We start from the raw sequence: 70,309 nt of genomic DNA, 5'->3' as shown, positions 1-70,309 counted from the left end.
TACCTGGGAGATGGGTACTCCGACGCGGGATGTGTCTTCGACGGGTCGCCGGCGGGCGTAAAACGCGGAAACGGAGCAGCAGGACAGGTCGTCCGACGCCAGGCGTCGCGACGCCCCCAGGTCAGAACCCTTAGCGGTTCCTGGGAGGGAGATGTTCGGCACACAGGAGCGCCTTACATCTCTCGTGAAGGTGCAACTGAGGCCCTAGCGGAAGTGCTAGGGGGAGGTGGAATGCCAGGGGGGCATCCTGAAGGCAGCTGGGCCTTGGGGATGCCTTCATGGCGGGCGAGGTTGCTCACACAGATAGAAGCCTACAATGAGCTAGTCGACGCAACGAACCAGCCTCCCGTCGAGCTCAGATAGAAGCTGAGTCCCGAAATCCCTGGGGCTCAGGTCTGGGAGGCCTGCCGGTCGTCTCGACGTGGTGAAACGGTGACCGAGGTAATCGGTGGGGTCGGTGTAGCTAGGCACGCCTCCGCCTATACCGAGGTGCATGGAGCATGGGAAGGTGACGTCCAGCGCACCCGGCTGGACTACGAGCACCCCACCCGTCCTCCAAACCCAAACCGTTTTGGAGGACAAAGTGTCCTCCGGGGGGGTAAAAGCGGTCGGCGGTAATGACGCCTCGGGGGGCGTGTCCCACGACTCCGCCCCCGTGCATTAGATTTACCCCTTCTCGTTGCTGCGGCCGGCTGGCCTCCCAGACCTGAGTCCCTGGGATTTCAGGACTCAGTTCTCGCCTGGGTGCAACGGGAGGTTGTGTTGCTTCAGCTTGCTCTTCCACATTGGTGTGGAGGTACTGACCCCGCCATGAAGCCACCCCCAAGCCTCTCCCGGCTTCAGGGTGACCCCCTGGCATTCCTCCACCCCCCAGCGCTTCCGCTGGGTCGTCAGTATCCAGCTCGTTCGAAGTGCGAGGCGCTCCTGTGCGCAACGCACCCCACTCGTCCCAGGGATCGCTAAATGCTTCCCCCTGGGGGCATCGCGACGCCTGGCGTCGGACGACCCTTGCTTCGACGCTTCGTTCGTGTTCCTGGTGGCCAGCATCTCCAAAGCCTTCTTTGCTTTGGAAACGCTGTCCGTAGCATGATTCCCTTGTCGGGGTTGACAATGGCTTCGACATTTCTCGGGTTACGGTTGTCACAGGATGGCTGTACACCCTGTGAAATCTCACCCTTGGTGATTCCACTACAATCGTAGGTATCACCGCCTCAATATTTCCGCTCAAAACCTGTCGTTCGGGGAAAACTCTCAAATCTAGAGGCAGACAACCTGCCGGTTGTTGCCGCCGGTTAAAAATCTCGTTTTGTTCCGGTTGTTGCGGTTCCGATGAAAAACGCTGTTGGCTCGTTTTCGGAGCCGATCTCAACATAGGAGATTGCGTTTCCATATTTATCATCCTGCTAGGCCCTAATTGGGGTTCGCTTTGTGGATGTTTTCGATGGGAGGCCGTTCTTGGCGTTGTCAACTCGGCTCGCATCTCGAGCAGTTGACGAAGGCTGGCCTGGTGCGGGCTCCCGGTCCTGGTGAACACCTCTCCTCGGAGACGATGTCCATTTTCTCGGAGTTGCATTTCCCGTCGTTCTCTTGCGAATGTTTCTTGATCCATTCGAAGGGTGTTCGGCGTGTTTAATGCCCTGAAACGGTTTAATACTGTTTCACTATTTCGCGGGGTTTTATCGCGATTTGAGGACTCTGTCCTTTGTGACATGTCGAGTTCTCTAGCTACTCGACTTGCGGAAAAACCACCAATGCTCAGGGTTTGTCGCTCTGCGACCACGGGGGAGGCACTGGTGTCCTCGTGTGCGAAAAGTGTGCGTTGTGTAGAGTGAGACCTCAGACTGGCCCACTCTACCGGAGTTCGTGGAATACTGTTTCCTTCAAAAACAGATTCCTGGGGGATTCCGCGTCTGCTTGTAGAAGTCGCACTCAGGCGGCTAAGCGTGTCTGACAAGGAACTGGGTTGACCGAAACTTGTGGTCTCGCGGTTTAGCATTGGTGTATTTTCGGCAAGTTGCGCTCGCGCTTGTCTTGCCCTAGTCTGCATTTCGATTTCAAAAGTCCCTAATATGACTCTGACGAGGAAATAGTCAGAGGGTAGGATTCACGGAAATCTATGTTTTTAAGTTCACCCTTGGTTCGCGAAAGCTACTTTCCTAACCAAGGCCTACAGGGTGAACTGAGCTAGTGATGTAGGAACAAGGAGCCTAACGGTTGAACAGCACCCTAGGATGAGGGCCGCTCGCAGGATTAGGTGGAAAGGTATCGAAGTCCTGGAAAGGTCCCAACGGTTAAGTTGAGTCGTTCGCCCGAAGGGCGTAACTAATGATGTCTTGACCCTCTCGAGTTTAATCTCTAAACACCTCGATCTTTAACACCGCAAGGTGATCGGGTGGGTGAGACCGAGCAACTTTAGTAGGGACCTGCTCTTCCTTTGCAGGATTTGGGCTGCTTTCCTTCGGCGGGGTGCCAAAAGGAACCTGGACAAACGTAAAGTATGGTTATGTGCAACAATAATATATTTAGCCAATAATCTGCTCCAGTATCCGTTGTAACAGCTCCCAAAATATCCACGGTCCTGGAATTCCTCTAATAAATATCCAGCCACTAATATATCCTGATTTGGTTCCAAGGGATCCTGAGAATTCCAAATTCCAGTAAAAATTCCTCCAAATTGGCTATATAGTGTTAACCGCAGCTTCCTGATGACTCCAATGATGTGTTTTGTCTCTATTTAGTTCTGAAAAGAACCAGAGACACGAATTCATTCAAAAAATCCTGACCGCAACTTGAGACTTTTAAAATATCTTCGGATATTTTAAATCGTTGTTACTTGTTCACTACTTTGACTTCGACTAACTCTCGTGACTCGGAACTCCGCATATTTATCCTAAATAAACGGGCTCTCTTCCGCGCCACTTTCAGCCAACCAGAGATCGCAAAAGCCGTGCGATCCTGACTGACCTACTTTCAATAGTTCCACTACGAAAAAAACTCATTTCGTATGGATTTGCCAGCGTTTACGACCTGTTTTTATGCAGGCGCTGGGCTTTGAAGTAGGAATACCGCTCTGCTAATTTCCATTGACGTCTATATGCCGCTGTTTCTGTCTCATTCTTTTCATGTTTCGTTTCGCTTCCTCAATTTGCGTTGTACGATAAATGAAATCTAACAGTCTTCGGCCTCACTCGGAAATCTTCGGAAAATCACGAAAAACCTGAATTTTCGTTTTCCTTGATTTCATATAGATCTCAGCATCCTAAGACAAAAAGTCTTATGCCGCGTCTCGATATTCCTATTCCTTCTTGCAAAAATATGCGTTTGGAAAATCTTACATTTTTCAAACTCAAATGCTAATAAAAATTGAACCACGAGCACTGGAAACGTGATCGAGGTGTCAAACGATAGCTGCTAAGAATCTCTATCGATGCTTCTTTGAAGAAAGCACGATTTCCCTGTCTAGCTGACTGAAAAAGCCATTTTCCATAAAATCAGCTTTTTCCCTATTTAAAAATTAGCGAAGGCTAGTAATCTTGCAAAAGATTTTTCTATCGCTTAGGAAACGACATTTCATAACTTAATTTTCGAAACTAAGCTGAAATATCTTGGGAAAACCAATGTTTTTCCGCGTTTTCGTGTTGTTCATTCTGAGTGGGCGGTCCTTATACTGGAGCTCGTGAAATTTCAAACTAGTTTTGTTTCACGACACCCCCCTCCTTTAAAAAAGGTTCCTGTCTTGGCACGCCGCCATGGCCCCAACAGGACAGTACTTGTTCCGCTCACAGGGTTCTAGTGTACCAGGGCTCTGGTCACTATCACCCTAGGTCCAGCGCATTCATCGTCACTATCGCTGTCACCGTCCCCCGTTGCTGCAGGGTACACCTTCTGCAGGTCTTCCCTCGTCGCAGCTTGGCTCTGATCGCGTTGCGTGCTATCGGGTTCGAGCGATATGACTCGGGATCTTCGTCGGTCTCCGACACGACGCTCGCCCGTGAATCGTCGCTGACCTTCGGACTTCTTCGCAGGCCCCTCCTGCAAATCCGCCCTGTCTGTTTCTTGGGGTTTTCTCCCCTCGACTTTCTCTGCTACTTGTCCTCCAGGTGGTTCACGATCTTCTGCCGAAGACGTGTCCGCGCCCTTGACAAACCGATGGCAGGTTCGCCCCTTCGCGGCTGTCACCAACTCCTTGGTGTGCTGCAGGCTAGCCTTCACGGTCCTGTCAAGGCGCTTCACCTTTTCTTTGACCTTCGGGTCCCGCGTATCAATCGCGATATCCGGTTGCTTCCAGGGAGGTACCGGTGGGTCTCTGGGCGTCACTTTCCGCATCCCTCGAAGTCTTTCTAATTTTTCGTCCCTCTTGGGCTCTGTTGGCGGTCCTTCCGCCTGTGCCGCGTCTTGGTCGGCCACCTCTTCCGGTGGCGGATCTTCATCGTCCTCTTCCTCGACGCGCACATCCTGCTGTCTTGGCAAGACCTTCTTGACATGGCTCCTGATGTCGTCCAGATGAACCAGTCGGTCTACGCCGCCTCGCTTGATCTCGTAGGTGTCCGGTCCTGCGATCCGGATGACCTTATATGGCCCTGTAAGGGTCGGTGTGAAGTTGCCTCCCGCGAAGTTTCTGACGAGTACCTCGTCTCCGACTTGATACCGTCTGGGAGGTTCCTTTTCTTTATCTGGGAATAGCTTCCTCTGGTAGACTTCCTGCCTACGCTTCGCCCTTTCGAGTCTCTCGGCTCTGGCCGCGAGTTGCTCTGGTAGGGGTCCTCGTCGACTAGGTATACTCCAGTCTCCTGGTCTGGGTGGAGTGTAACCTAGCAGTATATTCGCCGGTGTTTCTCCGGTCGCCGCATTCTTGCGGTTTCTTAAGCAATACAGCATAGTGGGGATATGACTCTCCCACTGCTGTTCCGGCTGTCCTATTAGTCTTCCTCTCAAGACTTTCTTCACCTCCTGTACTCTTCTTTCAACAGGGTTTGCCTGTTGATGGTATATAGGGGTGGCTATTTGTTCAATGTTTCTGGTTCCACAGAAACGTTGCATAGCGAAGCTCTCGAAGGCTGGCCCGTTATCTGAGATAAGGGTCTCTGGGCATCCCCATCGTGCCACTACCTCCAAATCCAAAAACCGTGCAATGTCCACTGTCTCGGTCTTTGCTACCGCTTTCGCTTCAATCCACTTGGAGAATAGGTCTGTGCATATTAGCATGTACCGATTACCTTGGGGAGAGGTAGCGTAGGGTCCAAGCACGTCCACCGAGATAGACTGCCAAGGTCGTTCAACGGCTCGTGGTCGCAACGGCGCATGGGTCTCGTGTCGTCTCGATTTGGTAATTTGGCACACCAAGCATCCCCTCACGAAAGCCCGAACATAGTCCTCCTGTCCAGGCCACCAGTAGTGCTGGCGGATCGCTCTCAGCGTCTCATCCTGTCCAGGGTGACCAGAGGTTGGGTGTTCATGGTAATAGCTGACCATGTCTTCTCGCAAGTCTTTGGCGAGGTATAATACGTCTCGCTCTGGTAATCTTCTGTAGAGAATTCCATCTTCTACATTGTACTGTTCCCTCAACTGCTTCTCAGCATTTGTCATGGGTTCTCTAGTGTTTAGCTCAGTCCGTTTCTCTACCAGTCTTTGCACGTCCTCATCCGTGCGCTGCGTCCTGCACGCGACCTCGTATGGACTTTCCACGTTACACACTTCCCGTGTTGGTGGCAGCTCTACCTTCATCGGAGGTAACCCCATTCGATCTACATCAGCATCCAAGTCCTCGCCATGATCGCCCCTCGGGTTTCGCGAAAGGTAGTCAGCCAGCTGATTCTCTTTCCCCGGAACGTGCACGACGGTAAATGAATACTCCTGTAGTAACAGGGCCCAGCGAGTCAGTTTTGCCTTGCTGTCTTTGAATTTGTCCAGCCAAGTTAGACCTTGGAGTCAGTCTTTAATGTGAAAGGCCTATCCTCCAAGTAATGCCTATAACGCTTAATGGCCCACACGATCGCTAAGCATTCTGCTTCGTTGACATGGTAGTTAAGTTCAGCCCCCTTCAGCTTCGCGCTGGCATGGCTGATTACTTTTCGGACTCCGTCGACCTCCTGGTATAGCACGGCCGCCATTCCAACACCTGAAGCATCTGTCTGCACGGTGAATGGCAATGACATGTCTGGACGGGCTAACACCATTGGTTCCGACGTAGCTTCTTTAATCTTCACGAAGGCTTCTTCGGCGGCTGCAGTCCACTGCATCTTGCCGTTCTTTAAGCGCTTCGTCTGCATGAGGTCCGTCAGAGCCCCTTCCAGCTCTGCAAGCCTGGGTATGAACTCCCTGAGCCACCCCACGACTCCAACGAATCCTCTTAATTGCTTTAAATTCTTCGGCCTAGGGTACTCTCTGATGGACAGAACATGTTTCTCCATCGGCCGGTTTTCATCCTCTGTAATGACGTGTCCTAGGTATTCCAGTCTTCTTTGAGCGAAGTGGCACTTGGCTGGACTACACCATAGTCCATGTGCCCTGAACCTTTCCAATACCAATCGCACATGGTACAGGTTCTCTTCTTCGGTCGCCGAATAAATAATAACATCATCCAAGTACACTTTCACGAACCGGTCCACGTATCCTACTAATACTTCCGTCATCAGACGTTGGAACGATCCTGGTGCATTGCATAATCCGAACGGCATCGAATTGAACATGTAACAGCCTCCCTCGGGAGTCGCAAATGCTGTGTATTGCCTTGACCGTTCTTCCATTGGCACCTGCCAGTATCCCGATTTCAAGTCTAGGCTGGTGAACACTTTCGCCTGCCCTAGCTCTTTAATCGTCTCATGGATATCGGGCAACACTGATGCTTCTGGAATCGTCTGGCTGTTCAATCGCCGATAGTCTACGCAAAATCTTGCTGTGCCATCCTTCTTCGTAACTATCACCACCGGACTCTGGTATGGTGAATAGCTCCTACTGATGACCCCTGCTGCAAGCATCTTGTCCACTTCCTCTCGAATGAGCAGCTTCTTTCCATCGCTCACCTTGTACGGGCGCAGTTTAAACGGCGTATCATCCCTCAGCCTGATCTGGTGCTCTCCGGCTCTCGTGATTGGCTGGCGTGGCGATTCATAAAAGACGTCTGCAAATTCTTCCAATAGGTCTCGAAACTCTTCTGCCAATCTCTCTGGCAATTGCTCTAGAGTCACCTCAGGAACTGGGTACTCCTCTGGTGGTAGGCATCCCGCCTCCGACCAGAAGATAGTTTGCCTAGGCTTCCGGCCAACATAAATCGTCTTCCGCGAGAAGTCGACCATTGCCTCGTGCGCTGTCAGCCAAGAGCACCCTAGTAGTAGATCTTCTACGAGGTCCTCAACAACATGCACCGTCACGTCGTAGGATACGCCCTCTATGAGTACCACGACCTCAGCCGTGCCCGTACTCGACGAACCTACTCCGGCACAGGCCAGTTGAAAGGATGTTCCACGATCAGTCTCTACGCTATGAGTGTCTGCCAACGCAGATCGGCGTAAAAGGTTCAGCGAACTGCCACTGTCCACTAGTGCTCTGAGCCGCTGATCTCCTATTCTCACATCTATCCTCGGCAATTTCCGATGCAGGTCTCCGATTACGTTGCTGCCGCCTTTCAGGATCGGCTTCATTAGGTAACGGTTTCCAGCTTCCGTGCGCGTTCGCCGCAAAGGTCCACTTCCTTGTGAACCAGCCAAGAGTCCCTCCCCTTGGCTACAACTACCAGTCACACCCCCGGCTTTTGTACCGCTCCTGGATACACCGGTTGTGCCTGTAACGCACTTCGGCTGCCGCTCCTTCGGCTCCTTCGGGTTTGGCTCAGCAATCGCTGCATCTGTCCTTGCCTGGTGTCGGCGCTGCTTCGCAGTCGTGTCGCTACTACCTTCCGAGATCGGTTTCATCGAGAACTTCAGGGTAGCTTCCGCATGCTTTCGCCGATATCCACTGCCCAGTGGATCTGTCAAAATGAACTCCTCTAGGTCTGTCATTGATCTGCTGTTGGCTTCTGGGGTCTTGGCGGAGCAGGGACCTCTCGGGGTTTGCTCGGCCTCCCCTTCCACCTCTGTGTCGGCTTCCGCAGTCTGGGCGAGGCAGGGACCTCCCTGGGTTTGCCTGGCCACTGCTTTCACCTCTCCGTTGGCTTTCACAGCTCGGGCGAGGCAGGGACCTTCCTTGGTTTGCCTGGCCGCTGCTTCCGCCTGGTTGTCGGCTGCGGCTTCTCCGGGAAAGCAGGGACCACCTTTGGTTTGCTTACCCTCTGCCTGTGCCTGGTTGCGTGCGTCCGTAGTTTCGGCGAGGCAGGGACCTCCCTGGGTTTGCCTGGCCACTACTTCTGCCTGCTGCTGCTGTGCGTCCCCCTTGCTGGCCGGGCAGGGACCCCTCAGGGTTTGCGCGCACCTGGGTTCGGCTTTGCATCTCGTTGGCTGAGGGTTTCCATCACACAGGATTCCCCCAGCATCAGCCCCCAGCTGAATCGTTGGCCGAGGGTTTCCATCACACAGGATTCCCCCGACATCTGCTACTCGCTGAATGACCAGACCTGAGTCCACTCGACTTCGACTACCAGTCACGCTTCCAGTTCCAGTACCCATCCTTGGTACACTGAAAACGCCTGTGGCACACATCAGCTCCCGTTCTCTCAACTCTCTTTGGTTTCGCTCCACAATCGCTCTGTCATGTTTGCGGGTTGGGAGCACAGCTGTAAAGCTGTTCTTCCTTTCTGGAAGGGCTCCTTTCCTGCTTTGAGGTATGCCTCTTTCGCAGGGCTTCAGCCTGTCCAAGACAATCAGTTGCCTTTTCGAGAACATACCTCGTAACATCTTACTCGCCTCTCCGACACGACGAATAATTTTTTCCAGCCTCTGTCTTCGTGCTGCTTTCTCGTCTTCTGACACTGCTACTTCAGGCACCGCTGTGCCGCTTTCTTGTGGTCCGGATACCTCCCTTTCCACTTGTTGATCCGTCCTCGTGCCGATGGGTTCCTGCGTGGCAGGCACAGGTTTCTCCAGCCTGTCCTGTTCTTCCACAACCTCAGCTCGACTTACTGGTCCACCAGACTTGAGTCCACTTGGCTCAGTCTGGCTTTCCCTGACGGTATGGCCTGCTGACCTTTCGGACCTAAGTCCTATTGGGTTTTCAAAATTTTGGCCACCTGACCTGCCAGATCTGGGTCCCATTGACCTCTCCTGGTTTTGGCCACCTGATCCACCAGAACTAAGTCCCTTGGCCTTGTTCTGGGTTTCCCCGTTTTCACGTTTAACGCCCGTCGGCGATCCAGGCTTGAGCTTGCCAGCTCCTACCTGCTCCAATATTACGTTCCTACGTTTAACGCCCGCCGGCGGTTCCAGCTTGAGCTTTCCAGCCCCCAGCTGCTTTTCGACAACATTTCCGCGTTTAACGCCCGCCGGCGGTTCCAGCTTGAGCTCTCCAGCCCCCAGCTGCTTTCCGACTATCTTTCCGCGTTTAACGCCCGCCGGCGGTCCAGGTACAAATCTCCCCGATTTGTCCTGCCTTCCCTCGTTGGGTGGTCCTTCCACCATCGTTGGAGCACATCCCTCGGGACGTGCTCGCTCCTTGACAGACAGTGTATTCACTGCCTGCCCTTCGCCTTGGAGCCGCCCTCGGGAGCCCCCTTGCAGCCCCCGCTGGCGTTTCCCGACGGTATCTGCTTCTCCTTGCTGCTGTCGCGCGGCCTAGTCGCTTCGACCACCCGCGCGACGGTATTCCCATCAGGCTTGACATTCGCCTGGTATCTCTTTCCGTTGCTGTTGGCAGTCGTCTGCCGTTGCTTTGGGCAATCTCGGGCCCAGTGGGGTCCTTTGCAGACCGAACACCCTGACGAGGGTACTGGCCTGCCCTCACTTGGTCTATTGCCACCAATGTTCCTGTTTTCTGGGCTCTTGCTGGCCCCTATCGGCTCCTGCCGCCATCGAGGTTGTTGGGACGAGTCCTCTCTTTGACCTCCTTTGTCCCAGCCTCTATTTCGTCCATCGTTGCCGCGACGAGGCCCTCTGTCCTCGTTGTGGTTGTTCTTAGGCGGGTCCACTCTTTGACCCCCTTTGTTGTAGCCTCCCGCGTTGCTACGGCGAGGCTCTCTGTCCTCGTGGTAGTTTCGCTGTATTGTGCCATTGCTGTTATTATTAACACTGCCTCTTAGCAGTGACTCAACGGCCACTGCCTTCTGGGTCAGTTCTTCGACGCTTGTGAACGTGTGGAGTTGAAGGTGAACCTTCACCTCCGAGCACATTCGATTTAGTATTAGCTGGACAATCCTTTGTTCACTCATCTCTGGGTATAGCCTCCTGGCTAGCCCAAGCTTATTCAATATGAACGAAGTCACTGATTCTCCGCGTTTTTGGTCCACCCCGTATAAATTGCTCTCCAGTGAACTCACCAAGAGTTCGTTGTTAAATCGCTCCTGTAGGCGGTTAGTGAAAAATGCCCAATCCAGGGTCATATTCTTGTAGGGTGTAAACCATTGTGCAGCCGCTCCCTTCAGCCATTGTCCGGCCGTCGTGGCCCATACTGAAGGGTGTAAGCCGCTCAGCTGTTCCTCAGCTTTCTTACAAAACTCCCTTGGATCCTCGTTGTCCAGTCCACTGAACGACGGTAAAGGGGTTTTCACGTTCTTCCCTAGTTGGGAATCGCTTTCCGCATCTCTCTGCGGCTCTTGGCGATTTTCTAGAACCGTCACCAATCGGGTGAACAGTTCTTCCATTCTATCTACTGGTTTGACTTCTTCCAGTATTTCAACTTCCGGCTGTTTGGTTGGTATTGTCGATGGCACTCGTGCGCTAGCTCCTGAGGGTTGCAGCTCCTGTGCACCCCCTTCAGCTGTCTCGCACCCTCTCTGGATTGACAATCTTCCCCTCTGCGTGTTTTCGAGGTTTCGTACCTCTCGTACATCTTCAGTACCCGCCCAGTACTGGTTTACTAAATTGTTGCTGTTAGGCGCCAGAGTGTTTTTGATAAACTCGGGATTACACACAACCCGTTGCTGTTCCGCCATTGTCTCCCTCTCGCGGATTCGGGTAAGCTCTCTGGCCTTCCTGAGCACGTCCTCGTGCTCCAGCCTCTTACGTTGGGCGACATGTCCTCCGGGGGGTAAAAGCGGTCGGCGGTAATGACGCCTCGGGGGGCGTGTCCCACGACTCCGCCCCCGTGCATTAGATTTACCCCTTCTCGTTGCTGCGGCCGGCTGGCCTCCCAGACCTGAGTCCCTGGGATTTCAGGACTCAGTTCTCGCCTGGGTGCAACGGGAGGTTGTGTTGCTTCAGCTTGCTCTTCCACATTGGTGTGGAGGTACTGACCCCGCCATGAAGCCACCCCCAAGCCTCTCCCGGCTTCAGGGTGACCCCCTGGCATTCCTCCACCCCCCAGCGCTTCCGCTGGGTCGTCAGTATCCAGCTCGTTCGAAGTGCGAGGCGCTCCTGTGCGCAACGCACCCCACTCGTCCCAGGGATCGCTAAATGCTTCCCCCTGGGGGCATCGCGACGCCTGGCGTCGGACGACCCTTGCTTCGACGCTTCGTTCGTGTTCCTGGTGGCCAGCATCTCCAAAGCCTTCTTTGCTTTGGAAACGCTGTCCGTAGCATGATTCCCTTGTCGGGGTTGACAATGGCTTCGACATTTCTCGGGTTACGGTTGTCACAGGATGGCTGTACACCCTGTGAAATCTCACCCTTGGTGATTCCACTACAATCGTAGGTATCACCGCCTCAATATTTCCGCTCAAAACCTGTCGTTCGGGGAAAACTCTCAAATCTAGAGGCAGACAACCTGCCGGTTGTTGCCGCCGGTTAAAAATCTCGTTTTGTTCCGGTTGTTGCGGTTCCGATGAAAAACGCTGTTGGCTCGTTTTCGGAGCCGATCTCAACATAGGAGATTGCGTTTCCATATTTATCATCCTGCTAGGCCCTAATTGGGGTTCGCTTTGTGGATGTTTTCGATGGGAGGCCGTTCTTGGCGTTGTCAACTCGGCTCGCATCTCGAGCAGTTGACGAAGGCTGGCCTGGTGCGGGCTCCCGGTCCTGGTGAACACCTCTCCTCGGAGACGATGTCCATTTTCTCGGAGTTGCATTTCCCGTCGTTCTCTTGCGAATGTTTCTTGATCCATTCGAAGGGTGTTCGGCGTGTTTAATGCCCTAAAACGGTTTAATACTGTTTCACTATTTCGCGGGGTTTTATCGCGATTTGAGGACTCTGTCCTTTGTGACATGTCGAGTTCTCTAGCTACTCGACTTGCGGAAAAACCACCAATGCTCAGGGTTTGTCGCTCTGCGACCACGGGGGAGGCACTGGTGTCCTCGTGTGCGAAAAGTGTGCGTTGTGTAGAGTGAGACCTCAGACTGGCCCACTCTACCGGAGTTCGTGGAATACTGTTTCCTTCAAAAACAGATTCCTGGGGGATTCCGCGTCTGCTTGTAGAAGTCGCACTCAGGCGGCTAAGCGTGTCTGACAAGGAACTGGGTTGACCGAAACTTGTGGTCTCGCGGTTTAGCATTGGTGTATTTTCGGCAAGTTGCGCTCGCGCTTGTCTTGCCCTAGTCTGCATTTCGATTTCAAAAGTCCCTAATATGACTCTGACGAGGAAATAGTCAGAGGGTAGGATTCACGGAAATCTATGTTTTTAAGTTCACCCTTGGTTCGCGAAAGCTACTTTCCTAACCAAGGCCTACAGGGTGAACTGAGCTAGTGATGTAGGAACAAGGAGCCTAACGGTTGAACAGCACCCTAGGATGAGGGCCGCTCGCAGGATTAGGTGGAAAGGTATCGAAGTCCTGGAAAGGTCCCAACGGTTAAGTTGAGTCGTTCGCCCGAAGGGCGTAACTAATGATGTCTTGACCCTCTCGAGTTTAATCTCTAAACACCTCGATCTTTAACACCGCAAGGTGATCGGGTGGGTGAGACCGAGCAACTTTAGTAGGGACCTGCTCTTCCTTTGCAGGATTTGGGCTGCTTTCCTTCGGCGGGGTGCCAAAAGGAACCTGGACAAACGTAAAGTATGGTTATGTGCAACAATAATATATTTAGCCAATAATCTGCTCCAGTATCCGTTGTAACAGCTCCCAAAATATCCACGGTCCTGGAATTCCTCTAATAAATATCCAGCCACTAATATATCCTGATTTGGTTCCAAGGGATCCTGAGAATTCCAAATTCCAGTAAAAATTCCTCCAAATTGGCTATATAGTGTTAACCGCAGCTTCCTGATGACTCCAATGATGTGTTTTGTCTCTATTTAGTTCTGAAAAGAACCAGAGACACGAATTCATTCAAAAAATCCTGACCGCAACTTGAGACTTTTAAAATATCTTCGGATATTTTAAATCGTTGTTACTTGTTCACTACTTTGACTTCGACTAACTCTCGTGACTCGGAACTCCGCATATTTATCCTAAATAAACGGGCTCTCTTCCGCGCCACTTTCAGCCAATCAGAGATCGCAAAAGCCGTGCGATCCTGACTGACCTACTTTCAATAGTTCCACTACGAAAAAAACTCATTTCGTATGGATTTGCCAGCGTTTACGACCTGTTTTTATGCAGGCGCTGGGCTTTGAAGTAGGAATACCGCTCTGCTAATTTCCATTGACGTCTATATGCCGCTGTTTCTGTCTCATTCTTTTCATGTTTCGTTTCGCTTCCTCAATTTGCGTTGTACGATAAATGAAATCTAACAGTCTTCGGCCTCACTCGGAAATCTTCGGAAAATCACGAAAAACCTGAATTTTCGTTTTCCTTGATTTCATATAGATCTCAGCATCCTAAGACAAAAAGTCTTATGCCGCGTCTCGATATTCCTATTCCTTCTTGCAAAAATATGCGTTTGGAAAATCTTACATTTTTCAAACTCAAATGCTAATAAAAATTGAACCACGAGCACTGGAAACGTGATCGAGGTGTCAAACGATAGCTGCTAAGAATCTCTATCGATGCTTCTTTGAAGAAAGCACGATTTCCCTGTCTAGCTGACTGAAAAAGCCATTTTCCATAAAATCAGCTTTTTCCCTATTTAAAAATTAGCGAAGGCTAGTAATCTTGCAAAAGATTTTTCTATCGCTTAGGAAACGACATTTCATAACTTAATTTTCGAAACTAAGCTGAAATATCTTGGGAAAACCAATGTTTTTCCGCGTTTTCGTGTTGTTCATTCTGAGTGGGCGGTCCTTATACTGGAGCTCGTGAAATTTCAAACTAGTTTTGTTTCACGACAAAAGTTGTCCTCCGGTAACCCTTACGTCTCGGTCGATTTGCCTCGAGGGGGCGTGTCCGACGACTCCGCCCCCTCCGACCGCGCGTACCGTTCGCCGTAACGGCCGGCTGGCCTCCCAGACCTGAGCCCCAGGGATTTTGGGACTCAGTTCCTGTCTGAGTACGACGGGAGGTTGGTTTGCTTCAGTTAGCTCTCTTGGAACAAATGACTCCTTTTGGAGGTACTGACCCCGCCATGAAGCCACCCCCAAGCCTCTCTCGGCTTCAGGGTGACCCCCTGGCATTCCACCACCCCCTAGCGCTTCCGCTAGGTCGTCAGTATCCAGCTGGTTCAGGATGCGAGGCGCTCCTGTGCGCAACGCACCCCTCTCCTCCCAGGGATCGCTAAATGCTCCGACCTGGGGGCATCGCGACACCTGGCGTCGGACGACCTGTGCTTCGACGCTTTGTTCCATGTCCATGTGGCCAGCATCTCCAAAGCCTTCGTTGCTTTGAAAACGCTGTCCGTAGCATGAATCTCTTGTCGGGTTCGACAATGGCTCTATTTCCTGTGCACATGCGATTTCTACAGGATGGCTGTACACCCTGTGTATCTTCGGACTCCTGGTTACCACATAAGTGGGTAACTCTTCCGTCATGTGTCTTATTATCTCGCGTTCAGGCAGAATTATCGGATTCGGAGGGAACGCTCCTTCCGGTTTTCGCCGTCGGCAAAAATCTCCGATTTCTGCTTTTTGTTCCGGTTGGGAACAAAATTGCGAATTTCGTAGTTTCGGAGCCGATCTCAGCATAGGAGATCGTGCTCGCATCGCTAGCATCGCGCGAAGCCCTAATTGGGGTTCGCTTTGCGGCCTAGCCGGTGCACCTCCTCGGAGATGATGTCCGGTTTCTTGTAGTGACGTCTCCTGACGTTTTCCTACGTCGTTTTCCTCCTGGAAAAACGGTGTATTTTCCTCCTGGAAAATGCTGTTTCGTCGACTCTGAGGTGTATTAAATTCCCTAATGCGGTTTAATACTGTTTGATAAGCCGAGTTATTATCGCGTTTTGAGGACTCTGTCCTTTGTGGCGTGTCGAATTCTCTATCTATTCGTCTTGCCGAAAAACCACCAATGCCCACGGTTTGTCGCTCTGCGACCAAGGGAGAGGCACTGATGTCCTCGTTTATTGAAAAAGAACGGTGAGTAGAACCTAGCCTCAGACTGGCTGGTCCTACTGGAGTTCTCGGAATACTGATTCCTGTGAAACCAGATTCCATAGGGGTTCCTTGTCGGCTCGTCGAAGTCGCACTCAGGCGGCTAAAATTGTCTGACAAAGGATTTTTGTGACCGAAAATTGTGGTCTCGCGATTTGGCACTGATGTATTTTCTGCAAGCTGCGCTCGCGCGTGTCTTGCCCTAGTCTGCATTTCGATTTCAAAAGTCCCTAATATGACTCTGACGAGGAAATAGTCAGAGGGTAGGATTCACGGAAATCTATGTTTTTAAGTTCACCCTTGGTTCGCGAAAGCTACTTTCCTAACCAAGGCCTACAGGGTGAACTGAGCTAGTGATGTAGGAACAAGGAGCCTAGCGGTTGAACAGCACCCTAGGATGAGGGCCGCTCGCAGGATTAGGTGGAAAGGTATCGAAGTCCTGGAAAGGTCCCAACGGTTAAGTTGAGTCGTTCGCCCGAAGGACGTAACTAATGATGTCTTGACCCTCTCGAGTTTAATCTCTAAACACCTCGATCTTTAACACCGCAAGGTGATCGGGTGGGTGAGACCGAGCAACTTTAGTAGGGACCTGCTCTTCCTTTGCAGGATTTGGGCTGCTTTCCTTCGGCGGGGTGCCAAAAGGAACCTGGACAAACGTAAAGTATGGTTATGTGCAACAATAATATATTCAACCAGTAATCTGCTCCAGTATCCGTTTTAACAGCTCCCAAAATATCCACGGTCCTGGAATTCCTCTAATAAATATCCAGCCACTAATATATCCTGATTTGGTTTCAAGGGATCCTGAGAATTCCAAATTCCAGTAAAAATTCCTCCAAATTGGCTATATAGTGTTAACCGCAGCTTCCTGAAGACTCCAATGATGTGTTTTGTCTCTATTTAGTTCTGAAAAGAACCAGAGACACGAATTCATTCAAAAATTCCTAACCGCAACTTGAAACTTCTAAGAAATCTTCGGATTCTTAAAATCACTGCTACCCGCTAAGTGTTCAAACTTCGACTAACTATCGTGACACGGAACTCCGCATATTTATCCTAAATAAACGGGCTCTCTTCCGCGCCACTTTCAGCCAACCAGAGATCGCAAAAGCCGTGCGATCCTGACTGACCTACTTTCAATAGTTCCACTACGAAAAAAACTCATTTCGTATGGATTTGCCAGCGTTTACGACCTGTTTTTATGCAGGCGCTGGGCTTTGAAGTAGGAATACCGCTCTGCTCGTTTCCATTGACGTCTATATGCCGCTGTTTCTGTCTCATTCTTTTCATGTTTCGTTTCGCTTCCTCAATTTGCGTTGTACGATAAATGAAATCTAACAGTCTTCGGCCTCACTCGGAAATCTTCGGAAAATCACGAAAAACCTTAATTTTCGTTTTCCTTGATTTCATATAGAACTCAGCATCCTGAGACAAAAAGTCTTATGCCGCGTCTCGATATTCCTATTCCTTCTTGCAAAAATATGCGTTTGAAAAATCTTACATTTTTCGAACTCAAATGCTAATAAAAATTGAACCGCGAGCACTGGAAACGTGATCGAGGTATCAAACGATAGCTGCTAAGAATCTCTATCGATGCTTCTTTGAAGAAAGCACGATTTCCCTATCTAGCTAACTGAAAAAGCCATTTTCCATAAAATCAGCTTTTTCCCTATTTAAAAATTAGCGAAAGCTACTAATCTTGCAAAAGATTTTTCTATCGCTTAGGAAACGACATTTCATATCTTAATTTTCGAAACTAAGCTGAAATATCTTGGGAAAACCAATGTTTTTCCGCGTTTTCATATTGTTCATTCTGAGTGGGCGGTCCTTATACTGGGGCTCGTGAAATTTCAAACTAGTTTTGTTTCACGACACCCCCCTCCTTTAAAAAAGGTTCCTGTCTTGGCACGCCGCCATGGCCCCAATAGGACAGTACTTGTTCCGCTCACAGGGTTCTAGTGTACCAGGGCTCTGGTCACTATCACCCTAGGTCCGGCGCATTCATCGTCACTATCGCTGTCACCGTCCCCCGTTGCTGCAGGGTACACCTTCTGCAGGTCTTCCCTCGTCGCAGCTTGGCTCTGATCGCGTTGCGTGCTATCGGGTTCGAGCGATATGACTCGGGATCTTCGTCGGTCTCCGACACGACGCTCACCCGTGAATCGTCGCTGACCTTCGGACTTCTCCGCAGGCCCCTCCTGCAGATCCGCCCTATCTGTTTCTTGGGGTTTTCTCCCCTCGACTTTCTCTGCTGCTTGTCCTCCAGGTGGTTCACGATCTTCTGCCGAAGACGTGTCCGCGCCCTTGACAAACCGATGGCAGGTTCGCCCCTTCGCGGCTATCACCAACTCCTTGGTGTGCTGCAGGCTAGCCTTCACGGTCCTGTCAAGGCGCTTCACCTTTTCAAATCTCTCAACTCTGGCCACGAGTTGCTCTAGTAGGGGTCCTCGTCTACTAGGTATACTCCAATCTCCTGGTCTAGGGGGAGTATAACCTGGGAGTATATTCGCCGGTATTTCTCCGGTCGTCTTCTGTAGAGAATTCCATCTTCTACATTGCATGATTCCCTCAATTGCTTCTTCAGCATTTGTCATGGGTTCTCTTGTGTTTGGTTCGGTCCTTTTCCGTACCGATCCCATTCCATTTCCTGTTTTCCCAGGTGGTTCTCCTGGAGTCCAGGCTACCTCTTCGGGTGGTAAGCCTTTTCTCCTCTTTATATTCTTCGGCACGACTGCGCGTTGTGCCGGATCTTCAATACCTTCCAGATGGGGCCTCTTATGCCTGCTTGGCAGTCGGTCCACCCATCCGCTTCTTGGTATCTCTTCTGCCAATTTCTCTGGCAATTGCTCCAGGGTCACCTCAGGAAGTAGGTACTCCTCTGATAGTAGGCATCCTACATCTTCGGTGATGACATGTCCTAGATATTCCGGTCTCCCTGTCGTTTGGGTAGGCTGTCCCACTGCTTCGGGTATCCATTCACTGGCGCCCCAGTGGACAGTCCGCTTCGGCTTCCGGCTGGTATCTCTTGCTTCCAAAGCAGTACCACCTTCGGCCTCGTGCGTTGCCGGCCAAGAGCACCCTGGCAGACAGTCCTCGTTCCAGACGAGACTCCCACCATGAGCGTCCGGCCCCGCAGTTCGACGCAGAAGCCTCGGCGAACCCCCACTGTGCGCCAGTGCCTTGGGCTGCTTCAACTCCCTCGTTGCGTCGTTCCGCTGCAACCAAATATCTCCAATATAGTTCACCGCGCCTTCACTATACAGGATCGGCTTCATTAGAAGGTTCGAGCCGGCTTCAGTGCGCGTTCGTCTAAAGGATTCACTTTTCAGTGAACCAGCCAAAAGGGTCTCCTGTAGGTCATTCCTTGGTCTACTGTTGGCTTTCGGGTTCACGGCGGAGCAGGGACCCCTCTGGGTATACTCGGCCTCCCCTTTCGCCTCTGAACAGGGGTCGCCTTCACGTTGCACGTTCCTGGGCGCACCCACTGTCCCACTGGTTGCTTCCGCAGATCCGGCGAGGCAGTGACCTCTCAGGGTATGCCTGGCCTCTGCTTCCGCCTGTCTAGGGGCTTCCGTAGCCTGGGCGAGGCAGGGACCTCTCTGGGTGTGCCTGGCCGCTACTTCCGCCTGGTGGCCTAGAGTGCTACCGCGCAGTCTAGTGCCACCTCGCTGCTGTGCCTCTTCACTGTCAGCCGGGCAGGGACCTCTCAGGGTTTGCGCGACTGCTGGTTCGGCTTCTGTACCACTCTGGGTACTCCTTCGAGTCTGCTGAGAGCTGCCTTCCCGCAGGGTCCCTCTAACAGCTCCTACCTCCTTGTCGACCTGACCTGAGTCCTCTTGACTACTACCAGTCACACACCCAGCATATGTACCCCTCATGGATACGCCGAGCGTGCCTGTAACGCACGCCAACTCTCGCTTCTTCAGCTCCCGTAGGTTCGGTTTGGTAAACCTCATTGTCGCTGCATCTATCTTCGGCAATTTCCGATGCAGGTCTCCGATTACGTTGCTACCGCCTTTCAGGATCGGCTTCATTAGGTAACGGTTTCCAGCTTCCGTGCGCGTTCGCCGCAAAGGTCCACTTCCTTGTGGACCAGCCAAGAGTCCCTCCCCTTGACTACAACTACCAGTCACACCCCCGGCTTTCGTACCACTCCTGGATACACCGGTTGTGCCTGTAACGCACTTCGGCTGCCGCTCCTTCGGCTCCTTCGGGTTTGGTTCAGCAATCGCTGCATCTGTCCTTGCCTGGTGTCGGCGCTGCTTCGCAATCGTGTCGCTACTACCTTCCGAGATCGGTTTCATCGAGAACTTCAGGGTAGCTTCCGCATGCTTTCGCCGATATCCACTGCCCAGTGGATCTGTCGAAATGAACTCCTCTAGGTCTGTCATTGGTCTGCTGTTGGCTTCTGGGGTCTTGGCGGAGCAGGGACCTCTCGGGGTTTGCTCGGCCTCCCCTTCCACCTCTGTGTCGGCTTCCGCAATCTGGGCGAGGCAGGGACCTCCCTGGGTTTGCCTGGCCACTGCTTTCACCTCTCCGTTGGCTTTCACAGCTCGGGCGAGGCAGGGACCTTCCTTGGTTTGCCTGGCCACTGCTTCCGCCTGGTTGTCGGCTGCGGCTTCTCCTGGAAAACAGGGACCACCTTTGGTTTGCTTAACTACCGCCTGTGCCTGGTTGCGTGCGTCCGTAGTTTCGGCGAGGCAGGGACCTCCCTGGGTTTGCCTGGCCACTACTTCTGCCTGCTGCTGCTGTGCGTCCCCCTTGCTGGCCGGGCAGGGACCCCTCAGGGTTTGCGCGCACCTGGGTTCGGCTTTGCACCTCGTTGGCTGAGGGTTTCCATCACACAGGATTCCCCCAGCATCAGCCCCTAGCTGAATCGTTGGCCGAGGGTTTCCATCACACAGGATTCCCCCGACATCTGCTGCTCGCTGAATGACCAGACCTGAGTCCACTCGACTTCGACTACCAGTCACGCTTCCAGTTCCAGTACCCATCCTTGGTACACTGAAAACGCCTGTGGCACACATCAGCTCCCGTTCTCTCAACTCTCTTTGGTTTCGCTCCACAATCGCTCTGTCATGTTTGCAGGTTGGGAGCACAGCTGTAAAGCTGTTCTTCCTTTCTGGAAGGGCTCCTTTCCTGCTTTGAGGTATGCCTCCTTCACAGGGCTTCAGCCTGTCCAAGACAACAAGTTGCCTTTTCGAGAACATACCTCGTAACATCTTACTCGCCTCTCCGACACGACGAATAATTTTTTCCAGCCTCTGTCTTCGTGCTGCTTTCTCATCTTCTTCCAATACTGCTTCAGGCACCACTGTGCCGCTTTCTTGTGGTCCGGGTACCTCCCTTTCCACTTGTTGGTCCGTCCTCGTGCCGATGGGTTCTTGCGTGGCAGGCACAGGTTTCTCCAGCCTGTCCTGTTCTTCCACAACCTCAACTCGACTTGCTGGTCCACCAAACTTGAGTCCACTTGGCTCAGTCTGGCTTTCCCTGACGGTATGGCCTACTAACCCTTCGGACCTAAGTCCTATTAGGTTTTCAAAATTTTGGCCACCTGACCTGCCAGATCTGGGTCCCATTGGCCCCTCCTGGTTTTGGCCACCTGATCCACCAGAACTAAGTCCCTTGGCCTTGTTCTGGGTTTCCCTGTTTTCACGTTTAACGCCCGTCGGCGATCCAGGCTTGAGCTTGCCAGCTCCTACCTGGTCCAATACTACGTTTCTGCGTTTAACGCCCGCCGGCGGTTCCAGCTTGAGCTTTCCAGCCCCCAGCTGCTTTTCGACAACGTTTCCGCGTTTAACGCCCGCCGGCGGTTCCAGCTTGGGCTCTCCCGCCCCCAGCTGCTTTCCGACTATCTTTCCACGTTTAACGCCCGCCGGCGGTCCAGGTACAAATCTCCCCGATTTGTCCTGCCTTCCCTCGTTGGGTGGTCCTTCCACCATCGTGGGAGCACATCCCTCAGGACGTGCTCGCTCCTTGACAGACAGTGTGTTCACTGCCTGCCCTTCGCTTTGGAGCCGCCCTCGGGAGCCCCCTTGCAGCCCCCGCTGGCGTTTCCCGACGGCTTCTGCTGTTCCTTATTGCTGTCGCGCGGTCGAGTCGCTTCGACCACCCGCGCGACTGCATTCCCATCAGGCTTTGTCTTCGCCTGGTATCGCTTTCCATCACTATTGGCAGTCGTCTGCCGTTGCTTCGGGCAATCTCGGACCCAGTGAGGTCCTTTGCAGACCAGACACCCTGATGAGGGTGCTGGCCTGCCCTCCCCTGGTCTGTTGCCTCCTGCATTCCTGATTTCCGGGCTCTTGCTAGCCCCGATCGGCTCCTGCCGCTGACGAGGTTGTTGGGGCGAGTCCTCTCTTCGGCCTCCTTTGTCCCATCCTCTATTTCTTCCATCGATGCCACGACGAGGCCCTCTGTCCTCGTTGTGGTTTAGTTTAGGCGGGTCCATTCTTTGACCCCCTTTGTCGTGGCTTCCCGCGTTGCTACGACGAGGCTCTCTGTCCTCGTAGTAGTTTCGACAATTTGTGCCACTGCTATTTTCCTTAACACTGCCTCTTAGCAGTGACTCCACAGCCACTGCCTTCTGGGTCAGTTCTTCAATGGTGGTGAATGTGTGCAGTTGGAGGTGAACCTTCACCTCTGCACGCATCCTATTCATTATTAATTGAACGATCCTTCGTTCTTCCATCTCCGGGTATAGCCTCCTGGCTAGACCCAATTTGTTCAATATGAAAGACGTTATGGATTCGCCCTTTTTCTGGCCCACTCCGTACAAGCTGCTTTCCAATGAACTCACCAAGAGTTCATTGTCAAAACGCTCTTGTAAACGGTTTGTGAAAAATGCCCAATCCAGGGTCATATTCCTGTAGGGCGTGAACCATTGCGCTGCTGCGCCTTTCAGCCACTGTCCGGCTGTCGCTACCCACACTGAAGGGTGTAATTCCAAAAGCTGCTCTTCAGCTTTCTTACAAAAGTCAAAGGGGTCCTCATTCTCCAGTCCGCTAAAGGTAGGAGAAGGCACCTTGACCTTTTTCGAAATTTGAGAATCGCTTTCCGAACCTCTCTGTGGCTCTCTGCGACTCTCCAGAACCGTCACCAATCGGGTGAACAATTCTTCCATTTTATCGGCCGGTTTATCAACTTCCTGTTGTCCGGTTGTTTGCAGCAATGGCACTCGTGCGTCAGCTCGTGGGGGTTGCATTCCCCATGCACCCTCTTCAGCTATCCCGCACCCTCTCCTTTGCCTAATTTCCGCCTGAACGGAGTTTCGTACCTCATGTACGTCATCAGTACCCGCCCAGTACTGGTCATTGAAAACGTTGATGTTAGGCGCCAGAGTGTTTTTGAACAATTCGGGATCACACACAACCCGCTCTGCCATTGTCTCCCCCTCGTGAATTCGGGTTGGCCTTCTGGCCTTCCTGGGCACGTCCTCGTGCTCCAGCCCCACACTTTGGGCGACATGTCCTCCGGTAACCCTTACGTCTCGGTCGATTTGCCTCGAGGGGGCGTGTCCGACGACTCCGCCCCCTCCGACCGCGCGTACCGTTCGCCGTAACGGCCGGCTGGCCTCCCAGACCTGAGCCCCAGGGATTTTGGGACTCAGTTCCTGTCTGAGTACGACGGGAGGTTGGTTTGCTTCAGTTAGCTCTCTTGGAACAAATGACTCCTTTTGGAGGTACTGACCCCGCCATGAAGCCACCCCCAAGCCTCTCTCGGCTTCAGGGTGACCCCCTGGCATTCCACCACCCCCTAGCGCTTCCGCTAGGTCGTCAGTATCCAGCTGGTTCAGGATGCGAGGCGCTCCTGTGCGCAACGCACCCCTCTCCTCCCAGGGATCGCTAAATGCTCCGACCTGGGGGCATCGCGACACCTGGCGTCGGACGACCTGTGCTTCGACGCTTTGTTCCATGTCCATGTGGCCAGCATCTCCAAAGCCTTCGTTGCTTTGAAAACGCTGTCCGTAGCATGAATCTCTTGTCGGGTTCGACAATGGCTCTATTTCCTGTGCACATGCGATTTCTACAGGATGGCTGTACACCCTGTGTATCTTCGGACTCCTGGTTACCACATAAGTGGGTAACTCTTCCGTCATGTGTCTTATTATCTCGCGTTCAGGCAGAATTATCGGATTCGGAGGGAACGCTCCTTCCGGTTTTCGCCGTCGGCAAAAATCTCCGATTTCTGCTTTTTGTTCCGGTTGGGAACAAAATTGCGAATTTCGTAGTTTCGGAGCCGATCTCAGCATAGGAGATCGTGCTCGCATCGCTAGCATCGCGCGAAGCCCTAATTGGGGTTCGCTTTGCGGCCTAGCCGGTGCACCTCCTCGGAGATGATGTCCGGTTTCTTGTAGTGACGTCTCCTGACGTTTTCCTACGTCGTTTCCTCCTGGAAAAACGGTGTATTTTCCTCCTGGAAAATGCTGTTTCGTCGACTCTGAGGTGTATTAAATTCCCTAATGCGGTTTAATACTGTTTGATAAGCCGAGTTATTATCGCGTTTTGAGGACTCTGTCCTTTGTGGCGTGTCGAATTCTCTATCTATTCGTCTTGCCGAAAAACCACCAATGCCCACGGTTTGTCGCTCTGCGACCAAGGGAGAGGCACTGATGTCCTCGTTTATTGAAAAAGAACGGTGAGTAGAACCTAGCCTCAGACTGGCTGGTCCTACTGGAGTTCTCGGAATACTGATTCCTGTGAAACCAGATTCCATAGGGGTTCCTTGTCGGCTCGTCGAAGTCGCACTCAGGCGGCTAAAATTGTCTGACAAAGGATTTTTGTGACCGAAAATTGTGGTCTCGCGATTTGGCACTGATGTATTTTCTGCAAGCTGCGCTCGCGCGTGTCTTGCCCTAGTCTGCATTTCGATTTCAAAAGTCCCTAATATGACTCTGACGAGGAAATAGTCAGAGGGTAGGATTCACGGAAATCTATGTTTTTAAGTTCACCCTTGGTTCGCGAAAGCTACTTTCCTAACCAAGGCCTACAGGGTGAACTGAGCTAGTGATGTAGGAACAAGGAGCCTAGCGGTTGAACAGCACCCTAGGATGAGGGCCGCTCGCAGGATTAGGTGGAAAGGTATCGAAGTCCTGGAAAGGTCCCAACGGTTAAGTTGAGTCGTTCGCCCGAAGGACGTAACTAATGATGTCTTGACCCTCTCGAGTTTAATCTCTAAACACCTCGATCTTTAACACCGCAAGGTGATCGGGTGGGTGAGACCGAGCAACTTTAGTAGGGACCTGCTCTTCCTTTGCAGGATTTGGGCTGCTTTCCTTCGGCGGGGTGCCAAAAGGAACCTGGACAAACGTAAAGTATGGTTATGTGCAACAATAATATATTCAACCAGTAATCTGCTCCAGTATCCGTTTTAACAGCTCCCAAAATATCCACGGTCCTGGAATTCCTCTAATAAATATCCAGCCACTAATATATCCTGATTTGGTTTCAAGGGATCCTGAGAATTCCAAATTCCAGTAAAAATTCCTCCAAATTGGCTATATAGTGTTAACCGCAGCTTCCTGAAGACTCCAATGATGTGTTTTGTCTCTATTTAGTTCTGAAAAGAACCAGAGACACGAATTCATTCAAAAATTCCTAACCGCAACTTGAAACTTCTAAGAAATCTTCGGATTCTTAAAATCACTGCTACCCGCTAAGTGTTCAAACTTCGACTAACTATCGTGACACGGAACTCCGCATATTTATCCTAAATAAACGGGCTCTCTTCCGCGCCACTTTCAGCCAACCAGAGATCGCAAAAGCCGTGCGATCCTGACTGACCTACTTTCAATAGTTCCACTACGAAAAAAACTCATTTCGTATGGATTTGCCAGCGTTTACGACCTGTTTTTATGCAGGCGCTGGGCTTTGAAGTAGGAATACCGCTCTGCTCGTTTCCATTGACGTCTATATGCCGCTGTTTCTGTCTCATTCTTTTCATGTTTCGTTTCGCTTCCTCAATTTGCGTTGTACGATAAATGAAATCTAACAGTCTTCGGCCTCACTCGGAAATCTTCGGAAAATCACGAAAAACCTTAATTTTCGTTTTCCTTGATTTCATATAGAACTCAGCATCCTGAGACAAAAAGTCTTATGCCGCGTCTCGATATTCCTATTCCTTCTTGCAAAAATATGCGTTTGAAAAATCTTACATTTTTCGAACTCAAATGCTAATAAAAATTGAACCGCGAGCACTGGAAACGTGATCGAGGTATCAAACGATAGCTGCTAAGAATCTCTATCGATGCTTCTTTGAAGAAAGCACGATTTCCCTATCTAGCTAACTGAAAAAGCCATTTTCCATAAAATCAGCTTTTTCCCTATTTAAAAATTAGCGAAAGCTACTAATCTTGCAAAAGATTTTTCTATCGCTTAGGAAACGACATTTCATAACTTAATTTTCGAAACTAAGCTGAAATATCTTGGGAAAACCAATGTTTTTCCGCGTTTTCGTATTGTTCATTCTCAGTGGGCGGTCCTTATACTGGAGCTCGTGAAATTTCAAACTAGTTTTGTTTCACGACAAAGTGTCCTCCGGGGGGTAAAAGCGGTCGGCGGTAACGACGCCTCGGGGGGCGTGTCCCACGACTCCGCCCCCGTGCATTAGATTTACCCCTTCTCGTTGCTGCGGCCGGCTGGCCTCCCAGACCTGAGTCCCTGGGATTTCAGGACTCAGTTCTCGCCTGGGTGCAACGGGAGGTTGTGTTGCTTCAGCTTGCTCTTCCACATTGGTGTGGAGGTACTGACCCCGCCATGAAGCCACCCCCAAGCCTCTCCCGGCTTCAGGGTGACCCCCTGGCATTCCTCCACCCCCCAGCGCTTCCGCTGGGTCGTCAGTATCCAGCTCGTTCGAAGTGCGAGGCGCTCCTGTGCGCAACGCACCCCCCTCGTCCCAGGGATCGCTAAATGCTTCCCCCTGGGGGCATCGCGACGCCTGGCGTCGGACGACCCTTGCTTCGACGCTTCGTTCGTATTCCTGGTGGCCAGCGTCTCCAAAGCCTTCTTTGCTTTGGAAACGCTGTCCATGGCATGATTCCCTTGTCGGGGTTGACAATGGCTTCGACATTTCTCGGGTTACGGTTGTCACAGGATGACTGTACACCCTGTGAAATCTCACCCTTGGTGATTCCACTACAATCGTAGGTATCACCGCCTCAATATTTCCGCTCAAAACCTGTCGTTCGGGGAAAACTCTCAAATCTAGAGGCAGACAACCTGCCGGTTGTTGCCGCCGGTTAAAAATCTCGTTTTGTTCCGGTTGTTGCGGTTCCGATGAAAAACGCTGTTGGCTCGTTTTCGGAGCCGATCTCAACATAGGAGATTGCGTTTCCATATTTATCATCCTGCTAGACCCTAATTGGGGTTCGCTTTGTGGATGTTTTCGATGGGAGGCCGTTCTTGGCGTTGTCAACTCGGCTCGCATCTCGAGCAGTTGACGAAGGCTGGCCTGGTGCGGGCTCCCGGTCCTGGTGAACACCTCTCCTCGGAGACGATGTCCATTTTCTCGGAGTTGCATTTCCCGTCGTTCTCTTGCGAATGTTTCTTGATCCATTCGAAGTGTGTTCGGCGTGTTTAATGCCCTAAAACGGTTTAGTACTGTTTCACTATTTCGCGGGGTTTTATCGCGATTTGAGGACTCTGTCCTTTGTGACATGTCGAGTTCTCTAGCTACTCGACTTGCGGAAAAACCACCAATGCTCAGGGTTTGTCGCTCTGCGACCACGGGGGAGGCACTGGTGTCCTCGTGTACGAAAAGTGTACGTTGTGTAGAGTGAGACCTCAGACTGGCCCACTCTACCGGAGTTCGTGGAATACTGTTTCCTTCAAAAACAGATTCCTGGGGGATTCCGCGTCTGCTTGTAGAAGTCGCACTCAGGCGGCTAAGCGTGTCTGACAAGGAACTGGGTTGACCGAAACTTGTGGTCTCGCGGTTTAGCATTGGTGTATTCTCGGCAAGTTGCGCTCGCGCTTGTCTTGCCCTAGTCTGCATTTCGATTTCAAAAGTCCCTAATATGACTCTGACGAGGAAATAGTCAGAGGGTAGGATTCACGGAAATCTATGTTTTTAAGTTCACCCTTGGTTCGCGAAAGCTACTTTCCTAACCAAGGCCTACAGGGTGAACTGAGCTAGTGATGTAGGAACAAGGAGCCTAACGGTTGAACAGCACCCTAGGATGAGGGCCGCTCGCAGGATTAGGTGGAAAGGTATCGAAGTCCTGGAAAGGTCCCAACGGTTAAGTTGAGTCGTTCGCCCGAAGGACGTAACTAATGATGTCTTGACCCTCTCGAGTTTAATCTCTAAACACCTCGATCTTTAACACCGCAAGGTGATCGGGTGGGCGAGACCGAGCAACTTTAGTAGGGACCTGCTCTTCCTTTGCAGGATTTGGGCTGCTTTCCTTCGGCGGGGTGCCAAAAGGAACCTGGACAAACGTAAAGTATGGTTATGTGCAACAATAATATATTTAACCAATAATCTGCTCCAGTATCCGTTGTAACAGCTCCCAAAATATCCACGGTCCTGGAATTCCTCTAATAAATATCCAGCCACTAATATATCCTGATTTGGTTTCAAGGGATCCTGAGAATTCCAAATTCCAGTGAAAATTCCTCCAAATTGGCTATATAGTGTTAACCGCAGCTTCCTGATGACTCCAATGATGTGTTTTGTCTCTATTTAGTTCTGAAAAGAACCAGAGACACGAATTCATTCAAAAAATCCTGACCGCAACTTGAAACTTTTAAAATATCTTCGGATATTTTAAATCGTTGTTACTTGTTCACTACTTTGACTTCGACTAACTATCGTGACACGGAACTCCGCATATTTATCCTAAATAAACGGGCTCTCTTCCGCGCCACTTTCAGCCAACCAGAGATCGCAAAAGCCGTGCGATCCTGACTGACCTACTTTCAATAGTTCCACTACGAAAAAAACTCATTTCGTATGGATTTGCCAGCGTTTACGACCTGTTTTTATGCAGGCGCTGGGCTTTGAAGTAGGAATACCGCTCTGCTAATTTCCATTGACGTCTATATGCCGCTGTTTCTGTCTCATTCTTTTCATGTTTCGTTTCGCTTCCTCAATTTGCGTTGTACGATAAATGAAATCTAACAGTCTTCGGCCTCACTCGGAAATCTTCGGAAAATCACGAAAAACCTGAATTTTCGTTTTCCTTGATTTCATATAGATCTCAGCATCCTAAGACAAAAAGTCTTATGCCGCGTCTCGATATTCCTGTTCCTTCTTGCAAAAATATGCGTTTGAAAAATCTTACATTTTTCGAACTCAAATGCTAATAACAATTGAACCGCGAGCACTGGAAACGTGATCGGGGTATCAAACGATAGCTGCTAAGAATCTCTATCGATGCTTCTTTGAAGAAAGCACGATTTCCCTATCTAGCTAACTGAAAAAGCCATTTTCCATAAAATCAGCTTTTTCCCTATTTAAAAATTAGCGAAAGCTACTAATCTTGCAAAAGATTTTTCTATCGCTTAGGAAACGACATTTCATATCTTAATTTTCGAAACTAAGCTGAAATATCTTGGGAAAACCAATGTTTTTCCGCGTTTTCATATTGTTCATTCTGAGTGGGCGGTCCTTATACTGGGGCTCGTGAAATTTCAAACTAGTTTTGTTTCACGACACCCCCCTCCTTTAAAAAAGGTTCCTGTCTTGGCACGCCGCCATGGCCCCAATAGGACAGTACTTGTTCCGCTCACAGGGTTCTAGTGTACCAGGGCTCTGGTCACTATCACCCTAGGTCCGGCGCATTCATCGTCACTATCGCTGTCACCGTCCCCCGTTGCTGCAGGGTACACCTTCTGCAGGTCTTCCCTCGTCGCAGCTTGGCTCTGATCGCGTTGCATGCTATCGGGTTCGAGCGATATGACTCGGGATTTTCGTCGGTCTCCGACACGACGCTCACCCGTGAATCGTCGCTGGCCTTCGGACTTCTCCGCAGGCCCCTCCTGCAGATCCGCCCTGTCTATTTCTTGGGGTTTTCTCCCCTCTACTTTCTCTGCTGCTTGTCCTCCAGGTGGTTCACGATCTTCTGCCGAAGACGTGTCCGCGCCCTTGACAAACCGATGGCAGGTTCGCCCCTTCGCGGCTATCACCAACTCCTTGGTGTGCTGCAGGCTAGCCTTCACGGTCCTGTCAAGGCGCTTCACCTTTTCAATTCTCTCAACTCTGGCTGCGAGTTGCTCTAGTAGGGGTCCTCGTCGGCTAGGTATACTCCAGTCTCCTGGTCTGGGAGGAGTATAGCCTAGAAGTATGTTCGCCGGTATTTCTCCGGTCATCTTCTGTAGGGAATTCCATCTTCTACATTGCATGGTTCCCTCAATTGCTTCTTCAGCATTTGTCATGGGTTCTCGTGTGTTTGGTTCGGTCCTTTTCCATACCGATCCCATTCCATTTCCTGTTTTTCCAGGTGGTTCTCCTGGAGTCCAGGCTACCTCTTCGGGTGGTAAGCCTTTCCTCCTCTTCATATTCTTCGGCACGACTGCGCGTTGTGCCAGATCTTCAATACCTTCCAGATGGGGCCTCTTGTGCCTGCTTGGCAGTCGGTCCACCCATCCGCTTCTTGGTATCTCTTCTGCCAATTTCTCTGGCAATTGTTCCAGGGTCACCTCAGGAAGTAGGTACTCCTCTGATAGTAGGCATCCTACATCTTCGGTGATGACATGTCCTAGATATTCCGGTCTCCATGTCGTTTGGGTGGGCTGTCCCGCTGCTTCGAGTATCCATTCACTGGCGCCCCAGTGGACAGTCCGCTCCGGCTTCCGGCTGGTATCTCTTGCTTTCAAAGCAGTACCGCCTTCGGCCTCGTGCGTTGCCGGCCAAGAGCGCCCTGGTAGACAGTCCTCGTTCCAGACGAGGCTCCCACCGTGAGCGTCCGGCCCCGCAGTTCGACGCAGAAGCCTCGGCGAACCCCCACTGTGCACCAGTGCCTTGGGCTGCTTCAACTCCCTCGCTGCGTCGTTCCGCTGCAACCAAATGTCTCCAATATAGTTCACCGCGCCTTCACTATACAGGATCGGCTTCATTAGAAGGTTCGAGCCGGCTTCAGTGCGCGTTCGTCTAAAGGATTCACTTTTCAGTGAACCAGCCAAAAGGGTCTCCTGTAGGTCATTCCTTGGTCTCTGATTGGCTTCCGGGTTCACGGCGGGGCAGGGACCTCTCTGGGTATACTCGGCCTCCCCTTTCGCCTCTGAACAGGGGTCGCTTTCACGTTGCACGTTCCTGGGCGCACCCGCTGTCCCACTGGTTGCTTCCGCAGATCCGGCGAGGCAGTGACCCCCCTGGGTATGCCTGGCCTCTGCTTCCGCCTGTCTAGGGGCTTCCGTAGCCTGGGCGAGGCAGGGACCTCTCTGGGTATGCCTGGCCGCTACTTCCGCCTGGTGGCCTAGAGTACTACCGAGCAGTCTAGTACCACCTCGCTGCTGTGCCTCTTCACTGTCAGCCGGGCAGGGACCTCTCAGGGTTTGCGCGACTGCTGGTTCGGCTTCTGTACCACTCTGGGTACTCCTTCGAGTCTGCTGAGGGCTGCCTTCTTGCAGGGTCCCTCTAACAGCTCCTACCTCCTTGTCGACCTGACCTGGGTCCTCTTGACTACTACCAGTCACACACCCAGCATATGTACCCCTCATGGATACGCCGGGCGTGCCTGTAACGCACGCCAACTCTCGCTTCTTCAGCTCCTGTAGGTTCGGTTTGGTAAACCTCGTAATCGCTGCATCTATCTTCGGCAATTTTCGATGCAGATTCCCGATTACATTGCTACCGCCTTTCAGGATCGGCGTCATTAGGTAACGGTTTCCAGTTTCCGTGCGCGTTCGCCGCAAAGGTCCACTTCCTTGTGAACCAGTCAAGGGTCCCTCCCCTTGACTACAACTACCAGTCACACCCCCGGCTTTCGTACCACTCCTGGATACACCGGTTGTGCCTGTAACGCACTTCGGCTGCCGCTCCTTCGGCTCCTTCGGGTTTGGTTCAGCAATCGCTGCATCTGTCCTTGCCTGGTGTCGGCGCTGCTTCGCAATCGTGTCGCTACTACCTTCCGAGATCGGTTTCATTGAGAACTTCAGGGTAGCTTCCGCATGCTTTCGCCGATATCCACTACCCAGTGGATCTGTCAAAATGAACTCCTCTAGGTCTGTCATTGGTCTACTATTGGCTTCTAGGGTCTTGGCGGAGCAGGGACCTCTCGGGGTTTGCTCGGCTTCCCCTTCCACCTCTGTGTCGGCTTCCGCAGTCTGGGCGAGGCAGGGACCTCCCTGGGTTTGCCTGGCCGCTGCTTCCGCCTGGTTGTCGGCTGCGGCTTCTCCGGGAAAGCAGGGACCACCTTTGGTTTGCTTACCCTCTGCCTGTGCCTGGTTGCGTGCGTCCGTAGTTTCGGCGAGGCAGGGACCTCCCTGGGTTTGCCTGGCCACTACTTCTGCCTGCTGCTGCTGTGCGTCCCCCTTGCTGGCCGGGCAGGGACCCCTCAGGGTTTGCGCGCACCTGGGTTCGGCTTTGCATCTCGTTGGCTGAGGGTTTCCGTCACACAGGATTCCCCCAGCATCAGCCCCCAGCTGAATCGTTGGCCGAGGGTTTCCGTCACACAGGATTCCCCCGACATCTGCTGCTCGCTGAATGACCAGACCTGAGTCCACTCGACTTCGACTACCAGTCACGCTTCCAGTTCCAGTACCCATCCTAGGTACACTGAAAACGCCTGTGGCACACATCAGCTCCCGTTCTCTCAACTCTCTTTGGTTTCGCTCCACAATCGCTCTGTCATGTTTGCGGGTTGGGAGCACAGCTGTGAAGCTGTTCTTCCTTTCTGGAAGGGCTCCTTTCCTGCTTTGAGGTATGCCTCCTTCGCAGGACTTCAGCCTGTCCAAGACAACAAGTTGCCTTTTCGAGAACATACCTCGTAACATCTTACTCGCCTCTCCGACCCGACGAATAATTTTTTCCAGCCTCTGTCTTCGTGCTGCTTTCTCGTCTTCTGACACTGCTGCTTCAGGCACCGCTGTGCCGCTTTCTTGTGGTCCGGGTACCTCCCTTTCCACTTGTTGATCCGTCCTCGTGCCGATGGGTTCCTGCGTGGCAGGCACAGGTTTCTCCAACCTGTCCTGTTCTTCCACACCCTCAGCTCGACTTGCTGGTCCACCAGACTTGAGTCCACTTGGCTCAGTCTGGCTTTCCCTGACGGTATGGCCTACTAACCCTTCGGACCTGAGTCCTATTGGGTTTTCAAAATTTTGGCCACCTGACCTGCCAGATCTGGGTCCCATTGGCCCCTCCTGGTTTTGGCCACCTGATCCACCAGAACTAAGTCCCTTGGCCTTGTTCTGGGTTTCCCTGTTTTCACGTTTAGCGCCCGTCGGCGATCCAGGCTTGAGCTTGCCAGCTCCTACCTGGTCCAATACTACGTTTCTGCGTTTAACGCCCGCCGGCGGTTCCAGCTTGAGCTTTCCAGCCCCCGGCTGCTTTTCGACAACGTTTCCGCGTTTAACGCCCGCCGGCGGTTCCAGCTTGAGCTTTCCAGCCCCCAGCTGTTTTCCGACTATCTTTCCACGTTTAACGCCCGCCGGCGGTTCCAGCTTGAGCTCTCCAGCCCCCAGCTGTTTTTCGACAATTTCGCGTTTAACGCCCGCCGGCGGTCCAGGTGCAAATCTCCCCGATTTGTCCTGCCTTCCCTCGTTGGGTGGTCCTTCCACCATCGTTGGAGCACATCCCTCGGGACGTGCTCGCTCCTTGACAGACAGTGTATTCACTGCCTGCCCTTCGCCTTGGAGCCGCCCTCGGGAGCCCCCTTGCAGCCCCCGCTGGCGTTTCCCGACGGCTTCTGCTGTTCCTTGCTGCTGTCGCGCGGCCTAGTCGCTTCGACCACCCGCGCGACGGTATTCCCATCAGGCTTGACATTCGCCTGGTATCTCTTTCCGTTGCTATTGGCAGTCGTCTGCCGTTGCTTTGGGCAATCTCGGGCCCAGTGGGGTCCTTTACAGACCGAACACCCTGACGAGGGTACTGGCCTGCCCTCACTTGGTCTGTTGCCACCAATGTTCCTGTTTTCTGGGCTCTTGCTGGCCCCTATCGGCTCCTGCCGCCATCGAGGTTGTTGGGACGAGTCCTCTCTTTGACCTCCTTTGTCCCAGCCTCTATTTCGTCCATCGTTGCCACGACGAGGCCCTCTGTCCTCGTTGTGGTTATTCTTAGGCGGGTCCGCTCTTTGACCCCCTTTGTTGTAATTTCCCCCGTTGCTACGACGAGGCTCTCTGTCCTCGTGGTAGTTTCGCTGTATTGTGCCATTGCTATTATTATTAACACTGCCTCTTAGCAGTGACTCAACGGCCACTGCCTTCTGGGTCAGTTCTTCGACGCTTGTGAACGTGTGGAGTTGAAGGTGGACCTTCACCTCCGAGCACATTCGATTTAATATTAACTGGACAATCCTTTGTTCACTCATCTCTGGGTATAGCCTCCTGGCTAGCCCAAGCTTATTCAATATGAACGAAGTCACTGATTCTCCGCGTTTTTGGTCCACCCCGTATAAATTACTCTCCAGTGAGCTCACCAAGAGTTCGTTGTTAAATCGCTCCTGTAGGCGATTAGTGAAAAATGCCCAATCCAGGGTCATATTCTTGTAGGGTGTGAACCATTGTGCAGCCGCTCCCTTCAGCCATTGTCCGGCCGTCGTGGCCCATACTGAAGGGTGTAAGCCGCTCAGCTGTTCCTCAGCTTTCTTACAAAACTCCCTTGGGTCCTCGTTGTCCAGTCCGCTGAACGACGGTAAAGGGGTTTTCACATTCTTCCCTAGTTGGGAATCGCTTTCCGCATCTCTCTGCGGCTCTTGGCGATTTTCTAGAACCGTCACCAATCGGGTGAACAGTTCTTCCATTCTATCTGCTGGTTTGACTTCTTCCAGTATTTCAACTTCCGGCTGTTTGGTTGGTATTGTCAATGGCACTCGTGCGCTAGCTCCTGAGGGTTGCAGCTCCTGTGCACCCCCTTCAGCTGTCTCGCACCCTCTCTGGATTGACAATCCTCCCCTCTGCATGTTTTCGAGGTTTCGTACCTCTCGTACATCTTCAGTACCCGCCCAGTACTGGTTTACTAAATTGTTGCTGTTAGGCGCCAGAGTGTTTTTGATAAACTCGGGATTACACACAACCCGTTGCTGTTCCGCCATTGTCTCCCTCTCGCGGGTTCGGGTAAGCTCTCTGGCCTTCCTGAGCACGTCCTCGTGCTCCAGCCTCTTACGTTGGGCGACATGTCCGCCGGGGGGGTAAAAGCGGTCGGCGGTAACGACGCCTCGGGGGGCGTGTCCCACGACTCCGCCCCCGTGCATTAGATTTACCCCTTCTCGTTGCTGCGGCCGGCTGGCCTCCCAGACCTGAGTCCCTGGGATTTCAGGACTCAGTTCTCGCCTGGGTGCAACGGGAGGTTGTGTTGCTTCAGCTTGCTCTTCCACATTGGTGTGGAGGTACTGACCCCGCCATGAAGCCACCCCCAAGCCTCTCCCGGCTTCAGGGTGACCCCCTGGCATTCCTCCACCCCCCAGCGCTTCCGCTGGGTCGTCAGTATCCAGCTCGTTCGAAGTGCGAGGCGCTCCTGTGCGCAACGCACCCCCCTCGTCCCAGGGATCGCTAAATGCTTCCCCCTGGGGGCATCGCGACGCCTGGCGTCGGACGACCCTTGCTTCGACGCTTCGTTCGTATTCCTGGTGGCCAGCGTCTCCAAAGCCTTCTTTGCTTTGGAAACGCTGTCCATGGCATGATTCCCTTGTCGGGGTTGACAATGGCTTCGACATTTCTCGGGTTACGGTTGTCACAGGATGACTGTACACCCTGTGAAATCTCACCCTTGGTGATTCCACTACAATCGTAGGTATCACCGCCTCAATATTTCCGCTCAAAACCTGTCGTTCGGGGAAAACTCTCAAATCTAGAGGCAGACAACCTGCCGGTTGTTGCCGCCGGTTAAAAATCTCGTTTTGTTCCGGTTGTTGCGGTTCCGATGAAAAACGCTGTTGGCTCGTTTTCGGAGCCGATCTCAACATAGGAGATTGCGTTTCCATATTTATCATCCTGCTAGACCCTAATTGGGGTTCGCTTTGTGGATGTTTTCGATGGGAGGCCGTTCTTGGCGTTGTCAACTCGGCTCGCATCTCGAGCAGTTGACGAAGGCTGGCCTGGTGCGGGCTCCCGGTCCTGGTGAACACCTCTCCTCGGAGACGATGTCCATTTTCTCGGAGTTGCATTTCCCGTCGTTCTCTTGCGAATGTTTCTTGATCCATTCGAAGTGTGTTCGGCGTGTTTAATGCCCTAAAACGGTTTAGTACTGTTTCACTATTTCGCGGGGTTTTATCGCGATTTGAGGACTCTGTCCTTTGTGACATGTCGAGTTCTCTAGCTACTCGACTTGCGGAAAAACCACCAATGCTCAGGGTTTGTCGCTCTGCGACCACGGGGGAGGCACTGGTGTCCTCGTGTACGAAAAGTGTACGTTGTGTAGAGTGAGACCTCAGACTGGCCCACTCTACCGGAGTTCGTGGAATACTGTTTCCTTCAAAAACAGATTCCTGGGGGATTCCGCGTCTGCTTGTAGAAGTCGCACTCAGGCGGCTAAGCGTGTCTGACAAGGAACTGGGTTGACCGAAACTTGTGGTCTCGCGGTTTAGCATTGGTGTATTCTCGGCAAGTTGCGCTCGCGCTTGTCTTGCCCTAGTCTGCATTTCGATTTCAAAAGTCCCTAATATGACTCTGACGAGGAAAAAGTCAGAGGGTAGGATTCACGGAAATCTATGTTTTTAAGTTCACCCTTGGTTCGCGAAAGCTACTTTCCTAACCAAGGCCTACAGGGTGAACTGAGCTAGTGATGTAGGAACAAGGAGCCTAACGGTTGAACAGCACCCTAGGATGAGGGCCGCTCGCAGGATTAGGTGGAAAGGTATCGAAGTCCTGGAAAGGTCCCAACGGTTAAGTTGAGTCGTTCGCCCGAAGGACGTAACTAATGATGTCTTGACCCTCTCGAGTTTAATCTCTAAACACCTCGATCTTTAACACCGCAAGGTGATCGGGTGGGCGAGACCGAGCAACTTTAGTAGGGACCTGCTCTTCCTTTGCAGGATTTGGGCTGCTTTCCTTCGGCGGGGTGCCAAAAGGAACCTGGACAAACGTAAAGTATGGTTATGTGCAACAATAATATATTTAACCAATAATCTGCTCCAGTATCCGTTGTAACAGCTCCCAAAATATCCACGGTCCTGGAATTCCTCTAATAAATATCCAGCCACTAATATATCCTGATTTGGTTTCAAGGGATCCTGAGAATTCCAAATTCCAGTGAAAATTCCTCCAAATTGGCTATATAGTGTTAACCGCAGCTTCCTGATGACTCCAATGATGTGTTTTGTCTCTATTTAGTTCTGAAAAGAACCAGAGACACGAATTCATTCAAAAAATCCTGACCGCAACTTGAAACTTTTAAAATATCTTCGGATATTTTAAATCGTTGTTACTTGTTCACTACTTTGACTTCGACTAACTATCGTGACACGGAACTCCGCATATTTATCCTAAATAAACGGGCTCTCTTCCGCGCCACTTTCAGCCAACCAGAGATCGCAAAAGCCGTGCGATCCTGACTGACCTACTTTCAATAGTTCCACTACGAAAAAAACTCATTTCGTATGGATTTGCCAGCGTTTACGACCTGTTTTTATGCAGGCGCTGGGCTTTGAAGTAGGAATACCGCTCTGCTAATTTCCATTGACGTCTATATGCCGCTGTTTCTGTCTCATTCTTTTCATGTTTCGTTTCGCTTCCTCAATTTGCGTTGTACGATAAATGAAATCTAACAGTCTTCGGCCTCACTCGGAAATCTTCGGAAAATCACGAAAAACCTGAATTTTCGTTTTCCTTGATTTCATATAGATCTCAGCATCCTAAGACAAAAAGTCTTATGCCGCGTCTCGATATTCCTGTTCCTTCTTGCAAAAATATGCGTTTGAAAAATCTTACATTTCTCGAACTCAAATGCTAATAACAATTGAACCGCGAGCACTGGAAACGTGATCGGGGTATCAAACGATAGCTGCTAAGAATCTCTATCGATGCTTCTTTGAAGAAAGCACGATTTCCCTATCTAGCTAACTGAAAAAGCCATTTTCCATAAAATCAGCTTTTTCCCTATTTAAAAATTAGCGAAAGCTACTAATCTTGCAAAAGATTTTTCTATCGCTTAGGAAACGACATTTCATATCTTAATTTTCGAAACTAAGCTGAAATATCTTGGGAAAACCAATGTTTTTCCGCGTTTTCATATTGTTCATTCTGAGTGGGCGGTCCTTATACTGGGGCTCGTGAAATTTCAAACTAGTTTTGTTTCACGACAAAAGTTGTCCTCCGGTAGCACTTACGTCTGGGTCGGTTTGCATCGAGGGGGCGTGTCCTACGACTCCGCCCCCTCCGACCGCGCGTGCCGTTCGCCGTAACGGCCGGCTGGCCTCCCAGACCTGAGCCCCAGGGATTTTGGGACTCAGTTCCTGTCTGAGTACGACGGGAGGTTGGTTTGCTTCAGTTAGCTCTCTTGGAACAAATGACTCCTTTTGGAGGTACTGACCCCGCCATGAAGCCACCCCCAAGCCTCTCTCGGCTTCAGGGTGACCCCCTGGCATTCCACCACCCCCTAGCGCTTCCGCTAGGTCGTCAGTATCCAGCTGGTTCAAGATGCGAGGCGCTCCTGTGCGCAACGCACCCCTCTCCTCCCAGGGATCGCTAAATGCTCCGACCTGGGGGCATCGCGACGCCTGGCGTCGGACGACCTGTGCTTCGACGCTTTGTTCCATTTCCATGTGGCCAGCATCTCCAAAGCCTTCGTTGCTTTGAAAACGCTGTCCGTAGCATGAATCTCTTGTCGGGTTCGACAATGGCTCTATTTCCTGTGCACATGCGATTTCTACAGGATGGCTGTACACCCTGTGTATCTTCGGACTCCTGGTTACCACATAAGTGGGTAACTCTTCCGTCATGTGTCTCATTATCTCGCGTTCAGGCAGAATTGTCGGATTCGGAGGGAACGCTCCTTCCGGTTTTCGCCGTCGGCAAAAATCTCCGATTTCTGCTTTTTGTTCCGGTTGGGAACAAAATTGCGAATTTCGTAGTTTCGGAGCCGATCTCAGCATAGGGGATCGTACTCGCATGGATAACATCGCGCGAAGCCCTAATTGGGGTTCGCTTTGCGGTCTAGCTGGTGCATCTCCTCGGAGATGGTGTCCAGTTTTCTGTAGCAACGTCTCCTGACGTTCTACTTCCGCATGTAAGAGATCAATCCTTCTCATCGCCGAGGTTTTATTTTCCCTAATGCGGTTTAATTCCAACATGCTATTTCGCGTTGTTTTATCGCGATTTGAGGACGACTTTGTCCTTTGAGACTTGTCGAATTCTCGAATTATTCGGCTTGCCGAAAAACCACCAATGCCCACGGTTTGTCGCTCTGCGACCAAGGGAGAGGCACTAATGTCCTCGTTTATTGAAAAAGAACGGTGAGTAGAACCTAGCCTCAGACTGGCTGATCCTACCGGAGTTCTGGGAATACTGTTTCCTGTGAAACCAGATTCCAAAGGGGTTCCTTGTCGGCTCGTAGGAGTCGCACTCAGGCGACTAAAAATGTCTGACAGGAAGTTAGTTTGACCGAAACTTGTGGTCTCGCGATTTGGCACTGGCGTATTCTCGGCAAGTTGCGCTCGCGCGTGTTTTGCCCTAGTCTGCATTTTGATTTCAAAAGTCCCTAATATGACTCTGACGAGGAAATAGTCAGAGGGTAGGATTCACGGAAATCTATGTTTTTAAGTTCACCCTTGGTTCGCGAAAGCTACTTTCCTAACCAAGGCCTACTGGGTGAACTGAGCTAGTGATGTAGGAACGGGGAGCCTAGCGGTTGAACAGCACCCTAGGATGAGGGCCGCTCGCAGGATTAGGTGGAAAGGTATCGAAGTCCTGGAAAGGTCCCAACGGTTAAGTTGAGTCGTTCGCCCGAAGGACGTAACTAATGATGTCTTGACCCTCTCGAGTTTAATCTCTAAACACCTCGATCTTTAACACCGCAAGGTGATCGGGTGGGTGAGACCGAGCAACTTTAGTAGGGACCTGCTCTTCCTTTGCAGGATTTGGGCTGCTTTCCTTCGGCGGGGTGCCAAAAGGAACCTGGACAAACGTAAAGTATGGTTATGTGCAACAATAATATATTTAGCCAGTAATCCGCTCCAGTATCCGTTTTAACAGCTCCCAAAATGTCCACGGTCCTGGAATTCCTCTAATAAATATCCAGCCACTAATATATCCTGATTTGGTTTCAAGGGATCCTGAGAATTCCAAATTCCAGTAAAAATTCCTCCAAATTGGCTATATAGTGTTAACCGCAGCTTCCTGAAGACTCCAATGATGTGTTTTGTCTCTATTTAGTTCTGAAAAGAACCAGAGACACGAATTCATTCAAAAAATCCTAACCGCAACTTGAAACTTCTAAGAAATCTTCGGATTCTTAAAATCACTGCTACCCGCTAAGTGTTCAAACTTCGACTAACTATCGTGACACGGAACTCCGCATATTTATCCTAAATAAACGGGCTCTCTTCCGCGCCACTTTCAGCCAACCAGAGATCGCAAAAGCCATGCGATCCTGACTGACCTACTTTCAATAGTTCCACTACGAAAAAAAACTCATTTCGTATGGATTTGCCAGCGTTTACGACCTGTTTTTATGCAGGCGCTGGGCTTTGAAGTAGGAATACCGCTCTGCTAATTTCCATTGACGTCTATATGCCGCTGTTTCTGTCTCATTCTTTTCATGTTTCGTTTCGCTTCCTCAATTTGCGTTGTACGATAAATGAAATCTAACAGTCTTCGGCCTCACTCGGAAATCTTCGGAAAATCACGAAAAACCTGAATTTTCGTTTTCCTTGATTTCATATAGATCTCAGCATCCTAAGACAAAAAGTCTTATGCCGCGTCTCGATATTCCAATTCCTTCTTGCAAAAATATGCGTTTGAAAAATCTTACATTTTTCAAACTCAAATGCTAATAAAAATTGAACCACGAGCACTAGAAACGTGATCGAGGTGTCAAACGATAGCTGCTAAGAATCTCTATCGATGCTTCTTTGAAGAAAGCACGATTTCCCTATCTAGCTAACTGAAAAAGCCATTTTCCATAAAATCAGCTTTTTCCCTATTTAAAAATTAGCGAAGGCTAGTAATCTTGCAAAAGATTTTTCTATCGCTTAGGAAACGACATTTCGTAACTTAATTTTCGAAACTAAGCTGAAATATCTTGGGAAAACCAATGTTTTTCCGCATTTTCGTGTTGTTCATTCTGAGTGGGCGGTCCTTATACTGGAGCTCGTGAAATTTCAAACTAGTTTTGTTTCACGACACCCCCCTCCTTTAAAAAAGGTTCCTGTCTTGGCACGCCGCCATGGCCCCAATAGGACAGTACTTGTTCCGCTCACAGGGTTCTAGTGTACCAGGGCTCTGGTCACTATCACCCTAGGTCCGGCGCATTCATCGTCACTATCGCTGTCACCGTCCCCCGTTGCTGCAGGGTACACCTTCTGCAGGTCTTCCCTCGTCGCAGCTTGGCTCTGATCGCGTTGCATGCTATCGGGTTCGAGCGATATGACTCGGGATCTTCGTCGGTCTCCGACACGACGCTCACCCGTGAATCGTCGCTGACCTTCGGACTTCTCCGCAGGCCCCTCCTGCAGATCCGCCCTGTCTGTTTCTTGGGGTTTTCTCCCCTCGACTTTCTCTGCTGCTTGTCCTCCAGGTGGTTCACGGTCTTCTGCCGAAGACGTGTCCGCGCCCTTGACAAACTGGTGGCAGGTTCGCCCCTTCGCGGCTGTCACCAACTCCTTGGTGTGCTGCAGGCTAGCCTTCACGGTCCTGTCAAGGCGCTTCACCTTTTCTTTGACCTTCGGGTCCCGCGTATCAATCGCGATATCCGGTTGCTTCCAGGGAGGTACCGGTGGGTCTCTGGGCGTCACTTTCCGCATCCCTCGAAGTCTTTCTATTTTTTCGTCCCTCTTGGGCTCTGTTGGCGGTTCTTCCGCCTGTGCCGCGTCTTGGTCGACCACCTCCTCCGGTGGCGGATCTTCATCATCCTCTTCCTCGACGCGCACATCCTGCTGTCTTGGCAAGACCTTCTTGACATGGCTCCTAATGTCGTCCAGATGAACCAGTCGGTCTACGCCGCCTCGCTTGATCTCATAGGTGTCCGGTCCTGCGATCCGGATGACCTTATACGGCCCTGTAAGGGTCGGTGTAAAGTTGCCTCCCGCGAAGTTTCGGACGAGTACCTCGTCTCCGACTTGGTACCGTCTGGGAGGTTCCTTTTCCTTATCTGGGAATAGCTTCCTCTGGTAGACTTCCTGCCTACGCTTCGCCCTTTCGAGTCTCTCGGCTCTAGCCGCGAGTTGCTCTGGTAGGGGTCCTCGTCTACTAGGTATACTCCAATCTCCTGGTCTAGGAGGAGTATAGCCTAGAAGTATATTCGCTGGTGTTTCTCCGGTCGCCGCGTTCTTGCGGTTTCTTAAACAGTACAGCATAGTGGGGATATGACTCTCCCACTGCTGTTCCGGCTGTCCTATTAGTCTTCCTCTCAAGACTTTCTTCACCTCCTGTACTCTTCTTTCAACAGGGTTTGCCTGTTGATGGTATATAGGGGTGGCTATTTGTTCAATGTTTCTGGTTCCACAGAAACGTTGCATAGCGAAGCTCTCGAAGGCTGGCCCGTTATCTGAGATAAGGGTCTCTGGGCATCCCCATCGTGCCACTACCTCCAAATCCAAAAACCGTACAATATCCACTGTCTCGGTCTTGGCTACCGCTTTCGCTTCAATCCACTTGGAGAATAGGTCTGTGCATATTAGCATGTACCGATTACCTTGGGGAGAGGTAGCGTAGGGTCCAAGCACGTCCACCGAGATAGACTGCCAAGGTCGTTCAACGACTCGTGGTCGCAACGGCGCATGGATCTCGTGTCGTCTCGATTTGGTGATTTGGCACACCAAGCATCCCCTCACGAAAGCCCGAACATAGTCCTCCTGCCCAGGCCACCAGTAGTGCTGGCGGATCGCTCTCAGCGTCTCGTCCTGTCCCGGGTGACCAGAGGTTGGGTGTTCATGGTAATAGCTAACCATGTCTTCTCTCAAGTCTTTGGCGAGGTATAATACGTCCCGCTCTGGTAGTCTTCTGTAGAGAATTCCGTCTTCTACATTGTACTGTTCCCTCAACTGCTTCTCAGCATTTGTCATGGGTTCTCGAGTGTTTAGCTCAGTCCGTTTCTCTACCAGTCTTTGCACGTCCTCGTCTGTGCGCTGCGTCCTGCATGCGACCTCGTATGGACTTTCCACGTTACACACTTCCCGTGTTGGTGGCAGCTCTACCTTCATCGGAGGTAACCCCATTCGGTCTACATCAGCATCCAAGTCCTCGCCATGATCGCCCCTCGGGTTTCGCGAAAGGTAGTCAGCCAGCTGATTCTCTTTCCCCGGAACGTGCACGACGGTAAATGAATACTCCTGTAGTAACAGGGCCCAGCGAGTCAGTTTTGCCTTGCTGTCTTTGAATTTGTCCAGCCAAGTTAGAGCCTTGGAGTCAGTCTTTAAAGTGAAAGGCCTATCCTCCAAGTAATGCCTATAACGCTTAATGGCCCACACGATCGCTAAGCATTCTGCTTCGTTGACATGGTAGTTAAGTTCAGCCCCCTTCAGCTTCGCGCTGGCATGGCTGATTACTTTTCGGACTCCGTCGACCTCCTGGTATAGCACGGCCGCCATTCCAACACCTGAAGCATCTGTCTGCACGGTGAATGGCAATGCCATGTCTGGACGGGCTAACACCATTGGTTCCGACGTAGCTTCTTTAATCTTCACGAAGGCTTCTTCGGCGGCTGCAGTCCACTGCATCTTGCCGTTCTTTAAGCGCTTCGTCTGCATGAGGTCCGTCAGAGCCCCTTCCAGCTCTGCGAGCCTGGGTATGAACTCCCTGAGCCACCCCACGACTCCAACGAATCCTCTTAGTTGCTTTAAATTCTTCGGCCTAGGGTACTCTCTGATGGACAGAACATGTTTCTCCATCGGCCGGTTTTCATCCTCTGTAATGACATGTCCTAGGTATTCCAGTCTTCTTTGAGCGAAGTGGCACTTGGCTGGACTACACCATAGTCCATGTGCCCTGAACCTTTCCAATACCAATCGCACATGGTACAGGTTCTCTTCTTCGGTCGCCGAATAAATAATAACATCATCCAAATACACTTTCACGAACCGGTCCACGTATCCTACTAATACTTCCGTCATCAGACGTTGGAACGATCCTGGTGCATTACATAATCCGAACGGCATCGAATTGAACATGTAACAGCCTCCCTCAGGAGTCGCAAATGCTGTATATTGCCTTGACCGTTCTTCCATTGGCACCTGCCAGTATCCCGATTTCAAGTCTAGGCTGGTGAACACTTTCGCCTGCCCTAGCTCTTTAATCGTCTCATGGATATCAGGCAATACTGATGCTTCTGGAATCGTCTGGCTGTTCAATCGCCGATAGTCTACACAAAATCTTGCTGTGCCATCCTTCTTCGTGACTATCACCACCGGACTCTGGTATGGTGAATAGCTCCTACTAATGACCCCTGCTGCAAGCATCTTGTCCACTTCCTCTTTAATGAGCAGCTTCTTTCCGTCGCTCACCTTGTACGGGCGCAGTTTAAACGGCGTATCATCCCTCAGCCTAATCTGGTGCTCTCCGGCTCTTGTGATTGGCTGGCGTGGCGATTCATAAAAGACGTCTGCAAATTCTTCCAATAGGTCTCGAAACTCTTCTGCCAATCTCTCTGGCAATTGCTCTAGAGTCACCTCAGGAACTGGGTACTCCTCTGGTGGTAGGCATCCCGCCTCCGACCAGAAAATAGTTTGCCTAGGCTTCCGGCCAACATAAATCGTCTTCCGCGAGAAGTCGACCATTGCCTCGTGCGCTGTCAGCCAAGAGCACCCTAGTAGTAGATCTTCTACGAGGTCCTCAACAACATGCACCGTCACGTCGTAGGGTACGCCCTCTATGAGTACCACGACCTCAGCCGTGCCCGTACTCGACGAACCTACTCCGGCACAGGCCAGTTGAAAGGATGTTCCACGATCAGTCTCTACGCTATGGGTGTCTGCCAACGCAGATCGGCGTAAAAGGTTCAGCGAACTGCCACTGTCCACTAGTGCTCTGAGCCGCTGATCTCCTATTCTCACATCTATCCTCGGCAATTTCCGATGCAGATCTCCGATTACGTTGCTACCGCCTTTCAGGATCGGCTTCATTAGGTAGCGGTTTCCAGCTTCCGTGCGCGTTCGCCGCAAAGGTCCACTTCCTTGTGAACCAGCCAAGAGTCCCTCCCCTTGGCTACAACTACCAGTCACACCCCCGGCTTTCGTACCACTCCTGGATACACCGGTTGTGCCTGTAACGCACTTCGGCTGCCGCTCCTTCGGCTCCTTCGGGTTTGGCTCAGCAATCGCTGCATCTGTCCTTGCCTGGTGTCGGCGCTGCTTCGCAGTCGTGTCGCTACTACCTTCCGAGATCGGTTTCATCGAGAACTTCAGGGTAGCTTCCGCATGCTTTCGCCGATATCCACTACCCAGTGGGTCTGTCAAAATGAACTCCTCTAGGTCTGTCATTGGTCTGCTATTGGCTTCTAGGGTCTTGGCGGAGCAGGGACCTCTCAGGGTTTGCTCGGCTTCCCCTTCCACCTCTGTGTCGGCTTCCGCAGTCTGGGCGAGGCAGGGACCTCCCTGGGTTTGCCTGGCCGCTGCTTCCGCCTGGTTGTCGGCTGCGGCTTCTCCGGGAAGGCAGGGACCACCTTTGGTTTGCTTACCCTCTGCCTGTGCCTGGTTGCGTGCGTCCGTAGTTTCGGCGAGGCAGGGACCTCCCTGGGTTTGCCTGGCCACTACTTCTGCCTGCTGCTGCTGTGCGTCCCCCTTGCTGGCCGGGCAGGGACCCCTCAGGGTTTGCGCGCACCTGGGTTCGGCTTTGCGTCTCGTTGGCTGAGGGTTTCCATCACACAGGATTCCCCCAGCATCAGCCCCCAGCTGAATCGTTGGCCGAGGGTTTCCATCACACAGGATTCCCCCGACATCTGCTGCTCGCTGAATGACCAGACCTGAGTCCACTCGACTTCGACTACCAGTCACGCTTCCAGTTCCAGTACCCATCCTTGGTACACTGAAAACGCCTGTGGCACACATCAGCTCCCGTTCTCTCAACTCTCTTTGGTTTCGCTCCACAATCGCTCTGTCATGTTTGCGGGTTGGGAGCACAGCTGTAAAGCTGTTCTTCCTTTCTGGAAGGGCTCCTTTCCTGCTTTGAGGTATGCCTCCTTCACAGGACTTCAGCCTGTCCAAGACAACAAGTTGCCTTTTCGAGAACATACCTCGTAACATCTTACTCGCCTCTCCGACACGACGAATAATTTTTTCCAGCCTCTGTCTTCGTGCTGCTTTCTCATCTTCTTCCAATACTGCTTCAGGCACCACTGTGCCGCTTTCTTGTGGTCCGGGTACCTCCCTTTCCACTTGTTGGTCCGTCCTCGTGCCGATGGGTTCTTGCGTGGCAGGCACAGGTTTCTCCAGCCTGTCCTGTTCTTCCACAACCTCAACTCGACTTGCTGGTCCACCAAACTTGAGTCCACTTGGCTCAGTCTGGCTTTCCCTGACGGTATGGCCTACTAACCCTTCGGACCTAAGTCCTATTAGGTTTTCAAAATTTTGGCCACCTGACCTGCCAGATCTGGGTCCCATTGGCCCCTCCTGGTTTTGGCCACCTGATCCACCAGAACTAAGTCCCTTGGCCTTGTTCTGGGTTTCCCTGTTTTCACGTTTAGCGCCCGTCGGCGATCCAGGCTTGAGCTTGCCAGCTCCTACCTGGTCCAATACTACGTTTCTGCGTTTAACGCCCGCCGGCGGTTCCAGCTTGAGCTTTCCAGCCCCCAGCTGCTTTTCGACAACGTTTCCGCGTTTAACGCCCGCCGGCGGTTCCAGCTTGAGCTCTCCCGCCCCCAGCTGCTTTCCGACTATCTTTCCACGTTTAACGCCCGCCGGCGGTTCAGGTACAGATCTCCCCGATCTGTCCTGCCTTCCCTCGTTGGGTGGTCCTTCCACCATCGTTGGAGCACATCCCTCAGGACGTGCTCGCTCCTTGACAGACAGTGTGTTCACTGCCTGCCCTTCGCCTTGGAGCCGCCCTCGGGAGCCCCCTTGCAGCCCCCGCTGGCGTTTCCCGACGGCTTCTGCTGTTCCTTATTGCTGTCGCGCGGTCGAGTCGCTTCGACCACCCGCGCGACCGCGTTCCCATCAGGCTTTGTCTTCGCCTGGTATCGCTTTCCATCACTATTGGCAGTCGTCTGCCGTTGCTTCGGGCAATCTCGAGCCCAGTGAGGTCCTTTGCAGACCAGACACCCTGATGAGGGTGCTGGCCTGCCCTCCCCTGGTCTGTTGCCTCCTGCATTCCTGATTTCCGGGCTCTTGCTAGCCCCGATCGGCTCCTGCCGCTGACGAGGTTGTTGGGGCGAGTCCTCTCTTCGGCCTCCTTTGTCCCATCCTCTATTTCTTCCATCGATGCCACGACGAGGCCCTCTGTCCTCGTTGTGGTTTGGTTTAGGCGGGTCCATTCTTTGACCCCCTTTGTCGTGGCTTCCCGCGTTGCTACGACGAGGCTCTCTGTCCTCGTAGTAGTTTCGACGATTTGTGCCACTGCTATTTTCCTTAACACTGCCTCTTAGCAGTGACTCCACAGCCACTGCCTTCTGGGTCAGTTCTTCAATGGTGGTGAATGTGTGCAGTTGAAGGTGAACCTTCACCTCTGCACACATCCTGTTCATTATTAATTGAACGATCCTTCGTTCTTCCATCTCCGGGTATAGCCTCCTGGCTAGACCCAATTTGTTCAATATGAAAGACGTTATGGATTCGCCCTTTTTCTGGTCCACTCCGTACAAGCTGCTTTCCAATGAACTCACCAAGAGTTCATTGTCAAAACGCTCTTGTAAACGGTTTGTGAAAAATGCCCAATCCAGGGTCATATTCCTGTAGGGCGTGAACCATTGCGCTGCTGCGCCTTTCAGCCACTGTCCGGCTGTCGCTACCCACACTGAAGGGTGCAATTCCAAAAGCTGCTCTTCAGCTTTCTTACAAAAGTCAAAGGGGTCCTCATTCTCCAGTCCGCTGAAGGTAGGAGAAGGCACCTTGACCTTTTTCGAAATTTGAGAATCGCTTTCCGAACCTCTCTGTGGCTCTCTGCGACTCTCCAGAACCGTCACCAATCGGGTGAACAATTCTTCCATTTTATCGGCCGGTTTATCAACTTCCTGTTGTCCGGTTGTTTGCAGCAATGGCACTCGTGCGTCAGCTCGTGGGGGTTGCATTCCCCATGCACCCTCTTCAGCTATCCCGCACCCTCTCCTTTGCCTAATTTCCGCCTGAACGGAGTTTCGTACCTCATGTACGTCATCAGTACCCGCCCAGTACTGGTCATTAAAATCGTTGGTGTTAGGCGCCAGAGTGTTTTTGATAAACTCGGGATTACACACAACCCGTTCTGCCATTGTCTCCCCCTCGTGAATTCGGGTTGGCCTTCTGGCCTTCCTGGGCACGTCCTCGTGCTCCAGCCCCACACTTTGGGCGACATGTCCTCCGGTAGCACTTACGTCTGGGTCGGTTTGCATCGAGGGGGCGTGTCCTACGACTCCGCCCCCTCCGACCGCGCGTGCCGTTCGCCGTAACGGCCGGCTGGCCTCCCAGACCTGAGCCCCAGGGATTTTGGGACTCAGTTCCTGTCTGAGTACGACGGGAGGTTGGTTTGCTTCAGTTAGCTCTCTTGGAACAAATGACTCCTTTTGGAGGTACTGACCCCGCCATGAAGCCACCCCCAAGCCTCTCTCGGCTTCAGGGTGACCCCCTGGCATTCCACCACCCCCTAGCGCTTCCGCTAGGTCGTCAGTATCCAGCTGGTTCAAGATGCGAGGCGCTCCTGTGCGCAACGCACCCCTCTCCTCCCAGGGATCGCTAAATGCTCCGACCTGGGGGCATCGCGACGCCTGGCGTCGGACGACCTGTGCTTCGACGCTTTGTTCCATTTCCATGTGGCCAGCATCTCCAAAGCCTTCGTTGCTTTGAAAACGCTGTCCGTAGCATGAATCTCTTGTCGGGTTCGACAATGGCTCTATTTCCTGTGCACATGCGATTTCTACAGGATGGCTGTACACCCTGTGTATCTTCGGACTCCTGGTTACCACATAAGTGGGTAACTCTTCCGTCATGTGTCTCATTATCTCGCGTTCAGGCAGAATTGTCGGATTCGGAGGGAACGCTCCTTCCGGTTTTCGCCGTCGGCAAAAATCTCCGATTTCTGCTTTTTGTTCCGGTTGGGAACAAAATTGCGAATTTCGTAGTTTCGGAGCCGATCTCAGCATAGGGGATCGTACTCGCATGGATAACATCGCGCGAAGCCCTAATTGGGGTTCGCTTTGCGGTCTAGCTGGTGCATCTCCTCGGAGATGGTGTCCAGTTTTCTGTAGCAACGTCTCCTGACGTTCTACTTCCGCATGTAAGAGATCAATCCTTCTCATCGCCGAGGTTTTATTTTCCCTAATGCGGTTTAATTCCAACATGCTATTTCGCGTTGTTTTATCGCGATTTGAGGACGACTTTGTCCTTTGAGACTTGTCGAATTCTCGAATTATTCGGCTTGCCGAAAAACCACCAATGCCCACGGTTTGTCGCTCTGCGACCAAGGGAGAGGCACTAATGTCCTCGTTTATTGAAAAAGAACGGTGAGTAGAACCTAGCCTCAGACTGGCTGATCCTACCGGAGTTCTGGGAATACTGTTTCCTGTGAAACCAGATTCCAAAGGGGTTCCTTGTCGGCTCGTAGGAGTCGCACTCAGGCGACTAAAAATGTCTGACAGGAAGTTAGTTTGACCGAAACTTGTGGTCTCGCGATTTGGCACTGGCGTATTCTCGGCAAGTTGCGCTCGCGCGTGTTTTGCCCTAGTCTGCATTTCGATTTCAAAAGTCCCTAATATGACTCTGACGAGGAAATAGTCAGAGGGTAGGATTCACGGAAATCTATGTTTTTAAGTTCACCCTTGGTTCGCGAAAGCTACTTTCCTAACCAAGGCCTACTGGGTGAACTGAGCTAGTGATGTAGGAACGGGGAGCCTAGCGGTTGAACAGCACCCTAGGATGAGGGCCGCTCGCAGGATTAGGTGGAAAGGTATCGAAGTCCTGGAAAGGTCCCAACGGTTAAGTTGAGTCGTTCGCCCGAAGGACGTAACTAATGATGTCTTGACCCTCTCGAGTTTAATCTCTAAACACCTCGATCTTTAACACCGCAAGGTGATCGGGTGGGTGAGACCGAGCAACTTTAGTAGGGACCTGCTCTTCCTTTGCAGGATTTGGGCTGCTTTCCTTCGGCGGGGTGCCAAAAGGAACCTGGACAAACGTAAAGTATGGTTATGTGCAACAATAATATATTTAGCCAGTAATCCGCTCCAGTATCCGTTTTAACAGCTCCCAAAATGTCCACGGTCCTGGAATTCCTCTAATAAATATCCAGCCACTAATATATCCTGATTTGGTTTCAAGGGATCCTGAGAATTCCAAATTCCAGTAAAAATTCCTCCAAATTGGCTATATAGTGTTAACCGCAGCTTCCTGAAGACTCCAATGATGTGTTTTGTCTCTATTTAGTTCTGAAAAGAACCAGAGACACGAATTCATTCAAAAAATCCTAACCGCAACTTGAAACTTCTAAGAAATCTTCGGATTCTTAAAATCACTGCTACCCGCTAAGTGTTCAAACTTCGACTAACTATCGTGACACGGAACTCCGCATATTTATCCTAAATAAACGGGCTCTCTTCCGCGCCACTTTCAGCCAACCAGAGATCGCAAAAGCCATGCGATCCTGACTGACCTACTTTCAATAGTTCCACTACGAAAAAAAACTCATTTCGTATGGATTTGCCAGCGTTTACGACCTGTTTTTATGCAGGCGCTGGGCGTTGAAGTAGGAATACCGCTCTGCTAATTTCCATTGACGTCTATATGCCGCTGTTTCTGTCTCATTCTTTTCATGTTTCGTTTCGCTTCCTCAATTTGCGTTGTACGATAAATGAAATCTAACAGTCTTCGGCCTCACTCGGAAATCTTCGGAAAATCACGAAAAACCTGAATTTTCGTTTTCCTTGATTTCATATAGATCTCAGCATCCTAAGACAAAAAGTCTTATGCCGCGTCTCGATATTCCAATTCCTTCTTGCAAAAATATGCGTTTGAAAAATCTTACATTTTTCAAACTCAAATGCTAATAAAAATTGAACCACGAGCACTAGAAACGTGATCGAGGTGTCAAACGATAGCTGCTAAGAATCTCTATCGATGCTTCTTTGAAGAAAGCACGATTTCCCTATCTAGCTAACTGAAAAAGCCATTTTCCATAAAATCAGCTTTTTCCCTATTTAAAAATTAGCGAAGGCTAGTAATCTTGCAAAAGATTTTTCTATCGCTTAGGAAACGACATTTCGTAACTTAATTTTCGAAACTAAGCTGAAATATCTTGGGAAAACCAATGTTTTTCCGCATTTTCGTGTTGTTCATTCTGAGTGGGCGGTCCTTATACTGGAGCTCGTGAAATTTCAAACTAGTTTTGTTTCACGACAAAGTGTCCTCCGGTAACACTTACGTCTCGGTCGATTTGCATCGAGGGGGCGTGTCCGACGACTCCGCCCCCTCCGACCGCGCGTATCGTTCGCCGTAACGGCCGGCTGGCCTCCCAGACCTGAGCCCCAGGGATTTTGGGACTCAGTTCCTGTCTGAGTACGACGGGAGGTTGGTTTGCTTCAGTTAGCTCTCCTGGAACAAATGACTCCTTTTGGAGGTACTGACCCCGCCATGAAGCCGCCCCCAAGCCTCTCTCGGCTTCAGGGTGACTCCCTGGCATTCCACCACCCCCTAGCGCTTCCGCTAGGTCGTCAGTATCCAGCTGGTTCAAGATGCGAGGCGCTCCTGTGCGCAACGCACCCCTCTCCTCCCAGGGATCGCTAAATGCTCCGACCTGGGGGCATCGCGACGCCTGGCGTCGGACGACCTGTGCTTCGACGCTTTGTTCCATTTCCATGTGGCCAGCATCTCCAAAGCCTTCGTTGCTTTGAAAACGCTGTCCGTAGCATGAATCTCTTGTCGGGTTCGACAATGGCTTTATTTCCTGTGCACATGCGATTTCTACAGGATGGCTGTACACCCTGTGTATCTTCGGACTCCTGGTTACCACATAAGTGGGTAACTCTTCCGTCATGTGTCTCATTATCTCGCGTTCAGGCAGAATTGTCGGATTCGGAGGGAACGCTCCTTCCGGTTTTCGCCGTCGGCAAAAATCTCCGATTTCTGCTTTTTGTTCCGGTTGGGAACAAAATTGCGAATTTCGTAGTTTCGGAGCCGATCTCAGCATAGGGGATCGTGCTCGCATAGATAACATCGCGCGAAGCCCTAATTGGGGTTCGCTTTGCGGTCTAGCTGGTGCATCTCTTCGGAGATGGTGTCCAGTTTTCTGTAGCAACGTCTCCTGACGTTCTATTTCCGCATGTAAGAGATCAATCCTTCTCATCGCCGAGGTTTTATTTTCCCTAATGCGGTTTAATTCCAACATGCTATTTCGCGTTGTTTTATCGCGATTTGAGGACGACTTTGTCCTTTGAGACTTGTCGAATTCTCGAATTATTCGGCTTGCCGAAAAACCACCAATGCCCACGGTTTGTCGCTCTGCGACCAAGGGAGAGGCACTGATGTCCTCGTTTATTGAAAAAGAACGGTGAGTAGAACCTAGCCTCAGACTGGCTGATCCTACCGGAGTTCTGGGAATACTGTTTCCTGTGAAACCAGATTCCAAAGGGGTTCCTTGTCGGCTTGTAGGAGTCGCACTCAGGCGACTAAAAATGTCTGACAGGAAGTTAGTTTGACCGAAACTTGTGGTCTCGCGATTTGGCACTGGCGTATTCTCGGCAAGTTGCGCTCGCGCGTGTTTTGCCCTAGTCTGCATTTCGATTTCAAAAGTCCCTAATATGACTCTGACGAGGAAATAGTCAGAGGGTAGGATTCACGGAAATCTATGTTTTTAAGTTCACCCTTGGTTCGCGAAAGCTACTTTCCTAACCAAGGCCTACAGGGTGAACTGAGCTAGTGATGTAGGAACGGGGAGCCTAGCGGTTGAACAGCACCCTAGGATGAGGGCCGCTCGCAGGATTAGGTGGAAAGGTATCGAAGTCCTGGAAAGGTCCCAACGATTAAGTTGAGTCGTTCGCCCGAAGGGCGTAACTAATGATGTCTTGACCCTCTCGAGTTTAATCTCTAAACACCTCGATCTTTAACACCGCAAGGTGATCGGGTGGGTGAGACCGAGCAACTTTAGTAGGGACCTGCTCTTCCTTTGCAGGATTTGGGCTGCTTTCCTTCGGCGGGGTGCCAAAAGGAACCTGGACAAACGTAAAGTATGGTTATGTGCAACAATAATATATTTAGCCAATAATCTGCTCCAGTATCCGTTTTAACAGCTCCCAAAATATCCACGGTCCTGGAATTCCTCTAATAAATATCCAGCCACTAATATATCCTGATTTGGTTTCAAGGGATCCTGAGAATTCCAAATTCCAGTAAAAGTTCCTCCAAATTGGCTATATAGTGTTAACCGCAGCTTCCTGAAGACTCCAATGATGTGTTTTGTCTCTATTTAGTTCTGAAAAGAACCAGAGACACGAATTCATTCAAAAAATCCTAACCGCAACTTGAAACTTCTAAGAAATCTTCGGATTCTTAAAATCACTGCTACCCGCTAAGTGTTCAAACCTCGACTAACTATCGTGACACGGAACTCCGCATATTTATCCTAAATAAACGGGCTCTCTTCCGCGCCACTTCCAGCCAACCAGAGATCGCAAAAGCCGTGCGATCCTGACTGACCTACTTTCAATAGTTCCACTACGAAAAAAACTCATTTCGTATGGATTTGCCAGCGTTTACGACCTGTTTTTATGCAGGCGCTGGGCTTTGAAGTGGGAATACCGCTCTGCTAATTTCCATTGACGTCTATATGCCGCTGTTTCTGTCTCATTCTTTTCATGTTTCGTTTCGCTTCCTCAATTTGCGTTGTACGATAAATGAAATCTAACAGTCTTCGGCCTCACTCGGAAATCTTCGGAAAATCACGAAAAACCTGAATTTTCGTTTTCCTTGATTTCATATAGATCTCAGCATCCTAAGACAAAAAGTCTTATGCCGCGTCTCGATATTCCTGTTCCTTCTTGCAAAAATATGCGTTTGAAAAATCTTACATTTTTCAAACTCGGATGCTAATAAAAATTGAACCACGAGCACTGGAAACGTGATCGAGGTGTCAAACGATAGCTGCTAAGAATCTCTATCGATGCTTCTTTGAAGAAAGCACGATTTCCCTGTCTAGCTAACTGAAAAAGCCATTTTCCGTAAAATCAGCTTTTTCCCTATTTAAAAATTAGCGAAGGCTAGTAATCTTGCAAAAGATTTTTCTATCGCTTAGGAAACGACATTTCATAACTTAATTTTCGAAACTAAGCTGAAATATCTTGGGAAAACCAATGTTTTTCCACGTTTTCGTGTTGTTCATTCTGAGTGGGCGGTCCTTATACTGGAGCTCGTGAAATTTCAAACTAGTTTTGTTTCACGACAAAAGTCCAAACGGCGGACGGTAGCCTGAACGCCGATATACTCGACGTTCAGGAGCAGATGAAAACTCATTTCGCGTTGCGCTCTAGCGGCGAGGTAGGCGGAGTTGACGCCAGCCAACCACGCGCGAGAAACTCTTTCGCGATTTTATATTTAAGAAACGCGAAATGGATTTTTCGGACACTGTTCGATGACTCGCCTAGCTGCATCATCCGAGCATCTTTTGACTGTTTCATTCTGCATTTAAGTTCTGCTTTTCAACCATTGTAAAACGATTGTTAGTTTTTCACTGTACATCCGACGTGTGTTAAATTATACACTACAAATTAGTAGCGGCTACATTTCCAACTTCCTGCGTTGAGAAAGAGTTCTCAACTCGAATAGAATTCGGACTAGTCTGGTTAGACTAATAGTTTGGAGTTCGTTATCCAGTGGGATAACCTAGGAGTTTTTTGTGAAAACAAATAGACGGCGGCGTGTTTGCAAAAACCCGATTCAGATAGCGGAAAAGATACTTGGGTATTGGCTGCAGATTAGTGTTGTACAACGGTTGTTGCCAGAGCAATTACGAGTCAAGTGTTTGGGAGGTAATTTAATTAAAAACAAAAATTACCTCCAGAAAGAATTCGTTATGATCACAACGATCACGAACAAATCTGTCTTTTTCAAGACAAACTAAACCGATTCGACTTTCTAGTTCCGAGTGAATTCGTGTGCTGTGTGCTGTGGACTTAAGCTGGTAAGCAAACAGACAATTTCACTAACTTTTGTGTGCATTCACAGTGGTACCTGCCTGGACTCCGGGATTCGACGTGGGATTCAAAGGAAGAGGCCTCTGTCGCCGTATTGACTGCGACCACAGTGAATACAGACAGAGATACGCCTACCCGAGCCGTCTACGAGAGTCTTCACGAGAAGACTCTCATTGCATTGACGCTCGGCGGCTTAAAAGCCCTGAGTCCCCGGGGACTATTCGCATCTTCGGAGTTAGGAATTGTAGGCAGGTCACTTCGCGGTGTGAGTCTCTCGTAGATAGGGATCGTTAGGGAAACTCTGAGACCGGTCCCAGCGGCCAACGTGGTGTCTCACCGTACCCCCGCGAGTTTTTGTGTTTAGAATTAGATAGATTTTTAGGGAACTAAAAATAATTAATTCGATTTTGAATTTTAAAGAAACCAACTACTTTCTCTCGTGTAATTCGTTTACACTGGGAAAACAAGATCATCCGGGAGTCAAGGGGACTTCCCGGCTCTGGTCTCTTGTGGAGATTTCGGCGGCGACGAGTACACTCACTTCCCTGGCCGGGCATCGTCGGAAACAAAACCGAAAAATGAACGACGAAATTCATTTTTCCAGTACGCCGAGTCGACAACATGGCGCTGGCCAACGTGGGGCCATGGATTCACAACTGGAATCCCAGCCAAATTCAGCAATAAATCCATTTTTGGAAATGGACGAACACATAAATACCTCTACAAACCCATTCTTAGCAATGGCTATGGAAGACGAGGTAACACTCAGGGACGCTTTTGGAAACTCATTCATAGTAAGGAGTGAAGTGGAATCGTTCCCCAATGTGAGAAATTCACAAAAAGAGATGAAGAAAAATGTGAATTTCAGTGAGGATATGCCATTTTCGAGTTCAGGCACAATACAAACTCGATGGCGCCCAGAAAAGGTTATAGAGGATGGTCAACAGTTAAAAATTGTTGATCAGGCGATAAGTAAATTAGCTGATGTTCTATCAGTGGCAATGGGCCAAGGACATTCGGCTAATCAAAATAGAAACCGTCTGGATAGACAGAATCTTCCAAGGTTTCGAGGCCTGGAAAATGAGGACCCGAAACGGTTCGTGAATAGGGTGGAAAACGAGCTGAGGAAAGCAAAAATCTCACAAGAAGAATGGGTAGATTTTCTGCGGTCAATTGGACTCAGATGCTGCCAAGTGGGCAGCCGTTTACAAGGAGAGCCAAATAACTTGGCCTATTTTGATTAATAGGTTTAATCAAAAGTTTGATAGCCCTGAGCTGTTAGCTAAGCTGACGGCTAAATTTTATGGAGAGGGACAAACCCGGAATATAAAAACGGATGTTTTTATAATCCAGAAGATCGGCCTGGCGAAACGGCTGTTTCCGAGAATGGATGAACAAGCAGCCATGCACATCATTGTTCAGTTGATATCTCCGGAGATTCGATGCTTTTTCAGGGGACGAGTCCCGGACAAACTAGAACAACTGCTTCAGGATGCGTCGGCCATTGAGGAGGATATTAAGCTCTCAAAAGCGCCGACAACCAGCAAAGTAGCGAATGTTCAAGTCCCGAATCAGCATCGAGGGCCGATACTAAATAATCCGAACCCGCAGAACAATGCGAGGTATGTCCCTCCCTGTAACAGGGGAAATGAAAACAGGCAACAGCAGCCTCCATCCGCAGGGTCCTCAGAGAGGAATGGAAACCAGCGGTTTCAAAACAGAGACAGGTCTCCACCTAGGAGAACTGTCAATAATGTCCTAGAAGAAGCTAGTCAGGAAAACTAGGAAGTTGCGCAGTGCCAAGTGGCGATGGCCTGTGCAACTTAATTAATCGCCAGAATAATCTAAAAAAATTAGATTTTTCTCCCCCTTGTATAAATAGCTTTTCTGAAGTACTTTCCCCACTCGACGAAGAGCCAAAAGGGTTCGGTCGATCCCTCCCTAGGATCCCCGTTGTCATTAATGACAAAGCTGTAACAGCATTAATAGACACAGGGGCGTCCAGTAATTTTGTGCGGGCAGATGTAGTGTCCCACAAGAGCCTAAAAAATCTCCCAAACTCAGGAATAGTCCTTATGGGTTGTTCTGAGAACATCACTAGGAGTTTGGGTCAGATTATGATAGAAGTGTATATAGAAGAGAGGGTATTCCAGCTAAAGTTCACTGTCCTTAAGGACTTGCAAGAAAAGGTTATACTAGGTATGCCTTTCTTGAAAGGTGAACAAGCCAGTTTAGACTTAGCTAGGAATACCATTTATTTTGGACAAGCTCCTCGGTTGTCGATATTTTTTGAAGGGGAAACCCTCAGAAGGCCCGGGAGAGACATCGCGCCTCTGAGCCTAGATGACTCACAATTCGACAAAGCACAAAGTCGGAAATTCTACCGGTATTGGAAACGTTCAAGGACGTTTTTGAGGAGACGATACGCCAACCTGAGACAAAGGCTATTCTCCACAAGATTACAGTTAAAGAGGAGAAGCCGTTTAGGCAAATGCGTTATGCCAAGATGTCTGAGGAGCGTAAACAGATCGTCCTTGAGGAGATCCAGAAACTACTGGAAGCTGGGGTGATTACTAGGAGTACCTCCCCTTATTGCTCCCCGGTAGTTTTAGTACCCAAGAAAGGCGGTAAGCTACGCTTTTGCGTAGACTACCGTCAAATTACGGTGTACGAATTCAAGGTCCTAAGTTTCGGACTTAAAAACGGGCCGGCCGTTTTCCAAAAGCTCATGTCTGAAGTGCTAGCCGGATACGTAGACAAGTTCTGCAAAGTGTACCTTGACGACATTATTGTTTATTCCAATAATGTCAGGGCACACTGTGACCATCTAAAGCTAATATTAGAACGTTTGAGGACACATGGATTATGGCTTTCCCCAGGGAAATGTATGTTCGGGTCATCAACCTTGAACTACTTGGGGAGAGTCGTGTCCGAGAAAGGGAACTTCCCGCAGGAGACTCACATTCTAAATGTAAGGAATTTTGCAACACCGACCTCGGTTAAGCAGATGAGGGGATTTTTAGGAAATGCAGGATGGTTACGGGAGTTCATTCCACATTTTGCGAAAATGGCGGCCCCGTTAACCGATCTTATTGACAAAAAACGCAAATTTAAATGGAACGCGGAAGCCTAGGAAAGCTTCCAACGGATTAAGCACGCAGTATCGCAACCGCTACATCTGGCTAGGCCTGATCCTGCGAAACCCTAATTTTTGCAGACGGACGCTAGTCAGATGGGTATTGGAGCGGTACTGTTCCAACGGGGGGAAACACTGGAAGAGCGTGATGTGATAGCGTATAGCAGCGCGAAGCTGAACGAGACTGAGAGGCGCTATCACATCAACGAGATTGAGTGCCTGGCCGTAGTATGGGCGATTAAGAAATATCGGCACTACTTGCAGGCAAGTTCACCCTATTAACAGATAGTTCGGCGTTGACTTGGCTCGGTCGTATGAAGGACGAAAGAGACAAGTTGACTAGATGGGCGCTGTTACTGCAGGAGTACGACTTCGAAATCGTACATGTGCCAGGGAAGCTGAATCAACTTCCAGATTTTCTCTCCCGAAATCCCGAGGATGTGGAAACGAAGGCTGATTTGGAGAAGGAGTCAGAGAGGATGTTTTTCCCTCACCAGGAACGACAAGTAGAGGACCAGAGCGAGGAAGACATAGTTCTGTGCCTGATCGATGAGGTCGCAGAAATATTCAACACCTGTGATATGGTGTCACTATATCACGGGGTTGAAACGTTACTTGAAATGAGAACCTTATTCGACCAGATAGTCGAAGAACAGAAGTCAAGCGAGGGAGTTTGTCGGTTCAGGATGCGCATCGAGAGAGCGCGAGAAAATCCTGAACCGAACGAATATGAACAGCGAATAATGAACGACTTCCGAATGGACGGGGATTTATTATATTATGTAGGTCCAGAAGGGAACTGCAAGCGTCGTCATTTTTACTGGTCCAACATGAGGAAGCAAGCGCAGGAATATATAAAAACATGTCTGACCTGCGCTACCACTAAAGCGTCGAAACCACAACTCCCAGCAGGACAAAGGCCGCTTGAACCGACAAGGCCATGGCAAATGGTGTCTGTCGACGTTCTCGGGCCTTACCCAGCGGGGGAGAGTGGGAACAAGTACCTTATCGTCGCGGTGGACTGCTTTCCCAAATGGCTTGAGGCTAAGGCCTATAAGAGCGTCCAAGCAGGAGCGGTGACGAAATTTTTATTGGAAGAGGTTTTTTTACAGGTGGGGTTTCCCTGAAATCATAATAACTGACGGCGCGGCGATGTACTTAGGAGCGACGTGGGAACGATTCTGCGAATACCACAATATTGTGTCCAGGATGAGTCCGTCGCACCACCAGCAAGCCAATCCGGTGGAGAGGCGGGTGCAGGAGATCAAGAAGATGCTCCGCACCGCCCTCATAGACAAGCCGGAAGCTGAGTGGGAGCGACATATACCGGTAATAGTGTTTCACTTACGAACACGGGTGAATGCGTCTACGGAAATGCCCCCTAGTGAACTGCTGCTGGGATATGAAATTCCCAAGCCCGGAGAATGGGCTACTCCTGCGCAGCGCTCACGAAAGACTAACAACCAGAATCGGCAGGCTAGGATCGAAAGAGCCAATCAGATGGCCGAGCGTTACAGAGAAAGAATTTTTTCGAATCGCGACCAGCAGCCAAAGGCGAATTTCCGGCCAGGAGACTGGGTGCTTTGCCGAAATTCGGAATTAATCCGGAAAATTTTCGGCCAGACCTGGTCAGTCCCTTCTCGGGTGATCCGGAAATTGGGGGTTAATACGTATATTGTGAACCGTGGCGGTCAAGATCGCACGATACATATCAATGACTTGCGGCTAGCGCCTCCTCCGAGACCGGGCCAGGATCATCTAGATCCGAGGTATCCGGATTTAGTTCCGTAGCATAAACGCCTTTACATTGTAAATATTAGGTCGAGAGCGGAGCTGAAAGGCGGCTGTGATGCCTCGACATGTACAGTAGATTTAGTTAGTTTAAGGGGATACCAATTGTTGTACGTATAGAATTAAAGACCAATTGTATATCAATGAATTTGTAAATATGTTATTTGAAAAAAATAAAGAGAAAAAGAAATTGCTTCTCAGGCACTTGAACTCGAATAGCCGTGCAACATCTTAGGGCAGGGGGGTGTCGTCAATACCCAAAGAATCGAAATATAAAAAGATAGAAAAACTGTCTTATTAGTAAAATAATTATTACTTTAAGACATTACAACAAAAATCGGAAAAATAAAACCAATATTAAACTGTTTAAACGCGAATGAAATCAGTAGAAAAATAATTCTAAGTGTCGTGAAACAAAACTGTTTGCTTTGTTTCCCGAGCCTCAGTGCAAGCTCCGCACACTCTGAGGAAAACTTGGAAAAATGGAAATTATGTTTTTTATGATATTTTCAGCTCAGTATAGGTTACTCAGCATTGAAATATCATCTCCTGAGTGTTAGGAAATCTTTTGCAAGATGAATAGCAAAAATGGAAATTATGTTTTTTATGATATTTTCAGCTCAGTATAGGTTACTCAGCATTGAAATATCATCTCCTGAGTGTTAGGAAATCTTTTGCAAGATGAATAGCATTCGTTAATTTTATATTAGGCGAAAACGGTCAGTTTCAGGGAAATGCCGTTTTCACTTAGCTAGATAGGGAAATCGTGTTTTCTTCTGAAAGACATCGAGAGAACTTTTAATTAGCTTTCGTTTGATACCAGAACGATTTCTGTAGCGTGACTGGTTCAGATTTTATTTAGATTTTTGTCGGATTTGGAATTAGAAGTATCGGAGGAATCGGTTTTCGATAGCTTCGACCAAATCTCGCACTTTGTACTTTCAAATGCATTTTACAGCCAGAAGGAATAGAGATATCGAGAAAATTTCATCAGTAATTTCGTTTCGGATTGTTGAATTCTATTCGAATATGAAGTTGAAATTTTTCGGGGAAAAAGTTGGAAAATCGCAAATTTCCGTTAAACTTTCCGTTAGGCAGTTGTTTGTTCGCAACGGTCTCGCCCCAGGGCAAAATCAGGTCACCGGCTAGCCGGCTTTTGATTGGCTGGTGGGCATGGCGTGATTATTGATTTTTTTAGTCGATCGAAGTGGATGTGACTTTTTGAGAGATATGATTGGCCGATTGGAGCTCGTCCACAAACATATAAATATGCAGAGTTTTGCATTATTCGTTCAGATACTTTTCAGATTGAGAACACGTAATATTGAGATTTGAAAAGACTTCTATACTTGCGATATTCTACTGGCGATTGAGATATTCCTTGGCTAACATTTGAAAGAGATTATTACGATTGGATTGTTGGATATTCTTCGTGGATATTTCAAAGGATTCATCGACATTTTGTAGTTCTTTTTAGAACTGAGAAAATTCGCGAACACAGATTCCCAGCAAAAATTCGGACATTCAATTTGTGTTAAATCGAATTAGGGAATTTAAAACTCCGGAGAACCAGCGGGATAGCATTTTCCAGGAGGAAAATGTAGCAAGGGAACATCAGGAGATGTTTTCCGAGAAGCTTCCCAATGAGGGAAAAACTTCGAAAGCACAAAGCGCGCCCCAGTTAGGGCTCCGCGCTATGCTAAAGTCAACACGAAATCCCGCTATACCAAGATCGGTGGCGATGAAACAGATGGAGGATGGAATCCCTCCAAAGACAATTCTGTCTGAAAACGTAGAGATTTTCAGGCAACGAGAGGTGTTAGCTACATATGTAGAGACACCTAAAGTGAACATGTACAGGGTGTACAGCCACCCTGTACCACTGACCAATTTCGAATTTACAAGGCCATTGTCGACCTCAGACAAGAGTTCATGCAGGAGCAGCCGACACACTCGAGACGAGGAACGTTTCGAGTGCAACGTGGGACTCTTCAGGGAGGAATCGCCGGCGGGCATTAAACGCAAAAATAGAGCTGAGATTTGGTCAAGAGGACTCAAATCTGGATGGCCGGCGGGCGTTAAACGCAGAAATGTTTTCCGAAATACTGAGTATTTCGGAAATGAAGAGGAATCGCCGGCGGGCGTTAAACGCGGAAAGGCTTACCGAGATCAGGAGGGTTTCGGAAGTGAAGAGGACATCTTCAGGGACGAGTACCTGGAAGATGGGTACTCCGACGTGGGATGTGAATTCGACGGGTCGCCGGCGGGCGTAAAACGTAGAAACGAAGGAGCAGGACAGGTCGTCCGACGCCAGGCGTCGCGACGCCCCCAGGCCCAAATTCTTAGTGGTTCCTGGGAGGGAGATGTTTGGTGCACAGGAGCGCCTTACATCTCTCGTGAAGGTGCAACTGAGGCCCTAGCGGAAGTGCTAGGGGGAGGTGGAATGCCAGGGGGCATCCTGAAGGCAGCTGGGCCTTGGGGATGTCTTCATGGCGGGCGAGGTTGTTCAAACAAATCGAGGCATTCAACGAGCTAGTCGAAGCAACGAACCAGCCTTCCGTCGAGCTCAGACAGAAGCTGAGTCCCGAAATTCCTGGGACTCAGGTCTGGGAGGCCTGCCGGCCGTCTCGACGTGAAGAAACGGTGACCGGCGGGGTCGGTGTAGCTGTGCACGCCTCCGCCCATACCGAGGTGAATGGAGCATGGGAAGGTGACGTCCAGCGCACCCGGCTGGACTACGAGCACCCCTCCCGTCCTCCAAACCCAAACCGTTTTGGAGGACATAAGTCCAAACGGCGGACTGTAGCCTGAACGCCGATATACTCGACGTTCAGGAGCAGACGAAAATTCATTTCGCGTTGCGCTCTCGCGGCGAGGTAGGCGGAGTTGACGCCAGCCAACCACGCGCGAGAAACTCTTTCGCGATTTTATATTTAAGAAACGCGAAATGGATTTTTCGGACACTGTTCGATGACTGGCCTAGCTGCCTTTAAGTTCTGCTATTCAACCATCGTAAAACGATTGTTAGTTTTTCACTGTACATCCGACGTGTGTTAAATTATACACTACAAATTAGTAGCGGCTACATTTCCAACTTCCTGCGTTGAGAAAGAGTTCTCAACTCGAATATAATTCGGACTAGTCTGGTTAGACTAATAGTTTGGAGTTCGTTATCCAGTGGGATAACCTAGGAGATTTTTGTGGAAACAAATAGACGGTGGCGTGTTTGCAAAAACCCGATTCAGATAGCGGAAAGGATACTTGGGTATTGGCTGCAGATTAGTGTTGTACAACGGTTGTTGCCAGAGCAATTACGAGTCAAGTGTTTGGGAGGTAATTTGATTAAAAACAAAAATTACCTCCAGAAAGAATTCGTTATGATCACAACGATCACAAACAAATCTGTCTTTTTCAAGACAAACTAAACCGATTCGACTTTCTAGTTCCGTGTGAATTCGTGTGCTGTGTGCTGTGGACTTAAGCTGGTAAGCAAACAGACAATTTCACTAACTTTTGTGTGCATTCACAGTGGTACCTGCCTCGACTCCGAGATTCGACGTGGTATTCAAAGGAAGAGGCCTCTGTCGCCGTATTGACTGCAACCACAGTGAATACAGCCAGAGGTACGCCTACCCGAGAGTCTTCACGAGAAGACTCTCATTGCATTGACGCTCGGCGGCTTAAAAGCCCTGAGTCCCCGGGGACTATTCGCATCTTCGGAGTTAAGAATTGTAGGCAGCTCACTTCGCGGTGTGAGTCTCTCGTAGATAGGGATCGTTAGGGAAACTCTGAGACCGGTCCCAGCGGCCAACGTGGTGTCTCACCGTACCCTCGCGAGTTTTTGTGTTTAGAATTAGATAGATTTTTAGGGAACTAAAAATAATTAATTCGATTTTGAATTTTAAAGAAACCAACTACTTTCTCTCGTGTAATTCGGTTACACTGGGAAAACAAGATCATCCGGGAGTCAAGGGGACTTCCCGGCTCTGGTCTCTGGTGGAGATTTCGGCGGCGACGAGTACACTCACTTCCCTGGCCGGGCATCGTCGGAAACAAAACCGAAAAATGAACGACGAAATTCATTTTTCGAGTCGACAACAAGCAGTTTGACAGCAGACCTTCCACATCTACTAATTCTTATTATTCAGACACTGAACAACAACCATTGCAGCAACAAATGCAGAGCAGTACAACACATCTTCCACAGCTTATTCTCAGTGTTCCGACCTTTTACACCAAGCTCGAGAATCGGCTTTCTCAGCATCTGATGATGAGTATGAGAATATTTAAAGTAGTATTACAAAATTAAAATGTATTTTGTTTTTCCAAATATAACTAGCATTGAAAATATGTGCACTCATGACCAAAATATTATTGCATACTCTCCAAAAGAAATCATCAATCATATTGAAACCCATACAAAAAAAATTACTATACGATATGAAAAAATGTGGGTGTTTCATCAACGTACCGTTATATAGTTCGCAAGGGCTTCATATATTGTCAAAAACACCTCTGGTAAAAATACTGATATAGTACTTTTCGGTAGTCTATATAAATACTGCAAGGAAGCAAAACTGTCACCAGTGGCAAGATAACGCAATGTTACTTCCAATTTCATTTGAGGAGCAATAGGACTTCTCATCCACGTTTCTGACTTTGTAAGTTCAGGTTCAACTAGTTTTAAGAGCTCTTGAAACTTTTGGCAAGATAACCTCATGAAATTCCTATAAGGCTCGGGATCTTCAATTGATATCTCTTCAGGTACCCATTATGAATTTTGAGATGAAAGGTTCGGAAGAAAGTCGATGGTTTACTCTGCATATTATTGTAAATTTAAAAATTATTGTATATAGGGTAAGTCTGAATATGGTACCGCCCATATCCTTCAGGTACCCAATATGAATTTCGAGATGAAAGGTTCGGAAGGAAGTCGATGATTTGCTCTGCATATATTTGTGAATTCAAATATTCTTTAATTTGGCTATTAGTAGAGATTGAAGTGAAATTATCCACGGTTTTTTCGCCATGAAAGAATTGGATGTTGGTCAATTGAATTAATTGCTTTGATAGTAACTCAATTATCTTATGGTATATATAGATTCATCCTCAGCTAAATATTTAAAATTCTACAATCAAAGTATGAAAATTAAAATAGTTAATGCCTTGAACAATGAAATACCTACATGGAGAAAACATTTTTTGCAAATGGCAAAAGTCACATGTTAGCTTGAAAATTGTCAATTATGTTATTTTAGACGAATTAAATATTGAAAAATATTTTTCATTTTTCGCATCACTTGCTATTTTTTTATGTTTATGTATTTCAATACATTTCCCTGCTTTGTGTAATTTTTAAAGATAAAAATTAATAGATTTAAAGTTGCTGGGAAAAAAAATAATAAATCACTGTCTATTGAACGTTGTGAAAAATTTTTTCTCTTTTTTTTCAGGGTTGGTTGATGAAGTATACTTTGGGGTTGTTTTTGGCTTCGTCGTTTATTTTTTGCGTCGTTGTTTTTTTTTACGTCGTTGTTTTTTTTACGTCGTTGTTTTTTTTAAGTTGTTGTTTTTTTTTCCATCGTTTGTTTTTGGCTAAATGTTGTCATTGTTGTATTCACTTATATATCAAGAGTGATCCACGTCATGGCAGCTTTTGCACTTGTAACTACTGACAATGGAATGCAGACGGTCATTCCCAGGTCAGAAATAATATCACAGGATAATAAGGTGGAGTGTTTCATATTGGGGAAACGTTACAAAATCGTCATAAATGGATTCAACGAAGATTTTCTTCCCTTATATAATTTTGCTGTGGGACATAACACACGCAGACTTAAGGTTGTCTTGGAGAAAAATTTGAACATTGGCAACCCAAATGAAGCAAAGTTGAAAACTCCAAAGGGTAGAAAAAAAACAAAACGGATTACTGATTCGTTAGAGGGCAGGTCTGTACAGAAGAAAATGAAACCCAGACGTATTTTTCAAAATGTACCTATTGAGGTGGAAGGCGTAGAGGGGATCAGTCGTATTCATCATTCCAGTTTCATTTCAAGTACTGTTTCACCAATTCTTTTCAAGTCCAATGATTTGCCCTCCGTGTGCAATTGGTTGTCTGCAGTATGTAACTGTTTGTCTTCTGCATCTGACAGTCTGTCTCCTATGCATGAAAGTCTGTCTCCTATGCCTGAAAGTCTGTCTCCTATGCCTGAAAGTCTGTCTCCTATGCCTGAAAGTCTGGCTCCTATGCCTGACAGTCTGCCTCTCACAATCGAGAGCCTGGCTCCCTCAATTGACTGTTCTCTTCCCTCAGTTGACTGTTCTCTTCCCTCAGTTGACTGCCCGCCTCCCACAAATGACAGATCACCTCCCACAATTGGCAGCCTGCCTGCTACAAATAACATTCTTCTTTCAACGTCCTCCAATAGTCTGCCCTCCAAAGCCATGGGTCTGCCTTCTTCATCAAGCAGTCAGTCATCTATATCCATCCTTTCAACAATTGCTGAAGAATCCGTATCAGAAATGAATGATGATAATCCCACTTTAGTGAATGAAGCTGCTTATAAGCGAAGGTGAGTAACGACAATAATCAAATCTATTACTTTTCACATATAATTGTGGAATTGTGGAAGTGGAATCTTCTAAAACATGATGTGAAAATATCTCAGTAGAGACAGCGTCAAAAAGGTTTGCTTCCTTTTTTTTGAGAAAAAAGAAAACCTCGTAGTTCGTTCTGATGTTAATGGTTTGATGGACTGCTTGAATTTGGATCACACTCCATCTGAATGGAGACTGTTTATAGACTCTTCAAAACTAAGCTTAAAAGCTGTACTTCTGCATAATGGAAATCAGCTACCCTCTATTCCTATAGGTCACGCAGTTCACATGAAGGAAACGTATATAAATATGAAAACACTTCTCCAATCAATCAAATATGAACAACACAAGTGGCACATCTGTGGTGATCTGAAAGTCATAGCTATAGTCCTAGGAATGCAATTAGGGTTCACCAAGTACTGTTGTTTTTTGTGTCTGTGGGACAGTCGGGATAGAAAATCTCACTATAAAAAAATGAACTGGCCTACACAAGACCTAAACCCTAATGAGAAAAATGTAGTTTACGAGCCTCTTGTAGATCCTAAGGATGTTCTCCTTCCCCCATTACATATTAAGTTGGGACTAATGAAAAACTTTGTGAAGGCCATGGACCAGGAAGGACAAGCTTTCAAGTACTTGAGAGCAAAGTTTCCCAGGTTGAGTGATGCTAAAGTCAAGGAAGGCATCTTTATTGGGCCTCAAATCCGTGAAATCGTAAATGATCCTGCTTTTGACATGATTTTAACAGGAAATGAAAAAAGAGCCTTTAAGGGGGTTGTACATGGGTTTTTAGGTAACAAAAGAGATGATAACTTCACAGCATTGGTTAAAGAGCTTCTTCAAGCTTACCACCAACTTGGATGCAACATGTCCTTAAAAATTCATTTTCTTCACTCTCATCTTAATTTCTTCCCACAAAACTGTGGAGCTGTGAGTGACGAACATGGAGAAAGATTCCATCAAGACATTGCCTTAATGGAACAGAGATATCAGGGCCGTTGGAATGAAGCAATGCTTGCAGACTACTGCTGGTCTGTGTGTAGGGATGCTCCAGAAGTGTTATAAAAGACAAGCTAAACGACAGCGACCTTACAATGAATCGGATGGACTTAATTGAAATTTGGTGGTACAAACTTCTTTTATTTGTCAAAACACTAAGAATAATGTTTTTTTATTAATTTTGTACTTAAAATATTCTAAAAGAAACAAAACAATATTGTTTTATGTACTTTCACTTTTCACGTATAGTATAACTTCTCTTTAAGATTAAGTACTGTGTATCTCAAAAACCAGAGCTAATAAAATTTTTTCATTGTTATTTTCGTTTTTATCACCCCAAAATTAGTAGATATTGACTAATTTAGTGTAGGAAACATTCAAAAAAAATTTTTTGTTGTGTTGTGTAATTGAACAATGTCCTCATGGAAGTTTACAGTAACATGATAAACATATTTTTAATGTTACCGATGTAATGTTTGTTTAATCTTCACTTAAAGATGATAGAAAAACATGTTAAAAATAACGGTTTGGTGCTGAGCTAGGACTAAAGCAATATTCCTTACCACAACAGTGCATCACGAGTTCATTTGTGTTCAATGGAAACCCTTGTTATTTTATAAAAGCAGAACTTTGTTTTATATATGAGAAAATAATCTGTTGGTTGTGAAAAATTTTATTTGGTTTGTTTTCTAGACGAGTTATTAAGGAATTAGTGAAGTATTTAACAAATAAATTTTGTTCATTTTCTCTAGTATTTTTATCATTTTGTTCCTGATACTTTTTTATGGTTAATTCAATATATGCTTATAAGCCTTTGATAGATACCTTGTAAAATTCAATAAAGAAATAGCAATTGTGTTAATATGAATTTAAGACCCTGAATGTAAATATATTTTGTTACAGAATCTGCAACAAACCTAATACCTGCAAATTCTGCAAGCAGTCCAAGACTAATGTTAAACGACACATCTTGTCCATGCACAGAAATGAACCTGAGGTTAAGGAGTACATTGCAATGGCTGACGAAAACCCTAAAAAAAAAAGAAAAACTTTCACAAATCAGAAGAGACGGTAATTTCTCTGCTTTCAAAGAAGGTGAAAATTTTGTCCCTGCTAGAGTCTCTAAATATTTTGATAAACCCGATAAATCTCAGTACATAGCATGTACTTGCTGCAAAATAATCGTCAAAAAAGATTCATTAAGGAAACATTTACAAAAAAATTGTACGAAAAACCCTTCCAACTCGAGCAAAGGCATGTTGTTCAAATCTAGAGCTATTTCAGAAAATATTCATAAAAGGGCCAACGAAGTTGTTAAATATTTCTTATTCCTTGCTTTTAGAGATGGTCCTATTGAAGAGATCATACGATTTGACAACCTCATTATTCTTTATGGTAATGAAATGGCTTGTAAGTACAGATCACAGCATCATTATCCTATGATACGAAATCGTATGATAAGAATGGCAAGAGTTTTGTCAATGATTAAAGAAAAAAATTCTTCTGTGCGTCATTTCGAAGTTATTTTGAAGCCCCAGATGTTTGACTATATTATTGAAGTTATTAACACCTTGGGAGATTATGATGAAAACACAGGGAATTATAATAAACCCTCTTTACCAACCGAAGTTGGTACATCTCTAAAATATATGATCCAATTACATATTTCGGAATGTATCAAAAATGGGGACATGGAAGGAAAGAAGGATTCCAAAAATTTGTTACATCTGTTGAAAACAGCGCTTCCGGCACACGTCAATAAAACTGCATCCGAGAGTTTGTTAAAACATAAGAGGAAAAAATTATCTATTTTGCCCTCAATGGAGGATATCAAGAAGTTGAACTCTTATGTAATGACAAAGAGAAATCATTACTATGAGGCTTTGATGAAAAAGTTCAATGTAAATACTTGGAGGAACTTGGCTAATTTTACTTTGATTAACATATTGATTTTTAATCGAAGGCGACCTGGAGAACTCGAACGAAGTATTATTTCTGATTTAGACAGCTTGGCAAGAATTGAGGAAAATACGGATACATATAAAAAATTGTCTGGAAACGACAAGATATATGTGAGGGAATATGTAAGATTTGTCGTCAGGGGAAAATTGGCAAGAGGAGTTCCGGTTCTCTTACATAATTCAATGCATGAATGTGTTAAATTATTATTGAAATACCGAAAAGAGGCCGGAATTGATGATAAAAATCCTTACATATTTGCCTTGCCTCACCGTAGTGTTACAAATGAAAAAGTTGTCTACAGGCATGTATCTGCTACATCATTGATGAGGCAGTATTCAGAGGAATGCGGAGCAACTAATTCAAAGTCACTTCGAGCTACCATACTTCGAAAACATGTTGCCACTAAGTCCATGTCACTCAAGTTGGACAATGAAGACTTACACCTTCTGCAAGGATACTTGGGTCATGCGGAAAAGATCCACAGAGAATATTATAGGCAACCTGTTTTAGAACGTGATATAATCAGCGTTAGCAAAGTTTTCTTAGCCGCTCAATGTTCTCCTACTTCTGGTAATGATTCAGATGCCTGTCGCAGCACTCCTATGTCATTACCTACAGCTCATGTCCCAGGTACTTCTGCAATATCGAGCACTCCAACTACACCGCTGTACTACTCTCCTACCCCTGGACCATCCAAAATTACCAGAATAACCACTATGGAAAATGAAAGTGGGCTTGAATGTAACTCAAGCTGTGATGGTAGTAACTTCAGTGATGATTCAGATTCAGGAAAGGTACCAGATGGCAAACGACGAAGATTAATAGGTATAGTGATTACTGAAGTCCACTCTATTCATAATATTATAT

At 49.0% G+C, this 70,309-nt stretch overlaps 3 protein-coding genes across 5 annotated transcripts in view; 1 reads left to right on the top strand and 2 right to left on the bottom strand.

The window, feature by feature from the left end:
* Nucleotides 1–11,305: 11,305 nt before the first annotated feature.
* On the bottom strand, nucleotides 11,306–21,356 carry LOC111512391 (uncharacterized). 2 transcript variants are annotated; one of them, XM_074183836.1, is made up of 2 exons: nucleotides 20,299–21,356; nucleotides 11,306–20,241 (listed from the first exon to the last, which is right to left on the bottom strand). In XM_074183836.1, exons 1-2 carry the CDS (start codon nucleotides 21,354–21,356, stop codon nucleotides 17,370–17,372), a joined length of 3,930 nt encoding a protein of 1,309 aa, XP_074039937.1. In that variant the 3' UTR covers nucleotides 11,306–17,369. The 2 variants fall into 2 exon arrangements, with proteins under 2 accessions (XP_074039937.1, XP_074039936.1); XM_074183835.1 differs by having other exon boundaries at nucleotides 11,306–20,968; nucleotides 21,017–21,356.
* An 11,822-nt stretch (nucleotides 21,357–33,178) lies between these two features.
* Nucleotides 33,179–36,142, bottom strand: LOC141486120 (uncharacterized). The gene is made up of 2 exons (XM_074183837.1): nucleotides 33,643–36,142; nucleotides 33,179–33,549 (listed from the first exon to the last, which is right to left on the bottom strand). The coding sequence occupies exons 1-2, from the start codon at nucleotides 36,140–36,142 to the stop codon at nucleotides 33,179–33,181; spliced, it is 2,871 nt and encodes a 956-aa protein (XP_074039938.1).
* Nucleotides 36,143–65,324: 29,182 nt separating this feature from the next.
* Nucleotides 65,325–70,309, top strand: part of LOC141486139 (uncharacterized) — a 6,928-nt gene continuing 1,943 nt past the window's right edge. The window contains exons 1-2 of one of the 2 annotated variants that reach the window (XM_074183861.1): nucleotides 65,325–66,456; nucleotides 68,384–70,267. In XM_074183861.1, coding sequence (XP_074039962.1) covers nucleotides 66,435–66,456; nucleotides 68,384–70,267 — 1,906 coding nt within the window. In that variant the 5' untranslated portion in view covers nucleotides 65,325–66,434. The remainder of the gene's footprint in view (nucleotides 66,457–68,383; nucleotides 70,268–70,309) is intronic. The other variant, XM_074183860.1, reaches the window with a different exon arrangement.

The sequence above is a fragment of the Leptinotarsa decemlineata genome, unplaced genomic scaffold, assembly GCF_025532065.1.
Source record: "Leptinotarsa decemlineata unplaced genomic scaffold, Ldec_3_MD MMD2_tig00026347_RagTag_RagTag, whole genome shotgun sequence".
Classification (NCBI taxonomy): domain Eukaryota; kingdom Metazoa; phylum Arthropoda; class Insecta; order Coleoptera; family Chrysomelidae; genus Leptinotarsa; species Leptinotarsa decemlineata.
This window is presented reverse-complemented; position numbering and strand designations above follow the sequence as displayed.

What these genes read in the sequence shown, in the direction of transcription:
- LOC111512391 (XM_074183835.1), bottom strand. Translation starts at nt 21,356, where the DNA reads ATGGTGGAAGGACCACCCAACGAGGGAAGGCAGGACAAATCGGGGAGA. An exon ending in ACTTAGTTCTGGTGGATCAG is followed by an intron (nt 20,969 to 21,016) that starts GTGGCCAAAACC and finishes CTGGCAGGTCAG; the next exon opens with GTGGCCAAAATTTTGAAAAC.
- LOC141486120 (XM_074183837.1), bottom strand. Translation starts at nt 36,142, where the DNA reads ATGCAGACTAGGGCAAGACAAGCGCGAGCGCAACTTGCCGAGAATACA. An exon ending in GGGAAATTACAACAAAGGGG is followed by an intron (nt 33,550 to 33,642) that starts GTCAAAGAGCGG and finishes GGGACAAAGGAG; the next exon opens with GTCAAAGAGAGGACTCGTCC.